The sequence below is a fragment of the Thalia democratica genome, chromosome 2, assembly GCF_965202585.1.
Source record: "Thalia democratica chromosome 2, ktThaDemo2.hap1.1, whole genome shotgun sequence".
In the NCBI taxonomy this organism is placed as follows: domain Eukaryota; kingdom Metazoa; phylum Chordata; class Thaliacea; order Salpida; family Salpidae; genus Thalia; species Thalia democratica.
Window position 1 is genome coordinate 23700697 of NC_139166.1, and position 72089 is coordinate 23772785.

The 72089-nt window shown below is 25.9% G+C and overlaps 1 protein-coding gene across 2 annotated transcripts; it reads left to right on the top strand.

The window, feature by feature from the left end:
- Positions 1-33722: 33722 nt before the first annotated feature.
- Positions 33723-55079, top strand: LOC145849998 (puromycin-sensitive aminopeptidase-like). 2 transcript variants are annotated; one of them, XM_082955134.1, is made up of 21 exons: positions 33723-33769; positions 38471-38633; positions 39273-39342; positions 39957-40113; positions 40963-41065; positions 41339-41418; positions 45127-45275; positions 46987-47121; positions 47187-47288; positions 47648-47795; positions 48185-48295; positions 48611-48734; positions 48925-49060; positions 49474-49618; positions 50083-50305; positions 51233-51333; positions 51625-51723; positions 52592-52699; positions 53862-54017; positions 54359-54406; positions 54816-55079. In XM_082955134.1, the coding sequence occupies exons 2-21, from the start codon at positions 38498-38500 to the stop codon at positions 54948-54950; spliced, it is 2466 nt and encodes an 821-aa protein (XP_082811260.1). In that variant the 5' UTR covers positions 33723-33769; positions 38471-38497; the 3' UTR covers positions 54951-55079. The 2 variants fall into 2 exon arrangements, with proteins under 2 accessions (XP_082811260.1, XP_082811259.1); XM_082955133.1 differs by lacking the exon at positions 33723-33769 and adding an exon at positions 38077-38305.
- Positions 55080-72089: the final 17010 nt, after the last annotated feature.

Consider the following 72089-nt stretch of genomic DNA (forward strand, 5'->3'; position numbering starts at 1 on the left):
TTGTGGATTTGCACATATAGGTGGTATTAGTTTTCGAGTTTATAACAATCTAGAGAAAAGTTTAAAGCTATTTTATATATAAAATATACATAGTACTTGAATTCACACTTTATTAAATCTATTTAAAATAACTTCACTTTAAAGTTTACATATATTTTTCATGTATAACTTTAGTTTGAATATTGATTTCAATCATACTGAGATTTTATTTTATACTATTAAAAAATTTATTTGAGATACTACTTAACTTTATTTTAAACTTTTCAGCATCATTTGCAAATAAAGTAACTTTGAAAACTATATCAATATATATTTTACTTATATACGTTAGCCTAATTACAACTACAATGTTTTCTACAAAATGTATAACAATTTAAGAATGTTATAGATAAAAAGTTTGACATAGTACATATGTAAAACTGCTTAACTCTTTATTAATACAATTAAGTTAAAACCTTTGTATTTATTTAAAATTAGATTATTTTAACTTGTTTATATCAAACACAAGTTTTATTTACAAACGTCTTACACGTTCTAGCTATATATAAAATTATATGTATTTATACATGTTCAATAGTACAACAACAAGCTAATGTGAAAAACCGTGTAAGCTGAAATACATGATGGACAATAAACTGTTGATTCGTTTTAATTTTTTACTGCTTATTCTTTTGTTGCGTAGTAAGTTAGTAACCATAAAACTCATTCCCGCGTCATAATGACTTATAAATATAATTTTTACATGGTAGAAGCAGTTTTTTAAGCAAGTTTTTGAGTCTTATTTTAATATAAATGTACTGAAAAAGTATGAATGAGAAATATTTATTTGTTGAATAACTATTAGACAGTAACTTTAGAAATACAAAGCATACAGTCTTCAACATTTGACTACTGTTTTTAATTTGTTTGAAGTACATATTTTTAAACAGTTTTTTTTTTATAGTAAAGACTATAAAAAGTTTATTTTTATACATTTGTTTGATTTATCTTAGAACATAAGAACTAATGTTAAAACGTTATAAAATACAAATAATAAAAGTTTTTAGTTTTATTTTATAACAGTTTAAGCTATTCATACTAGATTTTACGTCAAACATTTATTAGGCTCAATGTTAACTATATTGTAAGTTTTTATTATGAAAGTCTTAGTAGTTTTACTTTTAAGTTACAAGCTATACAAAGTATCGTAAAAAGCAAGCGAGTTACATCTAAAGCTATAAAACTCATAGCCAATTTTTAGAAATCTATTTAAGTAATAAAAAACTGTATAATATTATTGTTTATCTACATACTAATTATCAAAAACAAAATAATTGGATTTAAAAGTTTAAAAATACTTAAAAATTATTAATAAAACAATAGTTGTTTAAGAATAAGCAAATTTATAATAGTACAGTAGACTTCCGCTTAAGTACGCAAATTGAACCCGACCAAAAATGCGTACTTAGCACGGGTGGTGCGTACTTTTTGACAACATAGTATAAAATGAAATTTAGTTGTTTCTTTTTTTTTTTTTACAACTAGCCACCAAATAATTTAGCCAACTAAACAAGTCTTTTTATTTTAGATAACGTTTATAACATAATTCTAATTTCCAAAGTATTTTTAATAGGTTTGAAAATAATTTATTTTTTTTTATAAAAAGTTTCTGTATAATTAATACATAATTAAGTGTAAAAAGATATAGTTACTGTAAAATTAACTTTTGAAAGAAAAACGTTTCAGGACTACTTTTGTAAGAAAGTTTCTATCAGTAGAAACATTTATAGTATAAGTGCACAATGACAAGATGCTCATTAACTTTTTTACTTTAGTTTTTTGTTTTTGTTTCTTTTTATATGTTTATTTTGACTTTAAAAAATTTGTAAATAGTTTTTTATGGTTTTCATCATTCAGTTAACACCAAACTAAATTTGAACATACAACTTAAGCGCGCAAGTCAACTGCCACTATTCTAACTGGTCGACCCGGGACAACCAGATCGAGGTGAGGGTAGGAGACCATATCAAATGCCTTAACCGGAGACGGTGGGCCTGGGGTAACCAGTTACGCGTTTATTGTATTTTCAATTTATTATGGTATTAACTGTCTGGTGAAAACCACTAAAACTAGTTACAATTTTCATTAAAAATTTTATGCTTGTTAAGTTTAATAAAAACAAGTAGATAACTCTTTAATAGATGTGTGAACATTGTTTCTAAAGAGAGCGCTATTTTTTCAATATGTCTTTAAAATAATCATGGTTGTATGTTTTATATTATGTCACATTTAAATTAGCCTTTTATCTGTAGATATTCTGAAAGTTTCGAATTAAAAAAATTAGAATTTCTTTTGCCTATCTGGGAAAGTCCGTACTTAAGGCGGTGTGCGTACCAAAAAAGTGCATACTTAAGCGGCAGGCTACTATATTTATTTTTATCAACTCAAAAAAAAGACTACTTTTAGTTGATTAATCGTGTTTTTACATAACTCATAGTTTATTAAATGATATAAACTGAACTAAAATTTTAAAGTATCGATCTTAATTGCAGTAGCAAAGGAAGGTAACCCTATATTATAATTTACTTGAGTTTTATTTACTTACTACAATTAATGTCTTAATGCTTTACATATAATTTTTCATTTATAAACTAAGTTTGAGGTATTTTTAAAAGTGTAGTACCTAACTACTTTTTTTTCTTGTACTTTGCGAAGTAGAAAACGAAAACACTTTAACTTTATTTAGTTACAGCACAATAATCATTGTCTAGAAAATGCACAGGTTCGTACTTTCAAGATGACTATTAATAAAAAAGTTACGCGAACAGCAGTAAGTTTATACTCTTGTTAAATTAAACTTCATAAAATTATAAACTATAAAAGCTATTTTTAATCTTATACTAGTACATTTATTACTATTACAATAGTGTTAATTTACAACTAAGCTATAGTACCTTAAACTTTTGTTTATCGAGTTTAGAAAAGATTTCGAAAAAGCTTACTCTAAAATTTTGTTTTGACCGCAGTAAGTAGGGAATTTTAATTGTATATATGTTTGTTTTTTAAAAACTGTTTGATGATTTAAAACTACTTAAATGATTTATTATATCTAATTCTGATTTTCAAAATAGTTCAATAACTTAACTTAAAATATATGTATGCGTAGTTCTTTACCACTAGTTTGTATTTATAAAATTTTATTGTTTTATTATAGAAATGGAAAGCTTTTTCTACGTTTGTCAGATTAGCGACTGCGGTTATCATGCTGCTATCTAAAGAAGATTCAGTTTCTAAGTATGCTTACATACAAGTTTGGGGAAGCTTCTTGGTTCGTTTTCACTTAAGTGTTGGCGCAATATGTTTGATATAGTTTAGTTTTTATAGTATTTTAACTACGACTTACACATTTTTTAAATTAAAACTTTTAAGAAATTAAATGTAAATATTTCAGCTTGTTTTTACTGCAGCATTTTCTTTCTACGTCTCATACAAAATCACGCTTGTTGGTGTAAGTTTGAATTTTTATTTAATTGCTTTGTTTTAAACTAACCTCACAGTTTTTCAATTATGATCATAAATTGATCGTCGATTTTTAAAAATGAAAGTTCTTTTGAGTAAACAATTTTATGAATATAACACATTTATGTCTACAAAATAATGATGTTAAGGAAAAAGAAAACATACTTAAAAAAATCTTGAATTTCTAGTTTTAACCTATTGATACAACAGATTCTATTAGTTTTTTGTAGGATAAAACTATGAATATAAGAAAAAAATTTAGTTTAAACCTTTTACTACAAAACTGAAAACAAACCAACGTACATTTAATAAAACTTTAAGGGTGTAGCTTGCAAACACAAAATGAAATCAAGTAAAAAAATAAGTTCATCCGTTTATACAGAAAACTGTTCTTTTTGTATTTGTTATGATGGAGCTTGCGGTCGATTTCATTACGCTCGTTGTTAATTTGGCTCAACTGAAGTTCATGGCAGAAAGTAAAGTAAGTACTGTTTTGTTTCACAATGAGTAAAAATGCGTTTATTTTTTTCAAATCTTCAGGCGGTTTCCCCAGTGAGGTTCGAGTCGGCGTTTTCAATCAACACCTTTTTGACGTTGGTCGACATTCCATCGTGCTTTTTCTTGCTTTGCTACTCCTTGCAACTGGAAGCTGAAGATGTTTGTTTTGTTTTTAATTTTATGTAGTACTCAGTTTTTTTTCTAATGTATGTTCAAATTTTATATTTTTGCATTTTTTGTTTTATAAATGCATATTGTGACTGAAATTCACATGAAAGTACTTAAAATACATCTGAAAAAATACTATAAATCATTTTTTAAAACAACAGCGTTTAAATCAATTCATATTAAGAGCTTGATACTTGAAAGGTCTAAATTTGAATAATTAAAGTTTTTATGTTTTTTTTGTCGCGTCTATGCTCTAACAGTCACATGATATAACAAATTGAATTTTTTTTTAATTAAAGAAAGCAGATTTACAAGTATCAATAGGCCCACTATCAGCCAAAATTAGTTATGCGTATTGTACAATGTGCAGAGAAAAATAAAATTAAATAACAACATTAAATTGTAAACACAGTGATGTAAGAAATAAAACAAACAAATAATACAAATGTTATTCGTTTGCTTTGGTTCTTTAAAAGTTTTAAAACTAATAACAAAAATTATAAAAATGAAACAGCAAGTAATAAGTCCTCCATCTCCAACAAGGTCTCGTCGGCCCAGCACAACCCCTTCCTGGAGAAGCGCCCCGCAAAACCCAAGTCACCATGACGACGTGCAGGACTCCTTCCCTGATGGCTCGGAGGAAGCAACGCCGCCTCCGAACTACTCCGAAGCGAAGAACTACTCCGACGGAAGCTCGACTCCGCCTCCGCCCGAGTACGACTTCATAATGCGCAACTTCCACTCGGCAAACAGAAACTCGATGTAAAAATTTTTTCATTTGTTTTTAATATACTGCTATGTATATTTTTCTTATTTTCTTAAGTTTATTTAACATTTTCGTTATTATTGAGTGACTAGTGCTTTTCTCGTTTCTCAAATTGTGCACGAGTTAAATGAGTTTTTAGTGTGCTGAACTTTGTTTTAAATTTTCAATCAACACCTAACTAACTATTTTTTTAATGTTAGTTGTAGGTTTAAGTTTTTCTTGTGTCCTGTTTTAACTAACTCACAAAATAAGCTTTCCAAGGAGTTTTTATGAAGTTATATTTTTTGTCAATATTTCAATTAAACCTGAGAATTTAATTTTGAAATACTAATGAGTTTTATCAACATTTTTTTGTGTTTTTTATTAAATACTATCAACAAAGTTTTAAAAAGCTATTGATAGTTTCAAAAAAATTATAAAAATAAAACTAAAAAAAAAACTTGATGACGTATCTAAATACATTAAAAACGATATTCAAATATGTGAATACTCTAAATAAGATCAGTATGTATATAGTTTTGTTACTTATTTAGATCAACTACTTATTCAACTTACTTTATTAAAACCTGGGTACACTTTTCATAGTGTAAAACAAACTTTTATACCTATTTCTAGATTAAATACAAAACAAAAGCGTTTTTATAGTTAGCGATTTCATAATAATATAACCAAAATAGTTAAAGCGGTGTACAATTAAAATAAAGCAAGATAATTTAAGTAAGATTTTGTTATATTACAGTCTATGTAGAGTATATTTATTTCTAGAAAAGTCACTAACTAGATATTATTAAAAATGATATTTGCTTCTGTTAAAATTTATCTAAACTTTATAATTGTTTAGATTTTTTGTTAAGGAGCCTTAAAGCTATACTCTTTTAGAAATGGATATAAGTTAAGTGTTAATTAAATATCTATTTGAAACATTTAATGAATATGATAACTTAAATCATAGCAAAAAAAGGTTAATGATAAACAAGTACGACTTTACACGGAAAAGCTTTTTCAAATATTTAGTTTATTTTATTAACCATATGAATTTTTCTAATGCATTTTACTAGTTAAGTATTAATATAATAAATATTGTGTCTAGATATTTTAATTACCTTTTTAAACCTTTAGTTTATTTTTTCAAATAATTGCGTATTTTATATATAGATATATTAATTAGCAATGTCTATGATAAATTCTGTTTTAAAAACAAAATTAAATGAATTTCAGTGTAACAAATTTTCACTAAAATATTTCAAAATTGTGTAGAACAAACAAAAGATATTCTTTTTAAAATATTGATTGTACTTTAAAAAAGCAATCTAAAGTTAATAAATGATTAATATTTAAGATTAAAAAACAGTTATATTTTTATTCATATTTTAAAAGTGAAATTATTTTGTGACAAACTTGTTAACAATTGTTACAGAGAAAAATTTATTAACTAACGAGTATGTAAATAATTTCAAGAATAGTAAATAAATATCACTCAGTAAGTTTACTTATTGAATACTTAAACTTATTTCTTAATAATCTATACCTTTTGTAGCTTTTTACATTGATACTATTAATGCTTTAACGTAATTCAACCTAGTACTTTATTGTTAGTATGCTTAGGCAGTTGTTAGTAAAAACAACGTTATACCATTCTTCGTCTACACCAGGGTTTCCTAATTTTTTTTTTTCATTAGGCCCCTTAAATTAATGAAAAAGCTATGGCCCCCTCCAACAAGATTTCTCAAAAAACTACCATTGAACACGCCTAAGACTTTTTTTGCGCTCCATCACCAACTCCAGAATATCTAAAATAAGTTTCAATTTATGCCTCATAGCTTCCTTGTAGCCACTTTACTATTCATAGACCCCTTGCTTATGGCCCCAAAATATCTGTAATGGCTCCAAGAGGACCATATGACCCACTTTTGGAAACCCTGTGTAAAAACAATAAGCATCTTAAGTGTTTTTGACCAAATGCTCTAAACGAGTTTCAATCTCGTTTTCTTAAGACACAAACTAAAATTATAAAAGTTTATCACGACTTTAAAATCTGTTTAAGCTTAACAATTTACTTTGTTGTTTAACTTATGTTTTTATGAACTTTAGTATTCTTAAAGAAAAATTGTGTCAAGACCTTCGTAATTATTTAAAAAATACTGAGTTGTGTATAAACTTGTAAAAGAAAACAATAAGTAAAAAAGCTTATAGTAAGTAAGCATGTGTGGATCTATAAAAGAAAAAAATTGTGAATCAAGGTAAACTTAAAACTATATAACTTTATAAAGTTCGGAAAATGCTAAAACGTGTTATTAAGTATTAAAAGTAAAATTAAACTTATATATTTTAATAGTGATCTACCGGATCCAAGATCCAGGTCCGGTCAGATCTTGCCATTTTTTGCTTGGACCCGGATTCGGCCGGATCTCATTTGAAAAAAGGTCTGGGTTCAGTTAGTTTAAAAAGAATTTGCTTTCTGCGATCAGCTTCTTTCAGTTTTATACTTGCACATTGTATTTTTGCTAAAAAAAAACTTTTTATAGAACTCATTACTGCTCTTTAGCGCTACTTAAATTTCTAACAAATCAATGAAGAAAACTTCAGAATTAGTTATTTATAATCGTTTATTTTAGAGAAAGATGAATGTACGAAACTATAATAAATTTCAAAGATTTGTGTAAAAAATAAAGAACGTTTATTATTAAAAATATTGTTATGATTGTTGTTAAGAAGTTTGAAATTTTGTAAACGTATTTTTTTAATTACTGATTTTACAAAAAAGAATAAAAAGAGTAAGGTTCCAACACTTAAGTAATAATTTTGAAATTGAATTTTGCCAAGGCATACCAAATTTTATTTATTAATATTTAAATATAATACTTTTTTTTGTATACTTTTTACTAATAATAAGTTTTGAAAAAAGTAAACCATATACTATAGAATTTACATCATACAAGGTACAAACTTTAAGGTCAATCGTATAACTAGCTTGAAATCAAATCTCAAAATTTAAATTGAGAGTTGATGTAAATAGATTATTTTTTGTTTTATTTGTACGACGTTTTTTTGTAAGTTTTAATAAAATAGTTTAATAGTTAAACTGTGTTTCTTTTTAAACAGGATAGTTGTATTAACAAATTTTTAATTATTAGTTGTGTTATAGTAATTAATTTTTATATGTTTTGTTCTCTATTGACACTACATAAAACATAAAATGCTTAGGATCTGGATCCAGCCGGATCCTAACTAGTGGATCTGGTAGATTACTACTTTGAACTACTATGAATATTTCAGCACAAAATTTATCGAAGGTACAAACTCAAAACATAATATAAATAGAGTCCTATTATAGGAAGGTTTTTGAACGTATCTATATACCATTTGCAACTTAATATCTATAGAATATTCATTTTGAGTTTTATATTTTAATCCACAAAACTTTTCAAAACCATACGAGTTTTATTCTCAAGTGAAAAAATTATCACTTGAGAATAAAACTCGTATGGTTTTTAAAAGTTTTGTGGAATAAAATATAAAAAACAAAATGAATAATCTATAGATATTAAGTTGCAAATGGTATATAAATACAATAAATTATGACGTAACATTTGTGCACAACTCAATTTAATTTTCATTTTTAAAAACTTGCCTATTCTTAGAGCTTTTTGAGGTTAGTGCCTACTTTCATTAAATTTGTATTTTTGTAGAAAGTTTTATAATTTTATGTTTTTATCCCAAACTTTGTTTTTAAACCATAAAGTTCATTAATAGTTACTACCTACATAAACACTATACATAATTATAAATGCTTTTTCTGCTTTTTTTCTAATGTGTGTTAATATTTTATAGACTCCGTAGATCTGTTCTTAAATTTATTTGAGAGCAGTGAAACCCCGTTAGTTGAAATAAAGTTTTAGCACAAGAACATCTGTGGTAATCCAAAAACATGTATAATTTTGAATGTGTGAAGAAAAACGATACAACATTAATATTGAGCGAAAAAAATATTTTACTATGACAAAATAGGTATGCAATGAAACTCACTTTTCAGGATATTTACATTTAGCTATTCAACTTAGCTAGGTATTCAAAACTACACTAAGTCATTTTATAGCGACAGTTCTATTGAAATCCTATATATTAAGCAGAAGATAAATATCACCGGTGCAAGAAACTTTTTAAGTATTTTAAAAAATTGTAATTTTTTTTTCAAATCTACATACAGACTACATATTTTATAGGGATTTTTGCTCTTATTTTTTCAAAATACCAAGTTTACCAACTTTTTTGAGCTTTTAGCCTAGTTTTGACAATTATGATAGCATTGCATGCTTTTTTAACTAATGAATTAAAAAACAATTAACCATTAATAAAAACCTTGAATTACCTATAGACATGTAAGTTATAACAACAGTGTTCAAGTTTTTGTATTTTTATTTGTTCCAAGGTTTAATTTTATCATTTAATGATGCTGTATAACTTATGCTATAACTAAATCAATATTAAGTAAAATATTAAAAAAAACTCAAAATTTAACATCATTCACTTATTATATCAGACTTAGAAAATTAGTTTTGATTTTCAATACACTGAGACACAAGTTTAATTATAAACATACTTTCATTAAACTACTTTAATTTAATCTACCGTTTTAAGAAGATGTTTACTAATGAACTTAAATAAATCGCCCCAAAAATAGAATTTATTATAAAAAAATAAAGTTATATTGTAATTACTATATACTAGATTTTCGTTTCAAAGTGTACAGAAAGTTAAAATACTTAACTGACTAACCAAAATATTGATCTTTATAATAGCTTAACTACATCTTTTTGTTGATGTGTTAAAATTATACTATAACCTTTACTAGCTTTTATTAATCAAAACTAAATAGGGGAATTGTTCTCTTAAATATTTTGACTGTATTAAACTACGAAATCACGTAACACGAATCTAAATTTATAAATTTAAGAAACTTTAAAAGCTTTCAATCTAACTTAAATTTGTTTATAAAGTGAGATATTTAAAAAAATTGTTTTCTAAACTTTTATAAAATTGCAGCTTGTTTAATTATTCATTACAGTAACTAAACAAAAAATTATTAAATGTTTTAAATACGTAATACTGTAGCTATAAATACTTTATTAGCAAATTAAAAGTAAATATTTATAGATAGAAACGAAAAATATAAATAAAAAAAAATTTTAGATATATATATATTTGTTTTTATATTTGTGAAAATAAAAAATATAATCTTCCTTTAAATGTAAAAAGTTAAATAAATATTAATTGACATTAGCAAACAGTTGTAAAAATACGTTTTTAAAAAAAATGTAGTTATTCCATAGACGCATTCTCTTATAAAATGCCACGTCATTATTCTTGTCACTTACGTCACTCACAACTTACCTTATTTTACCTATTAATTATAGGCAGACTTGATTGCAGCAATTCTACACATAAAATAGTGCCCATAAAATAGTACACATAAAAAGTCCTACCGTATTTTACCGGGTTTACATGGTTTTCTATCTGCCACGTCATTATTCTTGTCATTAACGTCACTTAGTACGTCCAGTTTTTTATTATCGAAATCGGTACCTGTACCTGGTAGATATATTGGTTTTGATATCGTGTAGAATAAAAGCATTATTTTTTTCATATTTCAAAAGAAATCATTGAAAAAAATACTTTCAAAATAAATCTGCTATTTTGTTCCGAATTAAAATACAGAGATAAACTATCTAAAGCAACTTTTTTTAACATTTAAAAATTTTATACTGTTTTAAAAAATTAACAGTATGGTTTATCTCAAATCATTTTTTTTTGAGTCAGTTTTAACAGTTGACTAATATTTCAAAAGTCCTAAGAAATAAACAAAGTTTAAATTACCGTTGTTTTGTAGGTATACACATTTCTTTATATATATGTAAATGAAATGCTTGACACTTATCTAAACTAGGTAATTAGCTTTTTATCATAAAACAAAAAAGGTTTTAAACAAGGTTATATGCCAACCATAAAATAAAACATTATAAAAAAGTGAGTAAGACAAACTATTCGGTCCCAAATAAGGCTATATTTTCTAAGATATATAAAAAATGCTTTAATATTTTTTTCTGCATTCTGTTTTATGAATTTTTAACTCATATTTTTTGCTTTAAATTTTCTAAGTCTGGTATAGTAAGTGAATGATGTTAAATTTTGAGTTTTTTTTTTTATATTTTACTTAATATTGATTTAGTTATAGCATAAGTTATACAGCATCATTAAATGATAAAATTAAACCTTGGAACAAATAAAAATACAAAAACTTGAACACTGTTGTTATAACTTACATGTCTATAGGTAATTCAAGGTTTTTATTAATGGTTAATTGTTTTTTAATTCATTAGTTAAAAAAGCATGCAATGCTATCATAATTGTCAAAACTAGGCTAAAAGCTCAAAAAAATTGGTAAACTTGGTATTTTGAAAAAATAAGAGCAAAAATCCCTATAAATTATGTAGTCTGTATGTAGATTTGAAAAAAAAAAAACAATTTTTTTAAAATACTTAAAAAGTTTCTTGCACCGGTGATATTTATCTTTTGCTTAATATATAGGATTTCAGTAGAACTGTCGCTGTAAAATGACTTAGTGTAGTTTTGAATACCTAGCTAAGTTGAATAGCTAAATGTAAATATCCTGAAAAGTGAGTTTCATTGCATACATATTTTGTCATAGTAAAATATTTTTTTCGCTCAATATTAATGCTTTATCGTTTTTCTTCACACATTTAAAATTATGCATGTTTTTGGATTATGTATTTTTTTATTTTGTAACGGCTTTTGTTGTGATACGGCTTTCAATTGTTTTAAATGTATATTTAGTATTAATGTTTACAATGGTTATACTATAAAAGTAAAATAATACTTTAACAGAGCATTGTTTTATTAACTAAATAATGTATTAAAGCATGAGTCGGTAAGCATTTGGAAGTCGTTGCCCGCAGTTGTAGTTTCATTATTTACTCTTCCAAGTTATCTAGTGTAGGTTTCGAATTTCCCGTAAAATTTATCAAAAACATTACTTTGCCCGTTCTCTTCAAACCTCTGAATCTTATATAAGTTTCACTTTTTTTCTTTGTAGGCCGTATGCTGAACCGTTTATGGGACGCATCCCATTTAAAGCAAAAACAACCTCTTTTAACTTATCCTTCATGGGCCGCAATTTGCCTACCCTTGGTATAGATACAAAATTTTAAATTTTAATTTTATTAAGTACTTGTCTGAAGCATCGTTTCTTTAATCATGTTGAAGTTTTGCAATCTAGATAACTTAAAAAAAACTCAATATAACACTATTCAGGGGCCGGAAAACTGCGGTCTTCGGGCTTAATGCGATCCGCCATTATACTTTTTATCTAAAAGCATGCATAAATACATTTAAACAACAATATAAAGTTTTTTTGGTAGAAACTTGCAATAAGGCTCTTGATTTAATCCTTAGTGAATACTTTATAATGGCTTATTTTATTACTTTTTAGTATAAAACTATTTTTCTACATTATTATCAAAACCTGATACCTATCTATCTCTATGGAGAAGATGCGCTGGTCCACAGAAAAAGTATACACTTGTATATGACGCGTAGATTTTTCTGACCACTTAAGCTTTATGTTAAAATACTCATACACGTTTTTGGTGGTGTATGCTGATATGACTGTTACGTTGTGTTTTTTATAACAGCTCTTCTTCAATTTTAAAGTTCATCTTTTCAATATAACTCAGGTCAATATCTTAAGCTTTTATTCCTAGCTTATTAACAAGTACTAATTGAATGCTTCCTGATAAAGTACATTCTAGTTTCTAGCATAGTCTTGATCAAAATTCCTAAGTTGTTCGAACTTATACACAATTGAAAGTGTGTAGTACTAGTAAATAATTTTATAAGGTTTTTTTTTGTGGAGTCAAATCGTGTTTAAAAATTTACCGGAAGCAAAATATTAAACCAGAATGGTTTTCGTAGGAACAAATGATCAAAATAGCTTGTTATGTTACTCTGAAACAGAGTTGCTAGAATTTTTAATTTGCACATGTATAAATGCAATGCATTTATTTCAAATACGTATGGCTTTTAGCAAATTAGAATATGGCAACTATGTTTGGAGAATTTTACTTTGTTATTTTTAAGTATTTGATGTTGTTGAAATTAAAATATTAACTTTATTTGTTTAATTTTGACTAATATATTTTCAAACTTAGTTATGTCTAGAGTTTAATAACTTTTTTTATTTTTGTTATGTTTTTATCTTATAATATATTTTAAAACATAAATAGTTAGTCTTAACTAAAAAATTGAATAAAAGTCTTATAATAAACGTAATTTTATTCATAACAATGACTGTTAAGTTATCACGTGTCTATAAATTTCAAGAAGTTCAAAAAAGTAAAATGAAGGTTATATAATCTATTGTTAAAACTTAATATAATCATCACAAAAAAAGTTTAAATATAATGATAGTGAAAAGTAACATTTTTACTTGTTTCAATAACTAACACAAAAGATTCAAAACGGCAGATAGTTTTTTACATTGAGCTGCTGTTTCTTCAAATGGTTATGCAATTGTTAGTACTTTACAAGACTGTGATCTACCGTCGTTGTGGCTCCACAAGTTCAGCATCGTTGCAGGTTCTGCGTTGTTATCTGCGCACGTAATCTTTCCAGGCTCCCCTGTGAGTGATCTGCCGATCCAAACTTTGTCACCCCTGTAGTCACGCCCTGAGTATACGGCGTTCTCTGGAAAAGTGTCACCTCTGTTTATATCTACCCATTTACAGACACCGTTAGTGAGTAACATTTCACCCGACTGTCTACTGTTGTAACCATGCATCCAATAGTTCCATATTTTGCCATTGTCTAAGTTAACTTTACCGGGAGTGTTGTCAACTCTTCCAACATACACAGCTCCGTCATTACCAGTATTGCCTGCATAAACAGCGTTTTTTGGTAGGACGTCACCTCTGTTGAATGTTTCCCACTTTATGTAAATCTTCTTCTCCAGCGTAATAGGAACTTCCAAAACTGTTGTGTTTTCCACACCATACCTCATTTTCATGTACTTTTTGGCTTCTTCGTAAAGCTGATCCACAGTGTAGCTTTCTTCCAAATTCAGCACAATGACTTCCTCGGTATTTTCAACCATCGCGTCTTCGATGACGTATTTAAATTTAAGCGATCTTACCAGTAGAGTCACGTCGTCGTAATACTCCTTCAACAACTCGTTAGAAGTCATCGTTTCATCTTCAGTCGAAGTGGAGAAAGAATGAGTGTTGTTCCAGCTGGTTTTAACGGCGCCAGAAACCTCAAAAGCGGGGTTTTTGTAACTGGCGCTGACCTCGACGCTTCCCGAGTACTGGTCGACTGTCTCCTTTGCCGATTTGCTTCTTCTGTAGGAAACTGTTTTTTGGTACTCTTTTTTCGCACCGGGCCTGGTGGTGTATTCGCACTCGATTACGACTTTAGCTTCAACAGATTTGTTTACCAAACTCATTATATTTTTTATAAACTGAAAAAAAGGTTTTTATTACAAATTTTTTGTATAACTTACAAAGATAAATTTTAAATAAAATTGATTCTATCTCGATATTTAATTAATAAAATTAATAATGAGGTAAAAAATAACGGGTAGGCTGAAAAGCTTGCAAATAGTTTCACAAAAAACCTGTAAACGCTGAGTTTTTTTTTTTTTTTGGTTGTTTTATAATTTGTTTATAATCTATACTTTACCCTTATCCCTAGTCCACCTTACCCAAACATATAATAAAAAGAAAAATTTTCAAAATTTATAAAATAAAAACATGATTAAAATCAAAATTTTCTGACTCAGCATTTACAGGTTTTTCTAGCTACCCTAAATGGATTACGTAACAAACTAAAACCTATCACATTATTATAAACATTATTGATTAATATATATATATAAACTTCTCCAAACTTAAATGTTTAAAATAACTTTTATGTAACATTTATTAGTTACATTAATTAATTATAAGTTTTTGCGTAAAATAACAATTTAAAAAAATGATAATAGTGCAAAAACAAATCTTTTTATTACTTCAACCAAAATATAATGCGTCATTTTTAGTTTTACTGAAATTTTATGGAAAAATGAATCAAGTTGAATTTGTTTAACTCAGTTTGATAAACGCAGGGTTAATGAATTTTCATATATGTCCTTTTTGAACAAAATAAATTTATTTTTAAGATATCGCCCCTTTACTAATTAACTACCTGTTTACTTTTTTCGCTCTTTTACTAACTAACGCCCAGGAATAACGTAGCTTAAAACTATTCATTTAAACAATGTTTTATGTAAAAGTTTTGAATTGCAGCTAATGTTTATTAGACTTACTTTCTAGTGATCTACCAGATCCAAAAGTTAGTATCCGGTCGGATTCGAATTTAGTTTTGAATTTAGGATCCGAGTCCTATTTTGTGATCAGGATCCGACAGGATCCTATAAACCTCTCAAAGTTTCCCGTAATATTTTATTTATATACTCATATAGCATACTTTCAAAACTACCCTAAAATACGCCTAAAACTATTTTTTGCTCATCATCATGAATACCAGAATATCTAATGTAAATTTAATTTTTTCGTATGATCTAGTGTAAACTTCAAAACTCCCCTAAAATACGCAAAAGACCTTTTCATTTTTTTTTTGCAGAAAAAAATAAAACAATTAAAGTATTTTCAGTAGCCTCTTGGATTTTCGAATAGGATCCGGCCAGATCCGGAAACTTTTTTCAAATTAATACCCTGCCAAATCCAAATATTGTTTCTAAATTAGGATCCGGCAGAATCCAAATCCGAATCCGAATCCAAAAAGACATTATCAGTTAGGATCTTAATCCGAATACTAGGATCCGGTGGATTACTAAATTCTATAAGAAATAAAAAGACTTTTATGACTTTTAATTGTTTAGCTGTTTTCTGAAACTTTTAAACAATTAAAAGTTTTTAATCTTTTTTCTTAACTAAAATATAGTAATAACTAAAACTGTCTTAATTTGATTATTAAAATTAAATTATATAAAAATACTATAACTAAAGTATATCAGTTGTACTCAGTTTTTTTTTTTGTATAAATCTTTTGAGATAATAATTTAAGAAATAATTAAGCCCAAAATTAATTAAAGGTGTAATAGCTTTTTTTATTTTTTTTTTCAACTTAGTTCAGCTTATCATCAAAATCAAATATTTTACCGTTTAATTAAAATAAAGGTCGTTTCTCTAGTCTTCTATGTTACTTAATTAATAAAAGTCACTAACAGTGTTTATTATCTTTTATCGACTTATAAGTAGCACATAATTATTTATGAACTTATTAAATCTAAATAATATTTAATTCAACTTGGTAGCTCACTATTTACCTTCTGAAAAAAAAACATACGTCATTAACTGTTCAATTTTACGATTAAAAAGTATTTGCGGGCTTTAACCTTTCTCTAAGCAACTTACGAATAAAAAATAGTTTTTCAATAAATTACTTATACTAAATGAACTGCGACTATTGATCAAATATTATTTCATACAAATTCTAAAAATTTAGTTAAGTAACACTAACAATTATTTGTACAGTAAGTTTAAAATTACGTCTATAATATTTTTGTTATTTATTATTTAAAAAGATCTACACAGTTTTGAAATAAAACTTCGTAAGAAAACATGTCATAGAATACATTATTAATATCGAGTTTCAAAAAGCCAGATTTGAAACATCTGTTTGCATTTAAAAATATTAAGCATATTTTAATTAAATATGATCAAAAACCTTTTAGTGTTGTTGTTTAACAAGTCCAACAAAAAGTTTACTTAATAACCAAAAAAACCATCAAATAGGTATACATTAACTGTAAATGTTAATTATAGTTGTTTTAATTTATTAAATACTAAGTTTAACACAATAAAAGTATATTTTTAAATAAGTGCTTTTTAAATCACCGCATCGCCGTATGAGCTAACTTATTAAAAAATAAGATAAGAATAAATACTAAAATATAAAGTTGGTTAGAAATGAAAAAATAGAGAAATAACTTTACTTGAAAGTCAGCGTAACATAGTTTTGAAAAAACGCATGTTAATGAAAAAATTCTTTTGTTTAAACAAATAGTAAGTGTTTAGTTCAAAATAGCTAATTTTTCGTTTAAACAACTGTTAAATTTTGACAGAAGTAAAATTAATGCTAATGATAATACAAATGCTTCTGAAACTATTTTTAACAATGAAAAAAAAAATACATAAAGTTAGTAGCAACACGTAAGTGGGTGGAGCCGAGATATCTCAACTTAAAATGCTTTTTACTGCTTACATGTTAAATTTAAACGTTTTTAGTTTCTTCAATGAAATAAATATAAAACAAAACTCAAAAAATATGTTCTAAAACCTTAAACAGCTTGTTTTGCTATGCTTCGAGATTTGTTTCTTCTATAGAAGCATGATCGTCATTTTTAATTTAAACACTTACCCAGTTTAATGGTTTATAATAGTGTTCAATACAAAATTTATACTTTAAGGGGTTTCCAAACTAAAATTTTAGTTCTTTTAAGGTTAATAGTAGTTTTTTATCTTATGCAAATGTAGGTTGTTTTTTATATAACAGCCTATTTTTAAAACTAAGCAAGTTATGTAAATTAACAACTAGCTTGGGAAAAAATCATTGGAAATTGGTAATGGAATCATAAAAAGTGTTTCAACTCGAGATTATACGCATTATAAAGTTTATTTAACTCTAATTTAACTATACTAATGTGGTTATATAATCTTATAAACATATCTAATCTTAGAATTTAGATAAAATTACATAGAGTAAGTAGCAACACGTAAGTGGGTAGAGCGGAGATATCTCAACTTTTAATGCTTTTTCCTGCTTACATGTTCAATTTAAACCTTTTTAATGTCTTAAAATGAAATAAATACAAAACAAAACTCAAAATCTATGTTCTAAAATCTTAAACAGCTGGTTTTGCTATGCTTCAAAATGTTTTCTCCTATAGAAGCATGACCATCATTTTTTATTCAAACATTTACCCAGTTAGATGGTTTATATTCATTAAAAAAATTATGTTATGAGGGGTTTTTAAACTCAACATTTTTTAATCATCCTAAGTTAAATAGAAGTTCTTTATCTTTTGCAATTGTAGGTTGTGTTTTATAAAGCAGCTTATTTCTTAAACTAAGAAAGTAATGTACATTAACATCTAGCTTGGAAAAAATCATTATAAATTGGAACCATAACAAGTATTTTAACTTGATATACATACATTAAATAGTTTATTAAATTCTAAATTAACTATATTTACATGGTTATATACTTTTATAATATAAAATGTTTATTAGTTAATTTATGTTGAAATTAAAATTGAACTAATTTAATTAATATCGACTTCTTTGAATTAACATTTCATTATTATTATAAACTCTTCAACTCAAAAAATCTCGTCATTTTTTTACGCCAAAACTTTAAAATCGGTTTAACTTTTTTATTTCTTTAAATAAATGAAGAAAGCTATTAATTATGTATAATAAATACAATTATACATACACTATGTAAATTTTTAAGAAAAGAGTTTCATATTTAGTTTTTTATCAACTATATAAAAAATCATTAAAAAAAACTATTATACTTATTAGTACAGTATACAAGTTAAATAATGATCTTAAATCTTTAGATCAAATAGGTCAAATAAAGTAGTATTATCAAAAAATATACTAATAATTCTTTTAACGGATTTTAGTTTTTAAGTAACTTGTTAAAAAGTAGCTTTTTAGATAAGACAAAACAAATACTAAGCTATAGGATTATCAGTTATCATAGTACTCTTAATCTTACAAAATGACTTATACTAGTTAAAAATAAAAAGAATGTTTACAAAAAAAAATTAAAAAAAATTTCTTGGTTATTATTAAATGCGTACTAATTTTTGACTATATTTTGACCGGTAAACTACAAAATTTTAAAAATTGTTTAACCAAAGTTTTTGTCTAAATAGTTGATTATTTTTTTAAAGTTATTTTGATAAATTAAGACTTGTTTGATTTACAAAAAAGAAATTTTGTTGAAAGATTAATGCAACTTACAATTTCAAATATATTTTCTTGAGTTCGAAACTTATTTATACCTTTTCTTAATATTTTTTTCCTGTACTGGCTGTACGTTTTTGTTAGTTTGAAACAACCTTAGTTACATAAAAAACACCTTAATTTTTCTAAGCACCTTTACAAGTAACTAAACTTCAAACAAGTACATAATTTTAAAAATATCCAACTACTTATTCTCCTAAATAAATTAACGTTTAATATAAACAATAACAATACAATCTTCCACGTAGAAGCATTTAATAAGCGTTACTAAACGTTTTATTATTCATTGTTTATTGTTTTGGACATTCATTTCCGCAAGTAATGCTTGTTAATACCTTTTTAATAGTTATTGCATACAAGTTAGCTAATACTAAAGTAATTGCTGTTTTTCATTAGGTAAAAAAAACTACTTAAAAAAGTGCTTGCTTTCAGATTTGTTTTAATAATAAGTTGTATGTAACCACTAACATAACTAAAATTACATAACATTTCATTTTCTTTATTAGATTTGGTCAAAGACTAAAATTTCGCATCGTGGATTTTCATTTTGCGCTCAATAACGTCACAAAACGCTTTCTGACAAACAAAAAGTTTAATTCCTCAGAAAATGTATTCGAGCTAAACCAAAAATAAATGTCCCTTCGCTCACAATTAACACCGTGTTTGCCTGCAAAACACATGAAAGTACAGAGACCGACTGAAGCTTAGTTTGAGCGTTTGCAATGCAAAGTGGCCGGTATGTTTACCGGAGTTTTCTTAAAAACTTCCTTTTGCTGAATGTTAATTATTCTTTAAAAATAAAAAAATTCTCCGTTGGTTTAATTTGACTCTATTTATATTATGTTTTGAGTTTGTACCTTCAATAAATTTTGTGCTGAAATATTCATAGTAGTTCAAAGTAGTAATCTACCAGATCCACTAGTTAGGATCCGGCTGGATCTGGATCCTAAGCATTTTATGTTTTATGTAGTGTCTATAGAGAACAAAACTTATAAAAATTAATTACTATAACACAACTAATAATTAAAAATTTATTAATACAACTATCTTGTTTAAAAAGAAACACAGTTTAACTATTAAACTATTTTATTAACACTTACAAAAAAACGTCGTACAAATAAAACAAAAAATAATCTATTTACATCAACTCTCAATTTAAATTTTGAGATTTGATTTCAAGCTAGTTATACGATTGACCTTAAAGTTTGTACCTTGTATGATGTAAATTCTATAGTACATGATTTACTTTTTTCAAAACTTATTATTAGTAAAAAGTATACAAAAAAAAAGTATTTAAATATTAATAAATAAAATTTGGTATGCTTTGGCAAAATTCAATTTCAAAATTATTACTTAAGTGTTAAAAACCTTACTCTTTTTATTATTTTTTGTAAAATCAGTAATTAAAAAAATCGTTTACAAAATTTCAAACTTCTTAACAATAACCCTAACAATATTTTTAATAATAAACGTTCTTTATTTTTTACACAAATCTTTGAAATTTATTAAAGTTTTGTACATTCATCTTTTTCTAAAATAAACGATTATAAATAACTAATTCTGAAGTTTTCTTCATTGATTTGTTAGAAATTTAAGTAGCGCTAAAGAGCATTAACGAATTCTATAAAAAGTTTTTTTTAAACAAAAATACAATGTGCAAGTATGAAACTGAAGGAAGCCGATCGCAGAAAGCAAATTCTTTTTAAATTAACTGAACCCAGACCTTTTTTCAAATTAGGATCCGGCCGAATCCGGATCCAAGCAAAAAATGGCAAGATCTGGCCGGATTTTGATCTTGGATCCGGTAGATTACTAGTTAAAATATATAAATTTAAATTTACTTTTAATATTTAATAACACTTTTTAGCATTTTCAGACATTTTTAAAATTATATAGTTTTAAGTTTACCTTGATTCACAATTTTTTTCTTTTATAGATCCACACATGCTTACTTACTATAAGCTTTTTTACTTATTGTTTTCTTTTACTAGTTTATACACAACTCAGTATTTTTTGAATAATTACGAAGCTCTTGAAACAATTTTTCTTTAAGAATACTAAAGTTCATAAAAGACATAAGTTAAACAACAAAGTATATTGTTAAGCTCAAAGAGATATTAAAGTCGTATTAAAGTTTTATAATTTTAGTTTGTATCTTAAATAAACGAGATTGAAATTCGTTTAGAGCATTTGGTCAAATACGCTTACGATGGTTATTGTTTTTACACAGGGTTTCCAAAAGTGGGTCATATGGTCCTCTTGGAGCCATTACATATATTTAGGGGCCATAAGCAAGGGGTCTATGAATAGTAAAGGGGCTACAAGGGAGCTATAAGGTTATAAATTGAAACTTATTTTAGATGTTCTGGAGTTGGTGATGGAGCGCAAAAAAAAGTCTTAGGCGTGTTCAATGGTAGTTTTTTGAGAAATCTTGTTGGAGGGGGCCATAGCTTTTTCATTAATTTAAGGGGTCTAATGAAAAAATAAAGTTTAGGAAACCCTGGTGTAGACGAAGAATGGTATAACGTTTTTTTTACTAACAATTGCCTAAGCATACTAACAATAAAGTACTAGGTTAAATTAGGTTAAAGCAGTAAAAGTATCAATGTAAAAAGCTACAAAAGGTACAGATTATTAGAAAAGTAAGTTTATGTATTCAATAAGTAAGCTTACTGAGTAATATTTATTTACTCTTCTTGAAATTATTAACTTACTCGTTAGTTAATAAATTTTTCTCTGTAACAATTGCTAACAAGTTTTTCACAAAATAATTTCACTATTACAATATGAATAAAAATATAATTGTTTTTTAATTGTTTGTACCTCATCAAAGTTTCCTGAAGACGGTGTTATATCGAATGTGTAGGTCACTGCGTTTAAATGCAAGGCGTTAATATTTTTTTTCTATTTAATTTTATATACAGACAACAAAACCAAAAAGCAGAGTAATGCTTGCGTCTCATCTTTATCTCATCCCATAAGACTACCAAGGTATTTTTTATGTAGCTAAGGTTGTATAACTATAATAAAGTAAACACAAATTTTTACAACGACTCTCAAACTTACAATACTTGTCTTCGTACTCTGCTTTGTATTCTCTCAGTTGGTCACAGGTGAACCCTATGCATCGATCATTGTCACTTCGGCATATGTTGATTCTTTGCTCCGACTAAGCAATGGATAACAGTTAAAAGAAGATAAAAATAAACCGCATAGTTTTTTTACGTTTTAAACTGTCTATAATATAATGAAAGTAAAAAAAAATTCAAGTATATTAAAACTTTTTAAAATTCATTTTTTTAACTTGCAGTAAATTTCTGAAACATACCAAAATAAGTCTTTTTCAAGAATGAAAATTATTAAAACAGCTTTTTTCTTTAAAGTACAACATTTTATTAGAAATTCTTTATGATTAAATAAATTAAAACTTTTTAATTATTTGTTCACTTTATACACAGACCTAAAACATTATTTGTAATAGTTCATAATCGACACAAGTTTTCTTGCTTATATACCAAACTTTATGAAAACTTATTCGTTCTAACATATGCTATATCCAAATAACAACATTATCCAAAGGTTTTCAATAAACATTACATTTCGTACAAAGTAAACATTTTATTTAGAAAGAGATGTTAAAGAATAAAAAGATGCTTATTGAGCAAACAATGACTGTTTTTACTTGTTTTAGTTTTCAAGTATTTGTTACCATATATATCTTTACATGATAAAGATAATTACATGAATTCATAAAACAAACAGATGTAAATTTTCATAAAAATTTAAGTTTCTAAGAAATATTTTATTTTACTAAAAATTGTTTTTCTTAGTTTAATAAAACAAAAAATACTATAAATTTGTGCAGCCAAAATTTTGCTGTTTTTCACTGAAAAAAAAAGTTTGTGCCATGAATGCATGATACTTTTAAAAGAAATTATTAATCTTACAAAACATTAACTTAAACTAAAATTAATCATTGGGTATAATTTAATTCAAGACAAAAACTAAATAGTTTTTATTTTACTTGAAAACATATTTCTTGCATCATTTTGACTTAGTGCCTGTTTTTAAAATAGAAAGTGTTTTTCGATCTAGTTTTATTAGTTTTTAAATTTAAAAGTTTTTCTTCATTTAGAAGACTATTTTCTATTAGCGACGTTTTTTTCTTTTATAACATACTTTAGCTTTAATAAATATTTTTATTTGTTATCGTACACCAAAAAAATTTACAGTTTTGACGTTTAACAAAACGTTTTTGTTTTTAACAAATAAGTTTAAATAACAAGCTGTTTTCTAAATAGAAAAGTTACAACCATATTTACTTTAGTTCTACCAGTCAAAATATTCAGGTTTTATTGATTTTTTTTTCAAGTTGATAACAGTTGTTATTGATTTACACATATAAGCTGATAACTTATAAAAAACAAGTTAACTGTTTTAATTTTAGATTTTTAAAACGTGAAATTTTTAAAACTCTATTAGGCAGGCGGCATCGATGTTTTTTATCTTTTTTATCATTTGTTATATATTTTTATAGCTTTAAAACTTATTGTATTTGACAACTTTTTTTAAAGACTGAAGAAATTAAATAAGGTGCTTATCTATTACAACCTTGTTTTATCTTCTTTTTGTTTTGATAAACTAGCTACAAAAAAATTTAAAACTATAATTTTAAAATAAAGAAAACTGAAAACTAGCTTTTGTAAAACTTCATTAAACGTCAATTAAGAAGTGAGCGGTTTAATAAAAAATATGTTACTTGAATAATAAGATAATTAAAGACTTTTAATATTTTTTATGTTATATACTCAAAAAGATTACTTATAATTTTAAAATATAAATTTTAAATATATATTCTTCATAAATGTGTTATAATTAACTTACTTTGTAATTGAATTTAGTAGTTAATTGAAAATAATATTTTTAAAAGAAGCTTGTATTATAAAAAGAATAATGAAAGCAATCATTAAAAGCTAAGTAAGTTACAAAACTTAAACTTTAAATTTTAAATTTTTTACTGAAAAATCTTATTACCGTAAAAAGTTTTTGTTTTAATATGAAATAGTTGTTTTTTTCTTAAAACCACCTTTAAGTGCATTAATTGCATTGAGTTAAAAAAAATCTTCCAATTTCAACAAGCATCATAAAATGCAGTTGAGTTAATCATTCGCTGTAGAATTTGTGAACGTTTTAATTTTCTCGTTATATTTCAGAAACATCGAAATGGGAGTTGTTAGCAGTTAAAACGAAATTATAGAAATGTTACAAGAGAGTTTAAATACCAACAGTTCAAACTTCTGACAGTTTAAGTGCTTATTATAAACTTTAAGGGGCATTTTCTCAAAAACGAAATCAAATTTTAAAAAGGCATGTAGATCGAACTAATAATATTATAATTCAAAGAAAATTATTTATAGCGATATTTAATAACAGCATAAAATTATGAGAACTTAAATTGTCGGAACTTAAATTGTCAGTTCGTAGTTTGAATAGTTGCGTTTTTTGAAAGAAGATTTTGTCTGTAGCAAAATCTGTTTTAAACAACTTTTAATAAAATAAAGTTTAAACAGTTTAAGTTATCAAATAAATGCATACAGTTTAAGTTACTAATCCACATTTTGAATAGTTTTAAAGCGTGTTAAACAAAGATTAAATTGAATAATTTAGCTAGAATTTCAAACATCAAAAATATATTCTAAAAAATAAAGTTTGGTAGAAAACCTTTTTTTAAAGTTTTATATTTACAATTAAAGTTTAAATATACTTTATATATTCGCAATATAAAGTAAGTACACGTCTTTTCTAAGACGTACAAAAAATCTTTTTAAACTAGATAGTTTAACAACTTTTATTAGTTTTATACACTCTTCTAAAACTAAACTTAATTGTAAAAGTTTAGAAATTTCTTAAGATAGAAAGAACTACTTCTTAATATAAGTAACATAATAAATTTTGTACCTGGTTTTTTTTGATAGCTAAAAGGTCAAGCGTATAGTTTAAAATGATTAGGTATACTAAAGCTTATAGAGTTTCAAGTGTTTTTTTTATAGTTTCAACAACTAAGCTCGTGATTAGAAAATATAAATTGTTTTAAGTTTTAAGTTTTTTAACTATTCTAAAATTATGTTTTGAGTCTAAAAATTTTAAAGAATTAGTACTTTTTTTTTTAACTTAAAACAATCAATTTAAGTTTTTAATATACAATTATTATATACAATTTTATAAACTTTTAATTTAATGCTAGTTAAGAAACTATAAAATATTATTTCTGTAAAGATGTTTGCTTGTTAAAGTAATCGATAAAAACACAAAACCAAAATATACTAACTGACTAACTAACTTGTTTTGATATACTAACTTGACTATGATTATTGAGTTTTTTTTTTGCAGCTAAATTACAAATGAAAATAATTGAACTAGAAATCATTTGTACTTTTAAATTGTTTGAAGATAATATAGTTCTTATTAATGAAATCTCTCAAAGAACAGAAGTTAAAACCAAGTATAAAATTTAGTATATTTATAAAAAGTTTATTTTTAAATAGTGCTTAAATTTTTTTGTTATTTAATAAAACTTCATGCAGGTTTAATACAACGTTTTTTATTTTGTTAACTACCTGATTAGTTACATGTATTTAATGAAAACAGTAGACAACTATAAATATATGCAACATCAACATGTTTTTACTAGACTTTTAAACACAAAAACATTCTTAAACTGATATATAGTTTGTAATAGAAATATTTTTATATAAAGTTAAGTTTCATTATGTTTTAACAATAGCAAAACTCATGGAGTTTTAAAGATTTATAAGTACTAAGTTTATTTAATTGGTTTTTTACAAACAACAGTATGTAGGTTTAAAAATGTTCTGTTGTAATACACAAGTGCAGTATTAAGTATGCAATATTATAAAACATTTACGTATTTTATCAATCAGAAGCAGTTTTTATTACTCAAACTTGATAACTGTTGGTAAATATCTACTCATAGTTAAAAAGTCTTAATTATATTTTTTAAATCAAAAATTTTCTGATAATTGAAAAAAAATCTAGATTTTATTAGAACATATAAGATGTAATACGTTTAATATATAATACTAAACAAAATTAAAATGAGTATTAAACTAACTTTGTATTTTGTAAATTAATTTTGAAATAAATAATTACCAATAAAGTGTTTTTTTTTAATGTGAATAGTGCTAATAGTCATTAGGTGATTTAGACATTTTTTTTATTATAGTTTAGCTCTACTTAATATCTTCCAAAATTAATGTATAAAATATATTATATTTATTGAAAGAAAATAAAAGGAGCTCAAAAAGGTTAGTTTAAGGAAAAGGTATGCGAAAAACCCTTCAGTTACCGAGTCATTCACAAATATACAGTTAATGTCCTGTCAAGGAAATTTTATTAGATATAAAGTTTTTGTTATTACTATTTTTATAACTAAACAACTATCACAATAAGCGTAGTAGTTGTACCAAAGTTGGACAAAAAATAAAAACAGTAGCTTCAAATCTTGTAGAATTCATTTTGGGTTAGTTATAATAAAGTAGTGTGGATTGGATCGAATTTTTTTAAGTAGGAAACCTTTCGTGTTTTGTCTACTTGATTTAGATAGAGTTGGCTTGGGTAGAAAAGTTTTAGATAAAAGTTAATCTGGAGAGACTTAAATGGTTGCTGGATTTTGTCAGTAAATATAATTTTTTTGTTTAGCTTTTAAGTTAAACTAAAGTAAATACTACAAGTATCAGATAATTGAATTCAAAACAATTAAAAAGCATATAATTTTAGGTATGTCAACTTAATTTTCAATTAAAACTCTCTTTTAAGAGCCAAACGTATGTATCTACAGGTTTTCATCAGTTTGTTATTTAGATTCATTGTGTGTATTTATATAAAAAAAGACTTTTTGATTTACACAAAAGTAAACTTGAATGTATGTCTGTTGTTTTAATGCGTATAATTGTTTCATACTAATTCGTAAAATTATATTCTATTTTTCAGCTTAAACCAACAGACTTTGTTAATAAAAGTCAACTACAATGTTTAAGAATAATCCACTTTCATGTTTCCAAAATCAAAACAAAAATGGAAAATGCAGTCGGAAACACCGTAGTATGCTGGTAACATAGTAAAACAAAAAGCATGTGTTGAGCATCGAAACATTGCATCAGCTTTATCTAATTCAAGCAAGCACATGTGTGTCTTGCAGCAAGATAATTTGACTGTCTACATAGACTGTTATATAAGAAAATCTTACTAAAATTATCTTGCTTTATTTTAATTGTACACCGATTTAACTACTTTGGGTTTTTTTTTTAATCATAAGAAAATATCCCATTGTTGTTGGTTTGTCAAGTTAGAAAATTAGAATTGTTGTAGATTACTTAAACATACTTTTTGATAAAAAAAAAAACAAATTAAAACGCTTTTGTTTTGTATTTAATCTAGAAATAGGTATAAAAGGTATCTGTGGTGTGCGATTAGATAACCAAAAAGTTTTTTTATTCAACAGGTATTAGGACCAAGTATTTTGAGCATTTTTATTTTTGTCGTTCAATAAACAATATAAAAGGTAAAAAATAATACGGCCAAAAAAATATTCTATTTATTTCAGCCTGATCACAACTATTTCCTAGTAAATTAGCTCGTTAATTTTTTAGACTGCTAACCTTTGAAATAGAGTATTTAGTGCATCCAAGTATATTATACAGTATTAGACAAATTCAAAAAACTAGTTTAACTTAAGTAAACAAAATCAAAGGACTAAACTATACATACCATGTTTGATAAATTATAAAAATTGACACTATATAAAGTATTACAATATGCATTAGAATAATTCTAACGATTCATAGATTATTTATTAACACGTTACAATTTAAATTATATATATATTTATAAGTAAACATCAAACATTTGCCAGTTGTTATTGGGTAGTTTGAGAATTGTGCAAATCATTATTATAATTTAACAAATCATGTTTGCTGAGTCAGCATTAAAAAGTTTTTTTTTTTATGTAATTTTAAAATTTAATCATAAAAAACTTATTTTTTTGATTTACTTTTAGTTTGTTCGGGTAAAATGGGTTGGGTAGCGTAGCTTGAGTATTGTGCAAATCATTAGCATAATGTACCAAATCATTTTAATATTTGCTGGATTAGAAATTTTTTTTTAAAGCTTTTTTTATTACTTATTTTATTTGTGCCCTTATTCCTTACCCAATGATTTGCACTATTCTCAAGCTATCCGTTATTTTTATCATCTTAGAAATTTACTATGGGTAGTATCAAGTATGGTTATTTACCTATGTAGAAAACATTTAAACTTCTAACCCTCTCTTTCAAGATAAAGTGAAAACAAATTACCACAAATCCATAAGTGTTTCAGGTTTATCCAGTATACAAAAAAGTTAAAACAAATAAAATTTATTAATTGTAAAAAGTCCTAAAACTTTAAAGATGTTAAAAACAAGTTTTGATAGGTTTTCATGATATATACATTGTTACTTTAAATCTATTGGATGATAAGTTTATTTTAAATAGTCATAAAATGCCTATAAAACATTTTTTTAATTTTCAGAAGACTTAGAAATTGTAAAACGGCTAATTTTTCAGGACCCAAGTACCTGAAGGAGTTTGGGCCAACTCTATTTTAGGTCTTTCAAATAAACTACAGAATTATTACTTTGTAAATGTTTGTTATTTTGTGTATGAACCAAACTAACTGAGTAAAGCAATTATGGTCAACCTCAAATTCTCTAAAAGCATCCACTTACAAACTTACAAATTAAATACCTCACAAAGTTTCAGATTAAGAAACAAAAAATTAGTTGGAGTCAGTTCAGACAATTGACAAACATATCTTACAATTCTTTTTTGCATAATAACAATTGGCTTTAGATGACAACTAGCAAATATACACTATGGAATATGTGGATAAAACTTACTATAATACAACTTTTATGAACTACTCAGATACAAATAATATCTCATTTTGACATAATAGAACAACATTTTGCACGGTTAGATTTAAGGCAATTTAAGGCTTTCCTGTACAACTTTTTATCAAAAACAACATTTATATGATATTTATATTTTCACTCTGCTCAATCGCAAAACCATTTACTCTACACAGAACTTAATCTTTTAACAGTTCTACTAAATGGTAAAAACTTTATTTTGAATACTTAACTAACATTCTGTTTTACACAGTCATTCATCATTTTTCCTCAACTAAATGTTTATAACAACATTCACATGGTCATTATTTCAAGCTATGATAATCTGCAAACAATCTCAATTTAACATTTGTAGCTAAAAATATGTCAGGTATATGCACAAGAAACAATGTTGGGCCCAAAAAAAAAAACCCCGAGTTATTCCAATATTCAAAACTTTATGCTCAGAAACATATTAATTATGACATTTGACTGGATTCTATCTTTTAATTAACTAATAATAAAGTTCAACTTTAAGAACTTTATATTATAACATAGTAGCCACACACTCAGGATAATTCAGGATATTATAACTTTTTTCTAAAACTCAGGCTGACTCAGGTTATTTTTTTATAAAGAAAACTCAGGATAGTTTTAATTTTTTTTTAAATCTCAGGACATGTTTTTTATAGGTTTTGAACAAGATAATGTTGATCTACTTTCAATATTTTTTATATTACCAATTTGTTAAAGAACTTAATTTTATTAATTTTGAAATACTTTTTTTTTTTTATTAGTCTTGCAACTAGCTTTTTATTACTCTTAGAAATAACAATTTAGTTTTATTTACAATCTAAAATTAATGTTATTATGATTTGAATTTTTTATGCTAAACAGAAACTGTTTAGAGATAGCAAGTTTAGCTATGCATTAAAAAAATTTAACATTTTTTTAAAACCTTGTTTTATCTAAATCTTAAGTTTTGTATCTTCAAAAACAGTATTTCTTAAAAATTTAGTAAACATCAAATGCAAAAGCATATACAGCTGTTCTTTTTACTATTTAGAAGAAAAATTAACATGAGATAAAAGTAGTTAGCTCAAGAGGCAAAAAAAACCTGAAAAACTCTTGAATCTTGTAAAAAAATCGTGATTTTTTTTATAATTTTAGTTTTGTAACAGTTTTTATTTGATAAATTTAAATATAAATGATAATGTTAGTTTTATCATTTTTAGACTTAAAATATGTATATACAAGTTTTTAATTAGTAATTGATAAATTATCACTTAAATTAATGAAAATACTTTTTTACTTGCATTTCCATTGTTTTGAGTCTCATGTAAAGTCAGTCAAAAGGAACCTATCTCTGACTGATGCAACTTAATGGAGTTTAGGCTAGAGAAAACAAAGAGCAAGAACAAATTAAGAGTACAGCCAAATAAAAAAGTTCTGATGCAACGTTTCATGCCCTATGTATTTTATATTAGCTTGTATATTTTTAAATATTATAGAATTAACAGGTTGATAAATAATAGTAAACAATTGACAAATTAAAACTAACAACAAATTTAAACTAGATTTATTTATATATTAACATTAAGTCTTTTGAACAATCATATGAGAAGAATTTGAATCAAAATAATACTACAGTTGCATTAGAATAAAACAAAAATTAATTTAGTACTATTGTATCGTTTAAGTACAGTAACCTCTCGCTTATTTACGCACATTGTGTCCACAGAAAAAGTGCGTAAAGATATGAGAGATCGTAAAGAAACGAGAGGTAACAAATATACTCACTATAATCGCTGTTTTTCAATATTGCTTCAATTAAAAGCAGACTGGGCACTTTCCCACTTTTAACTATTTGTTTACTTCATTAATAAATATGAAAACAACAGATAAAACTATACATATATTAAAAAAAAAGGATTTGAATTTCTATAGAATAATAATAATACGAGTAGAAATAATTTTACTATTTTAATAATATGTAGAAATTATCTTTATCTTTATTTATATGTGACATTTATATTCTATTCTACTTAGCAAGTTCAATTTATAATTAAGAATTTCTTTACAAATATAAAATGGTGTTTATTAATATATAGGGCAAGACTGCTGTATTATTTCTTTGTGTTTTAAACTCTAATTATTTCATTATACTTTTATTATTAAACACAGTCATGTTTATTTCAGAATTTTGATTTAATCTCTTATTGTAAACAAAATTTCTGATATACTGAGGTATAACTAAATGTTTATCAATTAGTCAAGGAACATAAATTTACAAAGTCTAAAGATATAGAGAGGTGTTTTAGCATTCAAAAACATATTTTGATTTAAAAATATACATTAAACCTAGTTTGTGCAAAATTTAAAAAAATTAAAATTTTTATTTTCTGAATTTTTTAGAATTCTGAAATGCGTAACTAAACGAGAGTGCGTAACGTCACAAGTGCGTAAAGATCCGAGAGGTTACTGTAGTTTAAATCTATCAAAAAACTCCTAATTTTACTTAGATTAATTTGTTACCAAAAACAGTCAAAAAAAGACGTACTTTCTAAAACCTAGATAAAATTATGAAAGACCTGGAAGAAATTTTGAAACCCTGGAGAAAATTTGCCAAAAACATTTGGCAAACCTGTAAAAAAAAAGACAGGTTGACTCAACACAGTTTTTGGTCTATCAGAATAGTTTTTTCTGACTCAAAGAGTGGTCATTCTGTATAACCTCTAAGTTTTGATACTAAAATTATATACTTCAACATATAAAAAGCCTTTATAAGATGCAAAAACACAGAATAACTTTTAATATTTTTTTTTGACTAGTCTCAATGAGTAATATGATTTCATGGTAACTCATTTCATGGTAACTACTTTGTCTTAAACCGTATTGTTTGCAATGTAGTAAATCAAGATAAAATTTATTACTCAGTCTTAAATGAACACTAAAACTCAAAAATTTTAGAAAAGACAGATTAAAGAGAACTAGGTCTATAATTATATTGATAATTAAAAAAAAAACATTTTTTAAAAGAAGTACTACAAAATTTTTTCTTGTGACAATTCGATTGTAAAAAAAATTATTAAGACAATGACTTAACAATGGATTAAAAAAGTTTTTTAAACTACAGTAACCTGCCACCTAGGTATGCACTTTATAAGTAGTATGCTATGGTAGTACTTTTTAGCCAAAAAGCGCTGTGTTCAATATGTTTTTTCTTTGAAAATTAAAAAATAAACCTTAAAGTAATAATACAAAAGTACTATATTTAAAAATGAACTTTATTAAACTAAGTTAAAATAAATTTAAACTAAAGAAACCTGAAATAAAGTTATGAACTTACAAACTTCAGCTCAAATCCCATAACTAATACAAAACATATTACAGTTTATTTGTTCAACCAAAATAACGAACAATGAAATTTCAATTTGCATACCCAATGATTAAAACAAAAGAATAAAAAATAAAAAAATGTCATATAAAATATTCATAAACGAAAACAATGAACAGTTAATTAACATTTACTTTTGCAATGAATTACACAAAAATGTAATTGTATAAAAAAGGGATGTTGTGAAAATAAAAAAACATTGAAATTGAGATTTATTTAGAACTAGATGCTTTTGAAATTATGCTAGTTATTATAGCTTTTTGTTTTGGTTTAGCAGACAATTTTTGTCATTTATATAAATTTTATAACTCTAAAATAGATTTTTTGGGTATAATATTATAATAATTATAAATATAAATAAGCATATTATAATAAAATTATGATTAATGTTTTCATAGATATATATAAATAATAATTACATGTACTATGTAAATTTCAAAGGTACAAGGAAATACAAGATAGATGAAAAAAGTTTGTGTGTTAAACATAAATTACTAACATACAAATCCTTATATTAAAGATATACTCAAGACTTCTTATATACATTCAACAAATATGTTTTGTTTTATCCTGAAATTTTTTTTTTTCAAAAAATTTGCTTTAATAGTCATTTGGAGACTTTAGTGGCTGTTAATATGATTGTATTAGGCAAAATGTAGGTAATCACAGACAAAATTTTCCTAGGTACGCGCTGCAGGTTGGGTATGCACTTTGAGCACAGGGCAAAATAGGTGGCAGGTTACTGTACCAATTTACATAACTTTAACAAAGTTAAGGTTCTTCTTAGTCAGACTCTAACTGTCTCCGCAAAAAAGCGTGTGTGCGGTTGTCGAACAACTTAAACGTTTGTTTGGTTATTAAAAGACATTTTTCAAGGCTAGCTCACTTGATTATTTCTCTAAGTATTAATCTTCTTAATTTCTTATATTTAATGGTAGATTATTTGTGATCAATAAGCTTAATTAAAATTAAAAGTTGTTTTGTTGTGAGGTTTTACCAAACTTATCAATTATATTGTTCGATTTTCAAGCTTAAAGTGAAAACTATCCCCTGATCAAGTGTACATATAGCTAAATATTTCGAATGCAGCTATACCTTATACACTTTTTGCTTTAAATTATAGTATGTTTTACTGGACTAAATAATTAGAGTACCTAGGGCGATTTAAACTAAGTTTAACTACTTGTAATCTCTTAATTTTTAAGAGCAACTAAAAAAATTAAATTTAATGTTTTTAGTTAAAAACTAACTAATTTTGTTTGTTAAGTACTATTATCTACGACTAGAAAAGTAGTTTTTACAGATAATTAATAGTAAGCTGCTGGTTAAAAATCAGGAGCAGCCAGAATTAATGACAACCTGTTTAGCAAAAAAAGTTCTTTTTTAGGGTAAGATCTTTTTACTAACTTCATGAAAGCCATTTTAACCAAGAGATGCTTGCAGAAACCTTAAATTGAAAAGCTTGGGCAAAATTATGAAAAATTTTGTAAAACCTGTATTTGAACAGTTTTTATATGTAATTATTAAAATTTAGATTAGGTAACAACTAAATATCATATATACAGGGTTGCCACTTTACCTGGAAACCTGGAAAAACCTGGAACTTTTAATAATTTTAACGTTTTCAGTACTATAATTTGATTTGAAAAAAAACCTTTCATAAAACCCTTTAAACTACAGACCCATTTCTTTAACAAGCAGTTTTTGTAGAATTTTCGAACATATAATTTCTCTAAAAATACTTGATCACCTTTTTTTAAATAAGCTAATTTCACATAAACAGTTTGGTTTTCTACCTAATCGATCATCTAGTTATCAACTGTTGAATTGCTTACACTCATGGTTGGTTTCATTTCTAAGCAATAAGTCAACTAAAGTTATTTACACAGACATTCAAAAGGCTTTTGACTCTGTATCCCATTTTAAACTAATAAAGACTTTAACTCAATACAAAATTCATAAAAGTTTAGTTAGCTGGTTCAAAGAGTTTCTTGAAAACAGAACCCAAAAAGTAGTTATTGGTAACACTTTTTCAGAGTCTTTACCTGTTTTCAGTGGAGTGCCTCAAGGAGGGGTTATTGGCCCACTTTTATTTATAATTTATATCAATGATATACCTTTAGAAGTAGATGTTGATAGCAACATAAATCTCTTTGCAGACGATACAAAAATTTTTAGCCATTCTAACACAATTCTACAAAAATCTTTGGATAAAATTTATCATTGGCTAAAAGAAAGAAAACTAGTTTTAAATCCTAGTAAATGTCAGGTTCTAAACATTCAAAAAAATACATCTAGTATCACTTCTGAATTTAGAATAAACAACATAAGGTTACCTTCAACTAAAGTGTTTAAAGATCTGGGAATTTTTATTGCTGAAAACCTAAAATGGAACCACCATATCAATTACGTTTATCAAATTGCATCAACTATTTCTTTTCAAGTTTTAAAGAGTTTTAAATCTACAGATATAAACATTCTCAAAAAAATTTATCTCGTTTACATTCGTCCTAAGTTAGAATACAACACACCAATTTGGTCTCCATACCTGAAGAAAGATATTAACCATCTTGAATCCATTCAAAGAAAATATACAAGAATAGTCTTCAACCGTTGTAACATCTCATACACATCTTATTTTGATAGACTCTCAAAACTTGGTATTAAGTCTTTAGAGTATAGAAGGATTGAGTTTGACTTAATTACTTTTTTCAAACTGATTAATAGTGAAACTACAATTAATTTACAGTCTATTTTTGAACCTCATAAATGTACTTATTTACTGAGAGGTAACAGCAGAAAATTTACATGCAGACATAATTTCAATAATAATGTTTGGCATAATTCTTTTTTTTATCGTTCAGTTGAATTATGGAACAAGCTTCCAAACGAATTAGTTTCTTGTAAAAAAGTTGAGCATTTTCGGTTAAGGTTAAAAAGTTTGATTTAAATAAATATTTTGTTAGCAAAATTCATAAGTGATTTTTTTTGTTGTTATTTCTTCATTAATCACTGGTTGTATTTGTCTAATTTGGTTTAACCTATAGCTTTATTTTATTAGCGGCGCCTTTCCTCTGTGTATAACAAAACCTGTTCCTTAATACATAGTTTATTGGGCTGTTAAAGTGCTAGAGGCCTTGGGTTCTTAAGTTTTGTTTATAGTCAGTGTTCTCAACATTTATCAGCTACTACGAAAGTCCAACAAACGTTGAGTTATCTTAGTATTAAAGCTTTGAAAGTAAATATGAAGCAGGCTCTCCTAAGAAAAATGAAAAACGTTGTTCATATAAAAGCGGTTCTAGTTATACGAATAAAAGTGAAACAAGTTGTATGGATAAAAGTTAAGCCGGTTACTCAAATGAAAGCTGAACCAGTTGTTCAAATAATGTGAAGCCAGTCGTTCGAATGAAAGTGAAACCAGTTTTGGAGTGAAACCATCTGTTCGGGTGAAGTTGAAGTAGGATATTGTTGTTCTCTTTTCGGAAGCACCGGAATTATAAATTTTGTGTTATAATTTTTGTGTTTTTATGCTAATTTTTAAACTTTAATTAGTTAAACTCAGTTTTTTTTTTCATTTTTAATGTACAATTTTGGTTTATTTTTGTCTTTTTGTTGTATGTCTTTCTGTATAAGTGGCCTAGGTTTTGATGCCTGGGTCCTTCGTATGACAATAAACTCACAATAATAATATAAATAAGGTTTTTTTGTCATCATTAAAAAATAATTTTATTTAAAATCACATTTAAAGTAAATTTACAGTATCTTTTCAATGTTTTTATGCTATTCAACACAGTTTCTTATATAGAAATTAACTTAAAACTAAAAACAGACCCAAAAAAGTGAACTTTTGAAAACCTGGAAGAAATTTGGAAAACCTGGAAAAACATTTGAAAAAACAAGTTGCAACCCTGTATATGGTAAAAAAATCACCATAGATTTTGTTATTAGAAAACAGTTAAAGATTTCTAGTTCATTGAAAGAAAATAAAAATGTAAATTTATTAAGGCCATAGGTGGGGGGTCCTACATTTTTTTTACAAAAATTAACTTTAGCTTTTATATGAAAGCTTTAAGTACAAACTACAAGCCAGTTTTTATAGAATTCAAAAACGTCATTTAACTTTTGAGATATTTAATTTTTTGTAAAAATTTTCCAATATAAACATATGGATCGCAAATTTTCTGCTGTCAATTTTCTCGGATATTTAAAAATTCACTAAAAATCTATCTCCTCCTTCATTTTTCAAGCAGTCTTCTTCAAATTTTCAGGAAACGTTCCTTATAATAAAAGGAAAAAACATTACTTTAGAATTTTAGTAATTTTAAAAAAGAAAAATTCTATCACAAAAATTAAAAATAAAAGTGTTTTTTTTTTGCTTGAAAAAAATATATTTTTACAATTTTTTTTAAATTCCAAAGTACTTTTTTTCTTGTTATTGTATAAAGATTAGACTGTGAAAGTTTGAAGAAGATGGCTTGAAAAATGTAGGAGAAGGTAGATTTTAAATGAAATAGTCTTTTTTGCTGTTTTAGTTTTCCCTTCCCATAGGGAACCTATTATGTGGCCTGACTTTAACTTGTCATATCTCAAAAAATAATTCGAATTTTTTAAAACGATAAAAAACATCTTCAAGCTTAGAAAAAACTCTATAAAATCAGATCAACTTGTAAAAAACATGGTTTACTCCCTATGGCCTTAATAATGTATAACTAAATGTATATAATAACATACATTTATGGTAGTATTATTCTATCTTTTCAGTAATTTACTTGTAAAAACTTGTTTTTTACCTAAAATTTAATGTTCTACTAATAAAAAAACTTGTATTGCAAATAATCAAGTACAAATTTCTAAAAAACCAGTATTCCACTTTGTATTTTCACTAAAAAGAAGTTATTTAAAGAAATACAATAAAAGACTAGTTTTGTTTTATTTTATTCTAAAGAGATTACAGTTTTGATTTTCATTCACAAACTATTTCAGAATCCAAATATATGGTATATATATATTTAAAATATTTAAGTATCAATAAGTGTTTTATACAAATTTATTCAAAAATAATGTAAAATAGGTTTTTTAATAACTTAATGTTTTAAATTTTGACTAACCGTTTTCTTTTGCGTTTGTTAGTAACTAAATAAAAGTAATTTGTGAGAAAGCAAACATTTATTATGCATCAGACATAAATACACATTTAGTAATTATTAAACTAGGTCAAAATAAACAGCCAGTTGCAATAAATAACACTAATAAGTTATAAATAACTTTTTAAGTTCTACAGGACTGCAGTGTTTAAACAAGTTTTAGTTACCCTCTTCTAAATTAATATATTTTAATTCTCAATCTACAAACTTCTGTATTTAAAAAAAGTTTCAAAAAATGTTCTATCCTGTAAAAGGCATAAGATAAATGATATATAAAAATTCTAGACAAATTAAAATGTTTAAAACTGCGGTGGACTTAGTTACCAATCAAGAACTCCTTTAATAATTAGTCACAGTATAAAAAAAATGTACTAGTTCAATAAAACAAGTTATTTTCCATAACAAAGTCTTACTCATAAACTGTAGCTAGTTGTATACAAATCATACCTGCCTTTTTTAAGAGTTGTGTCCATAAGACTTATAAAATAGATCTGCTTGTTTGATTATCAAACAATTTTTGTACTGTAAGTATATGCATTTTCAGAGTAAGTAATGCAAATTCTAAAAGCTGCAATAAGTTCTGCAAGTTTGCTTGGCAGAGCTACAACTAAAAAAATAAAACTTTATCGATCCTTTTGCATTACCGCTTTGAACATGGAAGATGACACTAAAGTCTTTAGCAGATTACCAATAAGTGTGCAACCACAAAACTACAACCTTAGTCTTTTACCTTGTTTAAAAACTTTTACATTTGATGGTAAACAAGTGATAAAAGTAAAGGTAATAACTTATGTTAATTTAATTGGTTTAAGTTGTTCAAAGCAAAGTTAATTTAGCATGTCTAAATATTTTACTGTATTTAGATTAATACTACATTTGGTTATGTTTTTTTTTGTTATGAACTAAAAAGTAGTTCAAAACAAAACACAATGCAATAAAATACAGGTCACTTCTCAAACCTCAGAAATAGAAATGAATTGTGCAGAGTTGAAAATTCAATCAGTTGAATTTAAAAAAGAAAATGAATGCACATTAAAACCTTCTCTTATTGAATACAACGAAGCTGAGGAAAAAGTAGTTTTTAAGTTTTCAAAAGAGATTCCTAAAGGTTATACTTGCTAAAAATATTATATTTACTATTGATGATTTTTACAGAAAAATACCTTAAAATATTTAAGTAAAAGAGTACTTTTTTTTATCAGCAAAAATCAAATATCTTAAAAAAAATATTTTGATTTCTATTTTTTATAGAAATTTATTCGTAAAATGTTTTAATCAGGGTTGTCAAAAAAAAACCTAGAATTTTACTATTTAGGTAAAAAAACCTAGAAAAATCTGGAATTTTAAAAATTTCTTCATGTAAAGTAATGAAATTTTGGTTATATACGAAAAATCTATGATATAGATTGAAAAAAATTGTACCAATAACAAAATATAATATATACAATCACATTTATAGTAGCTTACAGTAATTTTTTATTGTTGTAATGCTATTAAAGACAGTTTTATACCGTAAATATAATATTAAAAATAAAATAGACCAAATAACTTGTACTTTTAAAAACCTGGAAGAAATAAGAAATACCTGGAGAAAACTTACATAAAACTTTTTGCAACCCTATTTAATATAACTTTTAAGGTATTTGTTTACAAGGTAAAAATATATACCTAATAAACAAACTTGAAACATTTAAATTTTTGTTTATTTGTCCTTTGTGTAAATATAATTTATAGTTTAAATTTAAAGGTAATGCTGAAGTTCACATGGAATTTAAAGGGGAACTAAATAATAATATGAAAGGCTTTTATCGAAGCAGGTTTTATATTGTACAATATGATTGTATTTTAAAAATTTAAGTTTAAGTTATAAACAAGTCGGCTATTTTCAAGATAGAGTTTTATTTAAGTTATTAGTAATTAGAGAAACATAATAATTTGTTTTTTTTAACTTTTTTTAGATAAAAATAACATAGTGCAGACAATATAAAGTCTTTGATATTTTCTTAAATTTTTTTAATCGCTTAAGTTTACTAACATTGTTTTATTTTGAAAAAAAAAGATTGTAGTTAAAAGTAGAACTTTTTTATAAATTCTATTTTCATCCTTGAATTTTTTATTTTTGTAATTTAAAATTTCTTTGTTACTCTAGTAAACCAAAGAAGTAGTAAGATTTTAGCAATACATCTTTGAAAAGTGTATAAAGTCTATGTGCTAGTAAATTTAGAAATGAAAGTGCCATTTTTTTTTAATTGTACTAAAAATTTTGATTATACTATTATGAACTTCCACAAACCTACTAAACAAAATGTAAATTTTTAATCAAGTTACATAAGATATGTTCAGGTAAGTTATCAATATTTTTAAATTTTTATTTGTAATCTTTCCACATTTTTCTTAGCAGAAATTTTTATATTGTAATTTATTCTATCAGGTATGTGAAAGATGGTATTGAAAAGTTTGCTGCAGTCACCCAGTTTGAGGCTACAGACGCAAGAAGGTGCTTCCCATGTTGGGATGAACCCGCGTTGAAGGCCACGTTTGACGCAACTCTCACCGTTCCTAACAATCTTGTTGCTCTCTCTAACACTGTTCGTTTTTGCTAAAAAAATAAATTATATAGACTTAGTAATCTACATACAGGAGCAAACTAGTACTTATTAAAATGGTGCTAGTTTTATAAGCAAAAAGTAGAAGCACTTTGAGGTTTCATTATTTGTTTGCAAAACTATGGTACAGGGCTTCTAAAAAACCATATCCTGGAAAAACCTGGAATTTCACAACTTTAAATATATATTTTTTCTTAGTCAGATTATTAACAAACAAATTACAAGGATGATAAAATCTGAAATGAAGCAAAACATAATGAACTTAACTATTAATATGAATCTACATTTATAGCTAGGCAAATGTTTATACAAACTTAGGCAAAAAATTCTGTAAAAACCTGGAATTTTGAACAAAAATCACTAAACAGCCTAAAAAAACCTGGAATTTTAAATAACCTTGTGCATGTAAAATGACCAAGTTTTGATAAGTATGAAAATCTATCATATGCATTTTTTTTGTATTATTTTGATTTTTTTTCATAAAATACATTTAAAGAAGCATTACAGTATCTTTTCAATATTGTTATACTATTTAAGACAGTTTTTACCTTTATATTAATTTATTTTAAAAGTGCAAAAAAAGCTTGTATCAAAAACTTGGAAAATTAAAAAACCTAAAAGATGTTTTCAGAAAGCTTTTGTCAATCCTGTATGCTAGTAAGATTGATATTCAAGCTTTTTAATATAACTAACTTTGTTTTCAAATGATTCACAATAAAACAAAAAGTTTTAACAATTAAAGATTTCTGTTTAAAATCTATATTAAAAAGTATAAATAGAGTTTGTTTATAACTTGTAGTTTCAATAGTTTCTACTAAACTTATATTTAAGGAAGTGATTTCTGAAACAATAGATGCTGATGATAAACAACTTAAAGTTTTAAAGTTTGCAACCACTCCAAAAATGTCAACTTACTTACTTGCATTTGTAGTTGGTTAGTGAGGTGTAAAGTGTATTCAATTGCCTTATGAAAATGCTAAGTTGTTTTTTAGCATTTTAAGTTTTATAATTCATAGGATGAAGCTGACTCACTTAAATTATTTTTGAAATTAATACTGTTTTCTACTCATTAAAACATTGCATTCTATTCTGCTATTTATATGCTAAAAAATTCAGTTTTAATGGGTTTTTGATGTCTTACAAACGATTTTATAACTGAAGTATTTTTAAACAAGAATAAAAACAAAATGACAACAAATACTTTCAGGTGAATTCGATTTTATTGAAAGCAAAACAGCAGATGATATCAAAGTGCGAGTTTATACCCCGCCTGGTAAAACACATCAGGTAATGTTTTGCATACTTAAAAAAATATCAGAAAGTATATTCTTGTTACAATTATGATGGAAGAACTGAACATGAGAACTTTTAATTTTTTTTTCTTGCCACTATTGCAAGTTGTTATGACCATAGTTATGTCAAAATGTTAAGTATAAATGTGTTGTAATAATAGTATAAACATTTTTAATTTTTTTTGTTGATAAATAAGTTTTGTAAAATAAAAAAATCAGATAGAGGGAAAATATCCATAAATAATTTTCGTTAATAAAAATAAAATTAATAAAAATCTATCTTCTAGGTTTAAAATGCGAAAAATCATAGTTTTTCAGGAAGTGTTCCTTGCTTAAATATAATAATATTTTTTTTTCATATTTTAAAATTAAATAAATTTTAAGCAATGTGTGACTAACATTTTAAAAAATACAAAAAAGTAAGCTTTGATTAAAAAATAATAATAACATTTGAAGAATTTTTTTTTACTCACTATAAAAATAACTTCTACAATATGATGGTTTTTTTTTATCCTATTAAATTTGTACTAAGAAACTTAAAAAATTATTGCCTTAAAGCCCTGGAAGGTTTTTTTTTAAATATTATATTTTATTTTTCTTAGTAGTTTGCATCTTCTCTAAGGTACTGTTGAACTCCCTTCAAGTTTACCTGATATATCTCGCTATAAGCAACTTCAAGTAATAACTAGTAAAAGTGGTAAAAAGCAACTTGTAGCTCAGGGACGTAGCTAGCTCAAAAAAGTTACGAATCTGCAAAAATTAAACCATTTGAAATAACTCGTGATAACGTCCTAGCGGGAACACAGCAATTTAAACTACCTCTAATGTTGTTGAATTTAATCTGAAAAAATGCAGTTATGTTAATACACCAAAAATGGAATGTTGAGGTACGAGTGATAACTGTATACAAGGCAATTTAATTTGCTCCACACCCCCTATGACTCTTTATGTCTTGCCACTTGTGTAAACCAAGAAAAAATTCATTAAACGGTAGGAATTTTTATAGGTAGTTTTAAATATTGGGTACTTTCTATTGCAGCAAATTTGCAAAAAAAAAGTACCAAATATTTTGATGTCGTCATTAACTTTACTTTGGGTAGTTTTGAAGCTTAAACTTGTGAAAAAAACAAAATTGCTGTCTAAGCCAATGACAAATTCACTTTTTTAATTTTCTAAAATATGAAAATATTCATATTTGAAATAAAACAATAGAATAATACTAAACATTTCCCTATGTTAACAAAATTATAGAAATATTTTTTGTTAACATAAAGTTACAATTTTAAATTCAAACACAAATTTGAAAAAATGACTTTTTAAATTTTTCTTTTAAAGTTTATTGATGAATTTAATTCATAAAAAATTTTGAACTAATTATACATGAGTTATTTACTTCAATAAAAGCTACTTTTTTATAGTTTGAAATAAAGTTAAACCTAAATGATAATGGGAATTTTAGAATGTTATACAAAATCCTAGAATGACTTGAAATTCTGATCACTTATTTTGTCTAGAAAAGTAAATAAGACTTGAATTTAAAAAAATATATTAAATTTTGAAAACTTGAAAGAAGTTTCAAAAAAACTTTAGGAGCCACCTTGGGTACAGGGAGGGTGTAGATCACTTTTATTACAAGTTGATGTCACTTTATGAAATTTAATCTAAGCTACAAGTATCTTTATACAGATTTTTTATACCAAAACAAATTTTTGATATAAAACATTTAAATAGGAGAGTACAGTAGGTTTTAATTGTCATCTTTTACTATTTTTTAAATATAGAAAGGAATAGTACCTTAAAATTTGAGCAGTGTTGTCAAAACACCTGGAATTAGGAACTTGAAAGTTTAAACAAAAACTTGAAAAACCTTGGACTTTTGAAATTAAAAAAATAGTGTTTAAAAAAAAATCATCAAAAAATCTGTAATTTTTAAATTACTTCTACATGTAAAATAATGAATTTTTTTTTAAATATAATAACTTAAAGTCATCAATAATCTATAAAAGAAAAATTTTCAAATTCAATAGCTTAATTTGTGGTCGAATTTGAAATTGTAACTTACACAAAAATTATCAAGGTTGAAAATTATATTTCCTTAATTTTGTTAACATAGTGAAATGTTTAGTATTGTTTTATTTCAGATACAATTATTTTTATATTTAGAAAAATAAACAAAGTGAATTTATCATAGGCCTAGACAGCAAATAAGTTTAACCTTAATAACTATCCAAAGTAAAGTTAATGACATCATCAAAATATTGGGTACTTTTTTTTTGCAAAATTGAGGCAATTAAAAGTACCCAATACTTAAAACTACCCATAAAAAGTTAAAAAGTCCTACCCTTCATTAAGAATAAGTATAAAAAATCACCATTTAACTCAAAAATACTTATACTGTTTTGAAAATCAAACAATTAACGTAGTCAATAGTAACAACAATTTATGCAAATTTTTGTAACATAAAATTGTATGATTTTGACTTTTGAAGCTACAGCTTCCTTTAGAATCAATTTTGCATTGCAGCTTTTTGACAAAATAAAGCTTTAACGCCCTAAATGTTACAATTTGGATGTATTTAATTCGTTCAATTTTTTTACGACACTAAAAAAGCTAAAGAGTACATATATGTCAAAATTATATCTCAGGAGTGCAAAATTAAACATAAATGAATGCTAAAAGCTAAGACAGCAGAGTCTTTTCAAGCTGAAATAAAAGCAAGTTTTTTCGCACATAAGTATACGTTTCTGTAGATTTGCAGAAACCTGCCAAGCTACGTCACTGTTTAAAAGTCTGAAATTTTTAACCTAGTTAAAAAATAAATTTCCTAGCACCTATGGCCTTAATACAAAGCAGTTTATTATTTCTAGTTGAAAAATGAAGAAATTAAATTAAGGTATCGAAAAAAGGGTCAGATTTTTTTATAGTAATTAATTGATACTAAATACCTTATTTTCTAAACTAATACTAGAAGATTTTTTTATAAAAAACATTTCATGTAGCAATTTTTTTCAACGTGTTTTAAAATGTCAAACTTTAACTGTTTCGCCTAAAACTTATTTTGTTTTGTATGCAAACTATACAGGAGATGTTTATACCTACTCTTAAAATAAGTTTATTACCTTTTTAAGGTTTTTAAATACATTTCTAGATCTATTTAGTTTTACCTTTTTAAATGGTTTAGAATATGGAAGTTTAAGATTTTTGTATGTTTTACCTTGTTATTTATTCTCCTACCTTATGTTATAAACATATTATTTTTTAGATTTACTAAAAAGTTAATACTTTGAAAGGGTGGGCAATGTACGGCCAGCTTTTGGAATGAAAATGCCCAGCCTGCTAAATTTTACAAAAATTAAATAGAATCCGGCCAGCAAAAAAAAAAGCTGCGGCCTCAAGCATATAGACCCAAATTTTAAAACTAATATTACATAGTATGGGATTTGCAGTTTAGAACTTACAAAATGTTAGATAAAGTTTACGGGAGAACTTAAAAATTACACTAAATGTAGTAAAACAAAAACAAAATATAATTAGTATTTTGTTGAAAAGAACTCTATAGTTTAGGAATTTTCGTGATTTACTTAAAATTGAAATTCTCCTGCCCACCATAGACTTTTTTTTTGCATCTGGCTAACTGAAAAAAAAATGTTGTCCACCCTTTATTTATGCTTTTTATATAAATACTTATGATTGTGCTAAACAGGGAAAGTTCGCATTGGACGTAGCTGTAAAATCACTTGATTTCTATCGCAAATATTTTGGAATTTCATACCCAATTAATAAGATGGACTTGATTGCAATCAGTGATTTCAGTGCTGGTGCAATGGAAAACTGGGGACTTGTAACATATAGGTATATTTACATTTACACAATTAAAGTCCTTGTTTATAAACTTAACAAAAATTCGTTAAACAGTTTCTGAAAAATAATTTTAATTTAATTTATTCCTTAATTTAACTACAATTGCAAAAATAGCCTTTAGTTTTAAAATATTTAAAAGTTTAATGAGGAAGATATTTAACTTCGATGTACTTTGAAATTTTAATTTGTCTAAGCATCTTTTTTAGATTTTTATAATAAACAGTTTTCAATTGATTATGTGTATAATGAAAGTTTAAAAATCACGAAACAATCTAACTATCCTGGTATAATTTATATTTATAAATGTTTAGACTCACTTTTATTCGGTGAATTTTAATGTTTTGTGATTATAACTTTTTAGAAAACTGTTTTTTAATAATTATATTTTTAGAGGCCATACATAAGTTAAATGATTGTCTTAAATGATATAACTTTCTGTAGATACAGCTAGTGGATCTAGATTTTTACCAGTGCCAATAGTAAAAAGCTGTATTAATTTGCTTAGATTTAAAAGTAATAATATAAAACTTATGCTTTTTTTTTCTTAGTTTGAAGTTATTGTGACAGTCTATATTGATACTTAAATCGCTTCTAGAAATCTACTTTATTACATTTAAATAATTCAAAGATTCATTTTTCTACAAGACAATGTATCAAACAAGCTTTACAAAACGTTAAGGTATACTCAATAAAATCTACATAAATATTAGTTAAAGATAGTACTGCAACGAATTCTTACTCAACACATTTGTCATTAAGCGTTATACTTGGCATTAAAAAAATTAGATTAAATTAAGCTATATGGCAACTATCCTTTGCAATATCTGGTGTTTTTTCAAAGCAAATTCGTGATTTATTGCATTTTAGCATTAAATTAATGTACAAACCTAAACTGACAGTCCTTTACTTGGCATTGTACGGTGTCCTCTATGATTTTGATGTATACTAAAATGTTACTTTTAGCATCAAGATGTAGCAATTTTGTAATAAACTACTATTATGATAATGCAAGAAAGTAAAATACAATAAATGAGAATTTATAAATTATTTTAGTTTTTTCTTCTTTTGGAGCAAATTAAAATGCTAGATATATTATGTGATACAATAACTATTTGTTCCTTATTTTAACATATTTATTATAACAATATATATGGTTAAATTATACCATAACATATTTAAAGATATATATAATCATAATATGCATTATAAAATATATTTTATAGAAACAAAAAAAGTACATTGAGCTATAGTCAGTATATAAAGAGTTTCTTTGTTATTGTTTTAGTTGTTCAGTTATATGAAGTTTTGAGAATAACTAGAAGTTTATTTTCTTCAAGGATTTTCAAGCTAGGGTTTTTCGTATGATTTAAAACAATTCGTTGAATATAAAGATGATTGAAATACTTGAAATATTTCTTTGATTTTTAGTAAAAACTGTTACTTAATAATTAAAATAAATATTAGAATGTGTTCATTGCTTTATAAAGAGTAGACTGAATAAGCTTGAAAATAATTCGCCTCTTTTATAGAGCCACTTAAAATCTCCAGCTTTAATCTGTTATATATAAAAGTTTTTTTTTTTCAAAATTGAAATAATGTTAAAAACAAATTGTAACTTTAATGTTACCTATGATTTAAGACCAGATTTTATAAATTAAACTCTTAAATAAAACTGTCAAAAACTATTTTTCTTGGTCACCAGGGAAACCGCCCTGCTGATCGACGACGCCAACTCGTCCAAGACAACTCGCCACTGGGTGCTGATGGTGGTCTGTCACGAGCTGGCCCACATGTGGTTCGGCAACCTGGTAACCATGGAGTGGTGGACCCATCTTTGGTTCGTTGCTTCTGTTTTAAAACTAAGCAAAAAAGATTTTGAATATATGTGAGTTGATTCTACAGGTTGAACGAGGGTTTCGCCACTCTGATGCAGTATTTCGCCTCCGATCACTGCAGGCCTGAGTACGAAATTTGGAAGGACTTTATCACCCACGACTTCTTGACGTTTGTTGTCATTTGTGTTGTAATTAGTGATTTTATAGTTTTTATTACAAAAGAAAACGTTTTGTCACTTTGAATCGTTTTAAGTAACGTAATTAATAAAATAGAGTTTAGTTCATCTAGTTTTAGTTATGTTTACAAATTGGATTAACGATTAAAAAAAACATGCAAAAGTTTTTTTTTCTTAAATTTACAGTTATTTATTACCACTTAGCATATTTTATTAGCTTGTAAAAATTCACTTTTTTTTATAAATATAATTTTTTTTTACTTTGGTTTTCAGTTACAAACAATATTAGTATCAGAGTTAAAAAATTTTTTTTTTAAATACAAATAATTTAACGTTAAAACACTTGTATCAGTGCGTTGGATCTTGACTCATTGGACAGTTCGCACGCAATCGAAATACCGGTGAGACATCCCGACGAGATCAACGAAATATTCGATCTGATCTCCTACAGCAAGGGAGCCTCCATTATCAGGATGCTGCACGAATGGATCGGTGCTGAAGTGAGTTTTGTTTAGACGGTTGTATATTTTGCATGCAAACTTAACCCTAAAGGTACAATGTTATATGGTATAAACAAAAATTAAACACTAAGACTCTTTCGGTGTTGTCTTTAAGTCAGTAGAATTAATGTTTTTTGTTCAACATAGTTCAGCAGAAGACAGAATTTATAGTAGTTTTAAATAGAATAGACCTTTTTTTTTCTGCTCGATGTTTATGCTATGTTATAAAAAAAGTAAAATTTGCTGATTTAAAAGACTAAAACATTTTACATACTTTTTTTAATATAATTATTATTTATGTTATACTTAAATTTTCTTACATTAACTTTAATGTACGTCATTTTCAATATATCCATCTGTATTTTATTGTTAAAATTTTTGGTGTTCAGAACTTTAAGCGCGGAATCAATTACTATTTGAGCGAGTTTGCATACAACAACGCTACAACTGAAGATTTGTGGCGGTCACTAGAAAAATTCTGCAATGAACCAATAGAAGAAGTAAGAAATAACTGTAACTTATAACAAAAGTAAATTAACAATGCTTTTTACAAAACTTTCTCACCACAAAAACTAATACAAGGTTATTTTTCAAACAAAAAAAATCATACATTTGAAGTATTGGATTAAGATTTAATTCTGTTTAAAGTGCTCTATATATTCAAAAAAGCTTTCATTTTCTATAATATCTTTGATAAATAAAAAGCTCTCTGTATTTTAAATTTTAAGTAAAAATAAATCTAGTTAGTTTTGGTAGAAAAGTAAGAATTTTAGTTAATTTTATTGTTAATGTGTTGAAATGTTAGTATCCATTAGGTAATGGAAACATGGACGAAAAAGTTAGGATACCCAGTTCTGAATGTCAGTTTAAAAAATGAGACTAATGACCATTTGACTCTTAAAATTAGTCAAAATAAATTCTCTGCTGATCCAAACTCCAGTAAGAATTTTGAACAGTTTCGAAACTAAAAATAAAAATTCCTATCAAAACTAAGGTACAATTATATTTCAAAATATTTCTATATACTAAATAATAAATATCATAAGAACATACTAGTACATTTTATGTATTTATGTTATCCGAATCTCTTATCATTAAATGTTTGTATTACAAACAGTCTAATGAACAGAGTTGTGCGCGGATATAAGCAGATGGAAGGTGCCAGTTACATTCAGTACTTCACAAAATCCATCTCTAATTTCTCAATCGTTCTTACTTAATCAGGCAACTGATGAAACAACCATTGAAAATTTTAACAACAGCGAGTAAGTGTTCATTTCACTGTTGATAGTTGTTTTTTAACACTTGTAATAATACTTTTTAAATATAGATGTAGGAAAACTTTTTTTTCATGCAAATAACTTTTTCTAACTATAGCTCCACTGTTTTACTATACTCGCATTAAGTTTATCAACAATTCAAAAACTAAAAAAAGTTGAGCACAACTTGATAAATTTACTCCATTAAATTAATGTATTTCAGTGGAAGTAAATTAATATATAATCTCTAAGAGTTAAAAGATAAATACTACTTTTAAGCATACTGGTAAAGTATTTTAATATATTCCACTCTAACATAATTTAAAATTTATCTTTAACAACAAAATGTATTATACTACTGATTTAAAAGTAGTGAAAAATTTATATTGTTATATTTGAAAAGGCATATTGTTTTGCAGCTGGGTCAAAGTTAATCCCGGGTGTGTAGGGTACTTCAGGGTTCAGTATTGCAATGAGTTACTTGAAAGACTTGTTGTTGCAATCAAAAATAAAAGTCTGCCTTCTGTTGATAGACTAAATGTTCAAAATGATATGTTTTCTTTGGTTGGTTAATACTTATTTGATAATTAAATTAAAATTTATTGTTTTCTTTTAGTTTTAACGATTTAAAATATGCCTTTTTAAATTTATATTTTTTTAATATTACAAGTTAGAAAACAAATTAAGTATTACTTTTTTACAGATAAAACTAAAGTTTTTAAGAATGTCTAAAACCTAATTCAAAAAGAAAAAAAGTTTAGTAATGTTTGAAAAATACTGTTGTAGATATGACAAGCCCAATATGCTAAAAACACAAATTTTGAAGCATAATAAATTTCAAAAAATATAGATTTTTTTTTTATTTAACACTAATTGTTTTCAAAAAAACGAAACTGCATAAAAAATAGATCAAAACTGTGTTCAAGATTTTTATGTTTTTTTTATCATATGATCAATAAAACTCAACTATAATTTTGTTTACTCAACCGTGACACTTGTTCAGACTCTAAGCAATCAAATTTGTCAAGGCAAGCGCCGGCTACACTTCAACTGACGAGTACTTGAGCTTGCTGCCGTCTTACGGGCGAGAAGAAGACGAAAACGTGTGGGCGGACATCAGCAAGAACGTGGACTCGGTCAGGACCGTGCTGTGGGAAGATGATAAATACCTTGATCTTTTCAACAGATTCACCGTGAACATCATGTCTGAAGCCTCCGGAAAAGCTGATTGGAATCGCAAAGACGAGAACGGTTAGTGTTCGATGCAATTTGTGATGAACGGACTTTTTGCACAGGTTAAATTTTATTTGTTTTAACGCATAGCCATTTTTAGTATTCACTGTCTTGTCTCAAAAAGTTGCACACTAACTTATCAAACTTGAGAGAAAATAAAGGAAAAGTAAAACTTATAATTGCATTCAAGTGATTAGCCTAAAAAAAATTGAGTTACTGATTTTTGGCGTTACGATTGAGCAGTTTTTTGAAATAACTAGTTTTTCGGCCACATCTTCGACTTCAGACGAATAGCATGCCTGGCTTAACTGCTTGCATTATTCGTTCTAACAACCTTCAAGGTTTTTTCACTACTTTGTTGTACAGTATAAACAGTGAAAAAGTGATACCACGTGCAAATCTTACGGGATTTATCTTGACAGACCTTAATTATGAGAATTGGTTATTTATTACATTTTTATATTTTAAACATATTGTTATGGAACAATTTTGTTAAGTAAAAGTTTTTATTGCAATCATTGTTACCCTTTTTCCTTAGTCATAGGTAGCCGAATTTGTAAATAATTCAGGGTTGCCACACACTCAGGATTACTCAGGATATTTTGAAATTTTTGAAAATCTCAGGATAAGTCAGTATAGCTCAAGAGATTATGATTTTTTGTAACTAAGGCTGACTTAGAATAGTTTTGTCTTTTTTAAACCTCGCGATAGTATTAAGATTTCTGAAAATATCAGCCAGATTTCTTTATAGATTTAAATGAAATCTAGTTTCAATATTTTGTTATTTTATAATTAAGAACTAGATTTTTATTGACTTTGAAATGTTTATTTTTTTAAGGATTTAAAAAACTTAGGATGACTCAGTACAGTTTTTGTGACTCAAAGAGTGGCAACCCTGATAACTTAAGTTAAATCAGAATGTTTGTTATTTTTAACTTTTTACAGGTAATTTGACAAGCCAATTGAGCTGTTTGTTTATTAGACAGCTGGGATCTTGTGGCGATAAAAAGATTATTGATGAATCAAAGAGACGTTTTAATGAGCATGTAATTTATTTTTGTAGTTTTTTTATTCGTCTGAAACATTTTTTTTTATTTTCAATAATATAATGATTTATAAGATCTAGTTTTAATGATCAGGATAAATAAGCTTGTTTTAGTTGTTGGTTCACTTAAAAAAACTTAATTGAAAGAGTATAAGTTAACTTTTTACACACAAAGAATTGCTTGAAAGTAATAAAAATATTACTTAGTAAAATATAAACTTATAATTTTAATTACTTTTAAAAACACTACATTTTTCGAAAAATTATAAGTAGTATTTGTAAAACTTTATAGATCAGTAAGGAAAGTATATTGGATGCTAATTTACGTACTCCTGTTTACATGAATGTTCTGAGACATGCAGATGAATATATCCTTGATGAATTTTTTAAAGTTTGAACTTATTTACTATTTAACTTTGTTTAGATAAAATTGTGATTGAAAATAGCACTAATAGTAGTATAATATGTTTCTTGTACTAACAAACTGTTACTTTTTTTTTTCCTGTATGTACGTTCAGGTTTAATTTCATCAAACTTCAGTTTAAATGTATTATTTATTTGAGAAATGTGATTGTAAGTTGTATTGTTCGCTTTCAATTAAAAATGTTAACAAAAATTTTTTTTCAAAGAATATTTAAAACCTCTATAACAGGACTTTCTCAGCTGCTTTTCATAATCGCCCCTTTTTCAGAAAAAAAAAATCACTCATAAACAATACATACAAGAATGGGTAGGTGTCAAATATGCACGAAAACACTTTTCCACGGGTTAAACTTTTTTAATTCTTTTCACCCTTACTTTTGGTTGGTAACCTTGTTTTATTCTTTTCAAAATATATTTTTAAATTTCTATTTTTTTTTTCCATTTTTACTATTAATGTTTCCTCTAACCCTTACCATTTGTCGGTATTATTTTCTTACTAATGTTTTTTTGTATCAACATTGTTTTAATTACTATCTATATTTTTCAATCTCTATCCCTTACCTTTGGTCGGTAATTTTTTTCTTTTTTTTATATTTCTTACTTTCAAGCATACTTGACCTATTCTTCCAAAAATATCTAGTTTAAGTTTAAAATTCCTGTAAATTGTACATAAGAATATTTTTTACTCTTAATTACTAACCCCAGAATATCTAGTGTAAGTTTTAAAAATTCCAGACCACAGAATATTATCATTTTGCAGTTTTTCAATATAACTAAAATATATTATTTATGTGAATGATAATTCTAGTATACTTATCTAAAAATATTGAAAACAGTTACACGATTCTGCTGAAATACACGAAGAAAAAGTTCGAATCTACAAATGCCTAGGATGCCTGCAAAATCGCGAATTGATTGAAAAAGTTATTAATTTCGCCATGTCTGTAAGTTTTAAATACTTTATATTTGTTAATTGACTGTTTATTTTTAAGAAAAGATAAAAATGTCTTGTTACTGTAAAGATTGATATTTAATTTTCAAAATTATTTTATTTTAATTCTCTTTAAAAAAAGTTAAAACGTTGAAAAAAAGTTGTGTAAAGACTTAAAAGTTAACTTAAGTTTGTTTTACCTAAATTTTTACTTAATGTTTGAATAGTAATCAAAATTAAAGCGAATTATTAGCCTAATAAGCAAGTTGTTGTACGAAACTAACTTTATTTCTTAATCTTAATCTCAACAGTAGTACAGAAATTTCAAAAATAGCTTATTTTTCACAAAAATGTTGACTAAAGTTTATTAAAGTAACCAGTTTTAACTTTAGCATTAAAACTAATTTAGACAAAGTAAAACTTGTGTCTCAATGAGTTAAATGTTATCCCTATTTTTTTCTATCCACTAGTATACTTTTGCTAAATTTTTGACTTTGAACTGTAAAACGTTTTGCATTAAAATCTTAAAGCACTGACTTTGATGTTTTAAGTATGATGGATAAAAAAGTATAAATGAGTGTGCATAAAAATAACTAGTAGAAAAAATTTAGTAGTAGTAAATGTTATTTAAAAAAGTAATTATTGTATACTACAATTTTATAGTCGATATAAAATTTCAGTTACAACATTTTTAATTTTAGGGTTGCCACAAAGTCAGGAAAACCAAAAAAACTGACAAAAGTCAGTAAAATATAGGGGTTTTGAAAAAAACGTCAGGAAACTTGATATAATTATGTTCTTATTAGGAAAGTTTATAAGCATCAGTAAAAACTGCATTTTGCTAAAAGTATTTTCTTAAAAGTTTTACTTTTGTAATTAATATTTTTTTTCAGAGCACAATTTAATTTTTGGAATAAAATTTATTAGTAGTAATTTAATATCGTGTAATCTATTATTATCTATATTTATTTTCAAGTCCTCGGTTATGTATTTCTGAATAGGTTTTATTTTAAAGTTTTTATTTAGAAAAGTCAGGATTTTTATTTCAGCTCGATCTGTGGCAAACCTGATTATATGACATTGAAAAGCATTTAGTGTGTCTTTTGTCACCTCATTGTTCTACAGACTTATCAGTATCATTATTGATGAAAAAGTTTATTAACTTTAAAATCCAGGAAAAAGTTAGAGACAACGATCGTTGGATGATATTCGATTCGATTTCGAATAATTCGAGGGTTGGCAGGGAAATGGCTTGGAATTACATCAAGAACAACTGGAATGAACTTCATGATAAGTACAAAGGAATGTTTCTCATTTCAAGACTAGTGAAAGTTGGTTGTTTTTTTATGAAGCGTTTGATTTTCTACTAAATACTACTAGTTTGTCGTAATAAGGATAAGTTTATTATATTTTGAGCTAGCGCTGAGCAACTCTGACTAATATTGAGTTTATATACAGAAATTTTAGAGGGTAAAACATCCTTGGAGGTGTGCTGTTGTGAAATTAAATTAAACCTTTAAATATTTTGAAATCTCCCTTTTTTTTTTTATGAGTTTTAACAAAATAATTGAATTACTTTTTTATTGTAAATTAAAAAGACTAAAGAAATCTTTGAATTAATTTAAAATTTCCCGGCTCTTTTGAATAATAAAGTAGACGGTTGTTTTAACAGGGAACCTGTGAAAACTTTTCCAGTTTTGAGAAAGCAGCCGAAGTTGAGGTGAGTTTTTTATTTTTTACACATGTTGTTTGAATTTTTATTTACTCAACTCCAATACTGTTTTTAGTTTATAAACTTTGTAAGTAGCTGATGTATTCATCTAATAATAATTGATGCTTGTTGAGTCATTGTTTCAAAAGTAAATTATTGGTTTTTATCATGCTAAAAATTATGATAAAATTGTAATTATTATGAATGAAAGAATTATTAAGTTTGTGTCTAGTCAACTGTATACTTAAATGTTGAAATTTTGTTCACAAAAAAATACCTAAATATATGACTTGTTAACCATAATTAAATATAGTTTTTCACATATTTATTGTCCTTTTTTATAAAAGAAAACATGAACTCCATTTTTTAAAATATTTAAGCCAGCTCTTTCAAACACTTCACTCAAACATTTTCACAGGAATTTTTCAAAGAAAATCCGGCCGAGGCAGCAGAGAGAACGGTGAAGCAGTCGGTTGAAAAAATCAAAAGAAAAGCGGCGTGGTATGAAAGAGATCCAGAAAAAATTAAACTCTTTCTTCAAAACTTTTTTTGAAAACTATCATTAATTTTTTTGATTGTGTTGACTTTTTGCCTTTTTAATATTTTAATAGTGTAAATTTTCTAGTTAATTTGTATTTTTATTTATAGGAGCACCTAACTAAACTGAACTATACATTTAGGCGTTCGCTTTGATTTAGTGAAAGTTTTCATATATTAGCTAGAAATTTATGATTAATTTTTTTGATTATTTTAATGAATATTGTTTGATTGTAATACATTTATTTCAATAAAATTTTAAATTAATAACGTACAACTAAAGCTGTATATTTAGAAATTTTGAGAAAAACAAATAAACTTTTTATCAACAATTGAGTTTTAAGTTAATGCAATTTATGTTTAAAATACGCTATGTGACGGTTTAATTAATTGAATTGAGATAAGTATACTAAACAGTAATAAAAGCTCACTATGTTTTATTTTGATTAAAAGATAACCCAAAACTGATTATTTAATATAATTATCAAAGGTTAAAAAAGTTACCACTCTGCTTCAAATTAAGTGTATATCTTAATGTCGATTTGCAATATCCATTTAATCAAAAGTATAACTTAGTAGTTCAATAAAAACGATTGTTAACACTTCTATAAAAGATTTCTAACAAAATGTTTAAGTACTTATTGGTTTTAAAAAACAATTAATTAGCTTAGACGTTTTTTAAATAAATCCATTATCTTATGAAATAAAGACAATACACTCGTTTTTACTTAACAAGCAATGTCCAAGCTTAAAAAACGGTTTGGTATTTGTTTAAACTTAAAGGCTTAAAATTTACTCAACTACTTTTTTTTAAATATAAGTCAAAACTGGAAGTAAACTGCAAACGAAATCTAATAAAGTTTGAAATTATTGACAAATTAGTTTTTTACTAAGACTATTGAACTTGATAGTCAAAACTTGAATAGTTAAACTTTATTATAAGTGTTATTCCGAAGTTTAAAATCAAAATGTTTTATACTTTTGTTTGTAGCTTTGCAAATAAGTTGATAAGTAGAATAAATAAATTTAAAACACTATTAATATATGTTAATGCTGCAGACTGAAAAAATTTAAAAACAGGTAAAATATACAAAAACATTTGTATAGAAAAAATGACAACCACTATGTTACAAAACAAAAGTATTAGTAACCATTAATTATTTGTATAAAATATTTTATTAAAACAAATAAAAAAAATAGTTATAGGCTGCTAAATAACTTCCACTTACTAACAATTGCACTATCTAATAAAAAGTAGTAGATATCTTTCCGTAACTTTTGGTTTTAATTAGCTATTTTTTGTATTAGAAAAATTGTAAACGGTGAAATAATTTCAATAGATCTTTTTTCTTTATTACACACAACAAAAATATACATGGATTAAATAGCTTAAAATCAAAAATATCACACTTTCATATTGCTGTAAAACGCGAGATAAAATGACCTTTTGAATGTCTGAACAGTTTACAGGTGAAAAACTTTTTTTTATAAAAATCAACCTGCCAAATAACTCGATAACCGAAAGGTTTTTTCGTGTACCAGGTTCTAGGACCAAATATTTTGTTCGTTTTTTTTTGTCCTTCAATAAACAATTGTATCAAATAAGAATTGTCAGTTGTGTTAAGTTTGTACTTCGAGGGTAACAATTCAGCACTGCAATCAACGATGCGCCTTTCAATATTATGATAGGTTCAGTTGCTGGACACTTATGCAAAATCTTATTTTGCCTTGTGTCCAAATTTTGATAATCTAAAGAAATTAATGTTTTTCACTTGATATTATATTTTTCCTTAAAAAAAAACAACAAATAAAATAGTAAAACTAATTCCCAAAAAAACTATTTTTCACAAACAAAATAAGTGCTAGTTAAAATGATTTTTGTTTTTGATTTCTTGATTGAACTTGATATGGCTTGTTTATGGGTGTGGCTAAGGGAAAATGAGAGAATCAAATGAGAGATCAAGTGATCTACAGTCCAAAGTCCAGGAAAATGAGAGAATCAAATGAGAGATCGCGTGATTTACGGAAATTCTAAGAAAAGAATCGGAAAACTATAAATACGCCCAATCAGAGCGTGAAGCAGGTCATTTTTACCTCGAAACAAGCACGAAGCGACACTCTGCTGCTCGCAAATTTGAGCGTTAGCCGCCATCTTGGAAAAGCTAGATGACATTCGAGAAAACCTTCTTATTCAACAACGTCGACGGGGCGAACAACTCGATTTGAGTTGTTAACGTGCCATACTCACAAGCCTACGCATACTGTAGCAGACAACTTCTTTGGATCAATTTGAACACTGAATTCCACGATTGAGTCAACAGCGTTTAAGGAAACAAACTTAAACATTCATCTTATCGAGTAAGCCCACACAGACTGTGGCGTCAACCTTAGCTACACTTCTACGAACAAGTTGTTTTCGTACTTTTAATTAATTCTGTCGTAATATTTATACATATTTATATTATCGTATCTACTTACTATTGTACTTGTATTGTAATATTCATACATATTTATATCATCGTGCCTATTTAATATTGTATTTTATCGCCACGCTCCGATTACAGAAAGGTACCGAAAGAAGGCCAAGCAAACGTTCATCAAGATTCTGTACACGAGACGGACCAACGTCGAGTGCCAGAAACTGAGCGACCGGAGACCAGTGACACGTCAAGGAGGGAATCCAGAGCACGTTTCCCTTCTAATTATTAACTTTAAGTGTTTAGACTTATTGAGAGCTGTCATTGTGTTTATTTGTACACAATAAAATAACACTACTTAGTTTTATTATATTTAGTTATAAAAATTATATAGTTATGTCCTTAAAACCCCTAAAAAAGGCATTAGTCTTAAAAGTGCCACACACACGTTCGCGCACCGAAATGAGTTGTTCCGAGACTACTGCTAACCTGGAATCTGATGAGATTGTCGAGCCTGAGACCGAGGCAATTTCGAAGGAAATCAGTGAGGCTCCTAGTCCGAGTAACAATACAGTCATTGTTTTGACTATAATGGATTGTATAAAAAGAGAGTTTAATATTGACATTTTATATACTATATGAATCAGGATTTCTTTTCTTGAACATTTAAGTTCAAAATCTACTTCAGAAAATACTTTTGTAAGCGTACGCTGATTTATTTTCAAAATAAGAACTGTTTAAGTGATAACTGGGTTTTATGTCTGTTTTCTAAACGGTATTTAAACATGTAAGAAACTTGATTTAGATACATTTTTTAAGATTACGCTATTTCAAAAAACTTACAAATTTGTTGAGTTATAGTTTATATCAGTGGTCATCAAAGTGTGCACGAAATTTATTTTAGGATGCATGATCCTAATATGAAAAAAAATCCTAATTTAGAAACTTACACAAGATGTTTAGGATTAGGTGATTAGGGAAAGAAAAAAGTTTTAAGTGCACTCACGGCTAATTTTGAAACTTACACTAGATATTACGACAAAATTTTTAATTCTTACATAAAACTATATATTATGGATGAATTTAAATATTAAACTATAAAAACTAAATGTTATAAATCAACTGGTTAAAGTATGTCGTTTATATTTTTTATCTTCACTTTAATTCAGTTGAAGAACTTACGTTTTTTAAATGTTTTATGAGCCTTGGATTAACTATTAAGGCTAGCCGTTTTACTATTTTTTTTGTGATAAAATCTATTTTTGACTTAAATATTGTGAAGCTGGGTTATTGTAGGGTTAATAGCTTAAGTTTAAAATTTTTAAAGTTAATACTAAAAAAGTTGTTTTAATTTGTCTATATTTCACTGTTATTTTATAAAACTTGTTCCCTTAAATAATAAAAAAATATGTTTTTTTTTTAATTTAGTGATTTGTTTCTTAAAATTCCTAGAAAGTCCGCTTTATGTGCTTTTAGAATATATTGTATCTGTTTTGTTTTATAAAAGTCTCAACTTTATATTAAATAAAATAGACTAATTTTTTAATTTTGCCTGTTAAATATGTAATCTGCCAGTTTAGGTTATTCTATTTCAAATTAACCTTTTACACTTATGACAAATAATTACTTTACTCATACTAATAAGTTTGTAACTTATACAAAATTAATGTAAAATAATCTTATAGGATTTTATAAGAGAAAGAAAATCTGTATCAATGCTTTGTTATAAAGTTGTTTCATGTGTATTAAAGTAATAAATATAACAGCAATGTACATGTAATGAATAATAAATGTTGAATATTTATTTTGTATTATTTTTGGATTTATTAAAACAAGATTTTTGTAATTTATATTAAACATATTAATTGAATTTTTAATTTCAAAAATAAAAAAAAGAATCTAGTTGTAAATAATATTTTGTCGCAGCAAAGTATTTAAAGCAAGCAATCAGCAAACATAGACGTTATTATACATATCTAAATAGTAAACCTTTAATATTTTGTCTTATAATAACTCTAAAACTAAATTGATTCGTAATTTTAAAAAAAAACGGTTTTAGTTTATCATTTTGACTCAAAAATATACCAAAATTATGTATATATATATTTATTTACAACTGCACCATGAAAAAAGTTTTTAGTTTTAGTTTGTAAGTTTTTGTGAAAAATGTATATTTAGCAACAATTTATCTTAGTTTTATCTAATCGAACTTAGGATAAAAAAAAATTATCTGAATTTTGAAAAAAAAAAAGTTTTTTTTTAGCATATAAAATCTTTCGGAAGAAATGAAAAAATTATGCAAAGAAAAAGCGAATAAATGGAATGCTAAGCTAGATAAAAAGACTTGCAGGGGAGAAAATATGAAGGTATTGTTGAGTGATAAGCATTAGTTTAACTAGAACAATATCTTAATTGCAATTTTTTATAGGACATAGTAGACCCCAAGCAGGTTATGGAAGAAAATTTAAAGAAACAGCAAGAATATTGCATGCCTTGGTTTAAGGAAATTTCAAGTGAGCTATTAATGTTAAATTTTTCAATTCAAAAAATTGGTTGGTTGTACTAGCGAAACTAACTAAATGTTTTTTTTATCAAATAGTTAAACACTGATACAAACTATGTAACCGTGTAAATTTATTTTTCCAGTTTTATGCTCAGGATTATGCATTGCTTGTAAAAATAATAAATATTTTTACAGCATTGAAAAACAAGGAGTTTTTTATCATTGATGTTCAGTCCATGTACGAACTTCCTACCTAAAAAGGATATCTTCCTTGTGAATTTGCATGCGTTAAATTTTCACTCCAGAACGGGATTATTGATACTTATCACTCGTTTGTTAATCCAGGTTGGTTAAAGTTACATAAATAAGAACAAAACTAATGTAAATAACAAGTATATTTAGTCTTTGTTTACAGGAGGAAATAAATCAGTTATATGTATATCAGTATATACATAAATTACAAAAGTAAGAACTTTAATGCTTACATGCATTTATCATCAATTACTCAAAGCTAAACTTTGGAGTAGTAACAATATCTAAAATATAAACTGTATTAATTTAAGTGATAATTAGCTATTTTTATACCATTAAGTTTTATGTTTTGTATGTAACGCAAAATTATACTTTTTATTGAATTTTTGTAATTTGATACACATGTACTTCATTATGACCGTACTTTAAGCTGAAAGTTAAATTCTGTATAAAATACTATCTACAATACAAAACAAGCAGCTAGGTTAATTTAAAAAAAGTTTGTTAACAAACTTTTTTTAATAAAGTTTATTTTATGTTTAACCAACAACAAACATTTACTTTTGTTTTATTTTGTAGGAAAAGTTCCAGTTGTTTGTAATAATGATTGCAAGTCGTGGAGTGAATTAACTCACAAAATACCATTGAATTGTGAAAAGTGTTCTGCAGTCAAAAACCAAGTGGTTTGGAATGAGCTTATCAAGTTCACTGGTGGTGAAAATGACAATAACTGCGTTCTTTTTTCAAAAGTTTAAAAGCTACTAATATTATATATATACATATATTATAGTTTAAAACAATTAAAATATTTACTTAACTAATTTAAGTTCATGTTTTACATTTTTGATTATAACATTCGAAAGAGTTTTTAAAGATATTATTTTTTCAGAGTAAGGACCTGCGTAAAAACAAATGGTGTATAGACTGGATTGCTAAAAGATCTGGTGAGTTTATTTTTCTACTTGTAAAAAGTGTCTTTAGTAACTGAATGCAGTATTTTGGACTAGAGTGCCTTGCGACAAACACTCGACATTCAAATAGTTGTTTTAGCAATAACTGTTATCTATTTAAAATAGTAATTGCATTTTGTTACTGTAGTTGTACATTTATCATGAATAGTATTTCTAAACCTCATACAAGTAATTTTTAACTTCTTCAAGCATTACATGTTTTTTAGCACTTTTTTAGAAGGTTTATAGAAAATAATGTTTACCTATGGTTTAATTAATTACGATTATATCTATTGCTGATTTTTTTTCAATTTTTAGCTTCATAACCTACAGAACGTAAATAAAGTTAACAATAAAAACATAAAACAATTGTAATAAAATTATTTTTAACAAATGATATTTCAAAACAGAGAATTAAGGTATAAGAATGGAACTAGTCTAATTTTGTTAAAAAATAAGCATTAATAAAATTCATCAACAATCAAAACAAATTGAAAGAACATACTATGCAAATAACTATAAATTCTCATAATGGTAAATTTATATAGCTCTCAAGAACATATACCAAGTATTCAATTTAGAAGAACTTGTAGCTGAAATGATAACAAAAGTAAATGGTAGCAAACCAGCTAAATTAGTTATTTCTGAGAGTATGGAGTCTAATCTAAATGATAGTGGTGTGGATACAAGGTTTTTTGAACTTTTAGGTATTTAGTATAAATTAAGTTTTTACATCAATTTATAGCTTAAAGACGTAATCTATCACTACAGGGTTTCCAATAAAAGGTAATACTGGACCCTTAGGGTGATTTCGATCATCAAGGGTTAACAACTAGTAAACAAAAAATTACGATAATTAATTCTATAAAAGATAAATCTAGTATTAATGAAGTAACATATTAAAGATCATCTTTTTTTTTGTAATATTTAAAAATAAATACTTAGTTATTTTATTAATTTTTTGTAAAAGAAAAATAAACAAAAAAACGGTATCAAATATGTTGAACTATAGCTGAGCTTGGATTAGATTTTAAGTATAAATTAAACAAAAATTCTCACTAAATTAATCATAGTTTAACCAAAAAGTTTATCCTGAAACATCTAAATTTTAGTTATGGCTATAGCAAAAAATTATATTTGTCTTAATTTGTAAGACCGTATTTTTGTATTAAACTTTAAATTGTATCGTTTTTTTTTCTATTAGGAAAACTCTGCTAGTACCTTTATAAGCAGTTTTTTTTATTTTTGACAAGATTGTGGCTACATTAATAAATGTTCTTTATAATAATAAATACATTTCTGTCAGGTGTGAATTTCATGATGAAATTGCTAACGTATTTTGCTCTAAATTGATCGTCAAAAGATGCTGGTTCGTAGTTTTTAACGATTTGTTACAATTTATTAAGTGAATTATATACAAATGTATGAGATTTTAAAATAATGGACAATTAAACTATGTGCATAAAACGACCTTATATTTATGTTGCAGCTTTTACATCGGCCAGCAAGTTTTACATATGTACCAAATAGAACCTGTACAGGGTAAACACTTTCCATTTGATAGACCGGTGAGCTTCAAAGTTCACACTCCCACAGAAGACACTTTACTTTCTTCCGGAGATAGCAGGAGCTTCCATCGGAGTGTTAGTTTGTTGTAATTCTAAAGTTCACTATTATTCATTGTTAGGCCAAATGTTGGTAGAGTATTGATCGTATACAACATTCCATAAACATTAGCACTTAACTTTTAAAGGATTTTAGAACTGAGTGCATACATCAAAATAGTAGTTATTTAGATGTTTTATTGATGTTTTATAGATTAAAGTTATTAAAGTCAACACTATCAAAGAGTTTAAAAATATATTGCTAGTTTCTTAAAAATAATAAAAAAGTTTGTTTAAATATTATTTAGTTCGACAATTTTTATACAATATAATCACGATTCTGAGCTTAAAAGTAACTACATTATAAATAACTACTGAATATAAAATAATAAAAATAAATGAAAAAACATTTACAGAATAACACTTCAAGAAGCAGAAAAAACCGAGGCGATAATTTTACACACGTTCGTCAATATGGAGTCCCAAATCACGGATCTCGTGGCGTCCGGAAAGATGACGTAAGAGATCGTGACTTCGAACCAAGCAGCTCAAATCGCAACAGTGTTTTTAAATTGTTAAGTTAGTTTGATATTCTTAACTTAAGAGAATTTGTTCATGTGCTATTTATCTATTATCTATATGTCTAAAAATACATAAATTGAAGCTCTGTTATTTAAAAGGATTCGTTGTTGTTATCAAATATGTTGATGGTGTGTTATAAAAAACTTAAGATAAAAAAAATAAGAGCTTAAATCTGAATTTTAAGATACTACATCAGTTTGTTTTAAAAAATGCCTTTTATTATTTGACTTTCTTACTTAAGTTATACTGTTTCAGGTTTTGGAATTACTAAAAACGAAGAAGAAAATAAATGGAAAGTTGTTAAAAAAGGTAAAGGTTGGAAAAAGTAAATTGGAAGATACAGCGAATTATAAACTATTTTGCGATGCACTTATAATTATGATGATTTTGTGATGCATAAGTTGAAGTATTTTTGTCAAGTTTTTAAAGCAATGTAAATATTTAGTTTATTTGTTTGGTTTAATTTTATAAAATGTTATACTTCGTTTTAGAGAAAATTTGTTTTATATTTTTATACGTTATAAATTCCTGTTGAGATTTTAGAGTGTTAATAAAAAAACCTGTTTTTTTCTCGTACATCATAAGCAATAAACTTATATTAATACAAGTGTTTAAATTTGCTTAGATAAGCACATATCCTTAAGTAAGTGAGTTTATCCTATCAAAAATATTACGCTAACTAAAAATTCTTAATATAACTACAATCAAAATTTGTTATCACACTGATGTTACATCAAAAATGTGGCATTCAGCTTTATATTTTTTATTTTTAACATCTTAAATTCTATTAATAAACTTCTACACATTCTTAATAAGTTAATTTTTCTACTAACATTCAGCTAAACTTTGTTGCGCGTGATTATTAGCAAAAGCAATTTAATAGGAAGTTGTATTACAAGCACAGAGTTTCAAAAAACTAAATTAAAAAAAGTTTTTTAAATTGTATTTTAGTAATAAACAGGGGTCTGCAGGCTAAGTCTCAGGATTTTTTTTTTTAATTTGCTCGCAGGCTGCATAAATCATAAATCTTCGCAAGCCGCTGTTATTTTAACTTTATAATTTAAGTATTCAATATATAAATGCTATTTTGTGCAAAAGTGTGCTAAAATAAGCAATGATAGAGCACTAGTGATGAGTAATAATCAAATTAAGAGCCTAATTGTAAGTTTTTAACACAATAATTTTCTTTTCAATGTTTTAGAAAGGTACTTTTCAAGTGATAAGTACTTAACAGGTCGCATTTTTTGGCTTTAAGAGCCGTATTTGGCCCGCGGGTCTCAGTTTACCGACCCCTGGTTGTACAGCTACCCTGAACTTACACGTACAGCTGCTAATTTTCTAATAAACTTAGTATATGAGTTTTTTATTCAGAAAACTAACAGTTGTTAAAGCAGCTTAACACTTTGTCCTTTACATTATATTATTATTACTAAATTGATTTTTATTTTCTCATTTAGTCTTAGTTAATAGTCACATATCTAAAAAAAAAGACTTCGAAAACCGTGAAAATTTTTGGCAAAGATATCTTTTATAAATTATAATTATATAAAAGTATTATAGAAACAGTAATGCATTGAATACTTATATGTTTAATGTATATACTAAAGAACAGTAAATTACTATTGGACTACAATCGAGACATTTGCTAACCTAAGAAACTGACGGTATATATAGCGTTTACTTAAGACAACATTAAAAAAATAATAAACTTTATAAAACTCAATAAAATTAATAGATAAGTTTTAAATAAAACTAAGTTAATATTTTTAACGCGTTAAGTATTACAAGGATGTATGTAAAAGGTCGTGAATTACCTTTTTAAAGTCATTTTGAAAAGAATTGTCAAGTTAAACAAAAAATAAGCACAGCCTTTTTTGTTAACTTGTTTTAATATTTTAATCTTTTTCGGCAATACTGTTTTTATTAATAAAAAATCAGAAAAAGTAATATAACAATTTCTCAAAGTGCATCTAGATTAAAAACTTATAAGGTTACCAAATAAAAACGTTGAAAATAATTTCAATAAATTATTCAATACTTATATAAACATTAACTTTATAAAAACAAATTGAGTTTTCAGTCACATAGTTTAGTTTGGTAGTAAACAGTTTTTTGAATTTTTTTTTTATTTAATATCAAAAAAATACCTATTTATAAAAATTTTCAATATGTATACTAATAATATATATTTGGGTTTTTATACCTAACACAGTAAAAAATGCTTTAATTGTACGCTGAATATCAAACTTAAATATATTAGATACAACTTTAAGCAGTTAACAAGTAGTAAACTGCTTAGATACTACTAGAATGTGTTATCCAAACTCAAATGATAATAATAAAAACTTTTATTTTAACAAATCAAAATAGATTAAATATTTTTAAAATAATTTCAGACGATATACACACTTAGTTCTTGTAGTATAAACTTTAGACTGATTTTATTGAAAACTTTTATCGTTTCGTTCGAAATGTCGTACAAATTTTAACAAAAATCAAAAATATGTAGTAGTACATATATAGCAAATTTTCAGACAATTTAATTACAAAATTTCAAAGTAGCAAATATTTGGATAACAGCTAAGGTTCGTTGAAGTTAAAATCTTACACATTATAACAGGATACTTACTTGAAGTAAATAATATACAAAGTTTTACATCTTCGATACTTTCAAATATAAAATAAGATTACAGGTTTACAAAATGCTCAAGTTTTTAGTATTCTTAAAATTAACTAAAGTAACTTACCGCGTTAGTTTGCCTTCAAAATAAATTTAAATATTTTAAGAAAGTCTTGGGTTCAACATTTTAAGCCTAATTTTAACGGTTCTTTGCACCTGCCGTACATTTTCACATTTTTGACCTAGGGTTGATCATGCGAAGCTTCGCAGAAGATTACTGTGTTATTGATAATATGAAACCTTTAAAAATAAATCTAAATAAATAATTTTTAGTGTCGATATTACACATTTTATATTTATTTTTGTTATATATTTTATGAGGTCTAAATGTAATTCTATTATTGTTGAAATAGTACTTTCAGAGACAATTTAATTAATTATAAATATAATAACTAAAGAATAAATTTGTAATAACTTATAATTTACATTAAGCTAGTGTGAGAGTCTTAAATTAGTCTTTGTATATTAAAAGCTAGCTGAAATTATTAAAAAAAAAAGTATCTTGATCACACAAATCATTGATAGTTATTAAAAATGATGAAAATTGTAGTTGCATATATGCGTAACTATATTTTCGTTTTACGTCACTAAAAACTTATGTTAAGAAACGCAAAAAAAAAAATAGTAATTTATCCTTAAATTGAAAACACTATATAGTGAAAAAAGTTATAAACAATTTCTTGAAATCATTAACTATAGTCAATAATGGAAAAAAATAACATAGTGTCCAACAATGATAAGAATGGTAAGTTGGTACGATCAATGATTAATGTGTTCTAAATTTTGATTTTAAAGAAGTAAAAAAATTAATTAGTCAACTTATTTATACTGTACAACCTAGTTGTTGATAAAATACTAGTATTGTAAAAATTTCAAAACTGTTCGATGCTTATATATAAATAAACACCTATAAATGATTATAGAAGGAAAAAATGAAGTTCCTAAGGCTTCGGGATTATTGTCCGGTGTAAAAGGTTTGTTATATATTATTGAAATAAATTTGTTGTGTACTAATTTGTTTATATAACTTTATATTAAATATTGAGTTAAAGTATTTACAATGCCAGTAAATAATTAAAAGTTTAGATTATAAATATTTTTACTTAATTTATTAGAACCATCCTCAAGCCGTTCAGGTAGAAAGAGAAAGCTGGAAAGGTAAGTTGTATGACTTTATTTATGTACTTGAAAATTACTATTAACATTTAAACAGGCAATTGGAAGAACCGGTTGAAGAGAAAAAAGCGTGTCTTCCCGGTAATATCAGCAAGGAAACGTGAGTTGAATTAAATTAGTTGGACCTAAATGAAACTAAGTTTTCCTAATGATAAAATTAAGATTGTTTGAATATTTTAAGCGATGCTATCGTTAAAGTTCATAAAAATATTTTTAACTAAATGTATAACATGTTGTTTTTTTTTTGCAAGTACAATCTTAAGCATATTCATAACTTTTTTCAAGTTAAGTTATATATTTTTTGTAAATAGTTTAAACTCATTTAATTGATAATAAAAACAGCGATCTTAAGAAAACAACAGCTGACAAGGGGACTCAAACCGATGGCAACAAAAGGTCTCTGCTAAGCAGACTTTTTCAAGTCAGAAAATGTAGTAAGTAGCTTGTTGTATAACATTATTTGTTTTAAATGTGTTTTAAAAACATCAAATAAATTAAATATACACTGTAAAGTATGCTTACAATAAACACTTAAACAGAAGCGAGAAAAAGGTCCTTGATCAGTCGGCTTTTCAAAGTGCCAAAATCTAGTAAGTACACACTTTTGTTTCAACTATAGTTTTGATTTTATTCAAAAATTAATAAAGGAAAGTTAACATATTTCTTTTTAAATATACATAATTACGAAAATACTTTTTTTTCAGAAAATGGAATAAAGCTGCGTTCAACCAGCAAAAAAACTGAATGAAATTAACAAATTTTGTGTTTGTTTGTCTAAGATTTATGCCCTGATTTGCTTAATTACAAGTGTTTGTTAGTTTTGTGCCACGAAATGTGTTATTAATTAAAAATGAAAATTAAAAAAAAAAACAAGCTGCATCAAAAGCTCAAATAAACCAAAATTAAATCTGCTCCAACCGGTAGAAGCTGTACGATCCGCTCCCAAAAAAAAAGAAGATCTCCTCCAAAAAGAAGCAATAACATCTGCTGCACCAAACAAAGAAGATTTTGCTGCTCCAAGCCACAACACCGCTACTCTTCTTTATTTTGTTAATAAAATCAAAAAACAAAACTTTGTCGTTTTTTTATGGTTGTACTTTAGCGTATAATTTTTGTTTTCGAGCAACCATACTGTATTTTCTTTACTTTAACAAGTTTTTAAAACAAAAGTATTCACTTTTATTTACTAATATTATTAATTTGATAACTTTAAACTATCACATTTTTTCATTTCACCAACATTGTCAGTGTTCTGTTTTTGAAATAAAATATGGTCATATAAAAGTTTTAGAACTTTTAAAACTCATAAAACATAGCATTTTATAACTTAAAAAAAATAATTAACTATAAAATGCATATTTAATACAACTTGTTGCGTAACTAATTCGATAAAAGTTAAGCAAAATTTTTGAGCGCATTTTTATCGTTTATTAATCAATATATATATACATATATATATATATATAGATATCATGGTTAAGCCAATTTTAAAAAAATAAAAGGTTTGGTTTTTAAATAGAATTTTTAAAATTTCAAACTTAGTTCATACTTTCGGTAATAACAGACTAGCTTTTTTTGTTCATGTAGTCTGTTGGATCAAAATTTTAAGGTTCTAAATATTAAAGACAAAACTTGTATTTTTATAATGTATATTGTTGTTTATTGAACAAAAAAAAAAGCGATCAAAAAGTTTAAGGACCTGGTGTACGAAAAAAACTTTCAGTTATCGAGTTGTACACCACATGGTTTAACTATTTATATAAGTATTTACAAACAATTCTAGACTTTACACACTTGTTGATGACAAAAAATTTTTTAAATAAAAAAGAGACTCACACCAAGCGGCATAAAAACTGTATAAAATATTTTTACTGTTGTTGCATTATTGTTTAGTAAATAATGTCGACTTTTGGTTATGTGTAATTAGCTGTTTGTCAAGTGTAACCCAGGAAATAAGAGCTAACAATGTCAAAACCTTTAAAAATGAAAACTGTTTCATGACAATTCAAATTCCTGCAATCCAAATTCTTTTAAAAAAAATTTTGGGCCGCTACTAAAGAAGTAACATATATTCATTAAAAATAAAAAATGCAGATGTAGGCTTTATTAATATTAAAATAAAAATCATTTGATTTATTTTTTACTGTTTGTTTATAAAAACTAGTTTTACAGAGTTGTAGACTTAAAACTAATTTAATTCATAGTTATGCTCAAAACTAAAAGTATATTCACAACAAATGTATTTTTACTAAGTAACTTATTTAAATGAAATAAAAATTAAAAGCTTAGTCAAAATACTTAAAAGTAAAAAACATAACTCATTTTTTTAACGAATTGGTTTAATTAAAAATGATCTTAAAAATTGAAAGAAGTAAAATACTAAATCTATAATTAAATATACAATTGATAAAAAATTTACAAAGAAAAATTTATTTTCATTTCGACTTTCTCGAACGTGTAGAAATCGTACTTGCCCGCTACCCGGTCCGTCAACCAGAAAATTCCCCATCCCTCCCGGTTGCCACGCGACGGGTCGATGCGGAGGTGCTTCCCGGTGAGCGAAACGAAACCGCAGTTTCGGGGCCACCACCACCCTCCCTGCTCCCCGCCGAAACATCCAGCGTCCACCCCGCCTTGGTTTCTGTCCCTGGTGGAAAATTTGTGCCCGTCCGCGTACTCGAGTCCTTGAAACGGCTCTGATTTGAAAGTTTATGCAGTAAAAAAATGGGACACACAAATCCACTGGGATCAAACTTAGGGGCCGACATTGGCAAACAATTTTATGGGTTATGTTAAACTAAAACTTATTTCAATTTTAAGTTAATTTACTTAAGAGGTAGTGATGGTGGTATAATGAACTGTTTTAATTAAATACAGTTTAAAGGTAAAAATAAAAGGTTTTAAAGTCAGTGTGTAGAAAGAAAGCTTTAACAGGTAGTTATTTAAGTTAACGATCTGTAGTTTAAAGAAAAAAATGAATTTGATAAGAACTTTGTATCATCGTGCATACAAAGATTGCTTCCAAGAGATTTTTAAAAGATATAAATCACTTTAGCTTGTTACTAAACAAAAATGGGTAATCACAAGAGCTGTTTTACAAACTAATTAATTTAAATTTGAACAACTTGTTTAAAAAATTGAAAGTAAGACTTGGTAAACGTGTAGAGGCTTTAGAACTTTCGTTAAAAAGTAAAAGCTATATAATTTGATTAAAAAAACTGCATTAGTTGATCAGAACTACTTATCATGCAGCGTATCCAAAGGTAATCTTCACGTCAAAACCACCAGGTGGTAAAGATCCAGGACAAAATTTTAAAAAGAGCATGGTAAACTAAAAATTTAGCTGCTTTTGTAAAGCAAACTGTATTGGACTGACGTCAAGACAACTAACAAAAAGAATAAAAACAATATCCTTAAGAGTATAAGGATTTTTGTAATTCAGACAATAAAGAAATTATACTGATCAAAGTTTAAATGCTTCTAAACGTTCATCTATTGCAAGTATTAAGTAAATAATTCAACATGCGCTATTAGTTATAATTTTGATAGATAAAAATCAATTAAAAATTGTAATAATATTTTCAATTCAATAAAACTAAAAGTTAATTGTATCTTTGAAAAAAAAAACTCGTTTGTATAAGCAAAACTATTTTGATTAAACCGTTTCTTTATTTTCTTAATTTTTTGTTTTTCATAAGTCCTGTTGTTTTCATTTATAGAAGTTGTATTTTTAGTTATATGTTAGTTATATCTAGATAAGTTCAATTAGCTTTTAATTGTTGCTAATTCGTTTTGTCCTTTAAGCTAATAGTCTGAAGTGTTTGATTAAAATGAAAGTTTTACTATATAAAAAAAAACCATATGCTGACTTATAATTTGTTTTTACTACATTTCATTATTTTTTTAATTACAAAAAAATTTCATGTTAAAAAACGCAACATCAAATGAAACGTTTACCTTTTAAATTACTATTTCGATCTAAAACTACACTTATAAAAATATTTAAAGGTTAAAGTGTGAAATTCTGAACAGTTATTTCAATACAGATAAGTTTAAGAAAATCAATTTAGGTGCATAATATAAACTAAATTAAACTTACTTCCAATCGGTTGAATATTTCCATGATAGCCAGACACGTGCAACTTATAACCACTGTCTGCTGAACTTACTGAAAACGAACTAAAACAACATAACGATAAGTTTAGAATATTTTGCTCCACATGTAACAAACATAGTTAAGAAAGGTTAAGTAACTTATATAATTAGATTATTTACTAACTTGTAAATGCGTTATACTTTTTTCCATTCCAATCTGTTAAATCTATTCTAAGCTTGTGTGATTTGTTTTGCGTAAGCAAATGTACCGCATCTAAACCTAAAATGCAGAAAAGATATTACTTTTACCTAATAATTCAAAAAATCAAGTACTTTAGTTTCAGAAAAGCATACTAACCTATCCAAAACTCGCTTTGAAGGTTTCCAAAACCATTTTGGTACTCTCTAAAATTTCTATTAAAGTTAATTTTTCCGTCGTATCGACGTAGTAAAACCTAAAAATTTAACATTTTAGCTTTATTTCTATTGTTAGATTGTTATGCTCTAGCTTGTTACGTTAAGCTAAGAAAATTATTACAGATATATATAGTTCAGTTCAGTCTACTTTGAACAAACTACAAATTAAAGTTTATGGAATGTTTTTGAAACTCTAAATATTTTTAAACCTAATATTGGAGTTTTAATTTTTAGGTGTTTGAATATACTTTATTAGAAAGGTATAGCTGTCTCGAGTTTTTGATTTACATTTTAGACGTTGGTTTTTAAACGACTTACAACTTTAAAAATTAAAATAGAACAGTTTATAAAGAAGTACATTAGTATACTTACAAACTGTTCTAAAAAGTTTAAATTTGTATAGCTACTTACCAGTATTTTAATAAAACAAATCAATTTACAAGCTTTGAAAACATTATTTATTATTAAACAAAACCTAA

Bases quoted from the DNA above. Each gene is read 5' to 3' on its own strand.
- LOC145849998 (XM_082955133.1), top strand. From the start codon at position 38,078: ATGCAAATTCTAAAAGCTGCAATAAGTTCTGCAAGTTTGCTTGGCAGA. The intron at 38,634-39,272 runs GTTATACTTGCT...TTAAATTTAAAG, and splicing joins TTCAAAAGAGATTCCTAAAG to GTAATGCTGAAGTTCACATG. The intron at 52,700-53,861 runs GTAAGTTTTAAA...TTTAAAATCCAG, and splicing joins TTATTAATTTCGCCATGTCT to GAAAAAGTTAGAGACAACGA.